This window comes from Thermobia domestica, chromosome 5 (genome assembly GCF_964235325.1).
Source record: "Thermobia domestica chromosome 5, izTheDome1.hap1.1, whole genome shotgun sequence".
Taxonomy (NCBI): Eukaryota; Metazoa; Arthropoda; class Insecta; order Zygentoma; family Lepismatidae; genus Thermobia; species Thermobia domestica.
Genome location: NC_137458.1, coordinates 82,241,207 through 82,313,295, shown reverse-complemented (window position 1 = coordinate 82,313,295; position 72,089 = coordinate 82,241,207). Strand labels below are relative to the sequence as shown.

The window sequence follows — 72,089 nt, the reverse complement described above, 5'->3', positions numbered from 1 at the left end:
AATTTTTGGGAGGGGTACGTTGGCCCACCCCTTTAATTTTGGAAATTGCCCAATTTAAACATTTGGTATTATACTATAGGATCCTAATATAGTTCACTATAAATTTGGGTGGTTCACCTTGTTCCCTTTTAGGAGTACAAAATTGCCAAATTTTAGTACAACCACGTGTTTGGTTTTTGGCCCAATTTATCCCCCTTTGATGAGGTTCTATTGCCTTATATGGTTATATGGTCACGTATAGGTGTCCATTCCCTTTCGTAAGATATGAGTATATTGATGCACTCATGAACATTTTTGGGAAGGGTACCTTGGTCCACCCCTTAAATTGTAGAAATTGCCAAATTTAAACATTTGGTATCATAGTATTGGACCCTAATATATCATTATAAATTTGGGTGGACCATCTCGTTCCCTTTTAAGGGTACAAAATTGCCAAAATATAAACTTAAGCAATACGTTGTACTACGTGTTTGGTTTGTTGGTCCATTTTATCCTTTTTGATGAGATCCTATTACCTTATATGATTTCAGGGATCTATTTTCTATCATAAGACCCGGGTATATTGTTGCAACCTTCTTAAAATTTGGCAAGGGGTACACCCCTTCAATTTTAAAATTGTTCAATTTAAGCATAGTACAGGACCTCAATATGTTTTGATGGTCCTATTACCAAATTTTTAGTACAACCACGTGTTCGGTTATTGACTCAATTTTTTTCCTATTTGATAAGGTTATTAGGTATGGACGGGTATCCCCTTTCAATTTGGTAGGACCCTTCGAGTGTAGTACGGTCACGTGATCGATGATTTTTTTTGATGCGCGACGAGGTCCCTGGTCAATGTTGTCTAGGATTTTTTAGGTGGAAACTTTAAACGGAAAGATTCATGACATTTAACTTTTTTTCAACTTTCAAACTAAAAAAAGCAAAACAAAAATTGAAACGAAAATCTTGAAACTTTAAAAATTTAAAAAAAAAAATTGAAACGAAAAATTTTGAAATATTTTCAAACAAAAAATTTTCAAACAAAAAAATTTCAAACTAAAAATTTTCAAACAAAAATTTTGAAACGAAAAAAATTTTCAAAGTAAATAATTTTGAAAACAAAAAAGTTTGAAGCAAAATTTTTTAAAACGAAAAAAATTCAAACTAAAAATTTGAAACAAAAATTTTGAAACAAAAAAAAATCAAACAAAATTTTTTAAACAAAAATTTCAAAACAAATTTCAAACGAAGAATTTTCAATTAGAATTTAAATCAAACATTGATCAGCTTTCACGGTTAACCGTTAAACTTTATCCGGGTTTAACTATTCGATTAACAAATAAACAGTTTTCAACTATTCGATTAACAAATAAACGGTTTTCAACTATTCGATAAACAGATGAACGGATTTTCTGTTTCTCTCCAACATTTACAAGTGAGTGCAAGAATTTACAAACTGCAACAAAAAATTTTGTACTCGCTTTAAATAGGCATCATTTTTGAAACAAGGTGTTAGTGTTCATCATGGATACACAGTGGAAACATCCATTTACCTGTATTCTCGCAGGACCTAGTGAGTGTGGAAAAACGTATTTTGTGAAGCGATTACTGTCACATCACTCAACCATGATCAATGCAAAATTTCGTAAGATATACTTTTATTATGCACAATGGCAAGACGTGTATGCAACAATGCCGGTTCCAGTAGACTTTCACGAAGGACTTCCACGAATGAAAGATTTTCAGCCTCAAGATGGACCACATTTGATTATTATTGATGACCATATGCGAGAAGTGAATAGTGATATGTTGATATGTTCACGAAAGAATCGCATCATCGAAATATTAGTGTGATTTTTATAACACAAAATGTATTTCATCGAAGTAAAGCAAAGAGAAATATGAGTTTAAATTGTTCGTATTTGGTGTTGTTTAAAAATCCACGTGACAAGTCACCAATCAAGCATATGAGTTATCAAATCATGCCTGAGTATCCACTGTTTCTATAAGAAACCTATGCAGAAGCAACAAGATGTCCACATGGCTATTTACTGATGGATCTTAAACAAGATACACTCGATGAAATGCGATTTCGTACAAATATTTTCCCCGACGATTTGCATCCTTATGTTTACGTACCAACAAAACATGTTTAAATTATTGTGCTTGTGAAAAGAATGACTTAGTCTGTCACGAGTCTCCTACAGTGAAACACGCTGATCTGCTACGTGCTCTGCACAAAGCTAAACCAAGGTTGCGTAAAGCTATTATTGCCAATGCAGACGCTTCATTAATTCATAGTATTTGTGAATGTAGTTATAATGTTTTAAAAGTCAATGTGCCACAGACAAGTGCGCAGAAGTCAAGATTAAAGCGTTACACGAACACGCTCCGCTATCTCGTAGACAATACAAAATCATTGGATAAAAAGAAGAAACATTTAGCCGTACAACAAGGAGGATTCTTACCTGCATTACTTGCACCTATTGTAGGAAGTGAGTTATCCAGTATTTTGTTTAAACAATAAACATCATGGAACATAGCAAGAAGATGATTTTAATGCCACCAGAAATGCTTCAACGAATGCATGCATCATCATCCCGTGTGAGTGATAATCGATAATCTAATCTCGATCGTGAAATGCAATCTATATTGAATACATCGTATCCAAGTGATGAAGAAAAATGGAATCAGTACAATAGAATATTACAGAAATATCTTTGTGTGATACGTAAACGAGACGAACCAATACCACTTACAATTACATCAATGAAACCTGATGGTGACGTCCCGAATGTTGACGATAGCACGAAACAAGAAATTTTAGCCGCAATACCACAAATGTATCGTAAGAAAGCCGAACTACTATTACGTCGTTTAAAACAAGATGACGCAATTACGTGGGATCATAAACGAACAGTGTACCTCAACGATAATAAACTACATGGATCCAATATTGTAGATTTAATGTGCGATGTGACTCGACCGAGAAAACATTCTAATCCTCAAGGCTGGGAGTTGTTTTGCAACTACCTTGCATCGTCAAACACACCTCAAGAATTGATTGGTAATCCACGAAGATTAAAATATATTGTCAAGCATAATAGTACAACAGCATCTGAAGGATCTGCACCACCAAAACCGGCACCTGAATTATTTTCTTCCGGAGAAGAAGAAGAAGAATATGATGATGATGATGATGTTTTAGAAGTCCGTCCAAAAAGAAAACGTATCATTCCACAATGGTCAACGTACAAACCATGAACAAAAAGTTGAAATCCATTTATTACAATCCAGCACACATTGCATCGTTTTCTACTGCAAAGAAATTATGGCAAGCCAAGGGAAAATCTATACCTTTCGCCAAAATAAAACTTTGGTGAAACAAACAACCTACCTACACTTTACATCGTCCTGTACGTCGTCGTTTCGGTAGTGATTTTTATCTTGTCAACAATATTGATGATCAATGGCAATGTGATTTAAATGATTTACAATCACTTCAAAACTATAATGACAATTACCGATATATTCTTACAGTGATTGATGTGTTTAGTCGGTACGGGTGGGCTGTACCACTAAAATCAAAAAGTGGCGATGATATAGTGAATGCATTTGAAATGATTTTCCAGGACAGGAAACCAATTGCGCTACGTAGTGATCAAGGAACTGAATTTACCAACAAGACAGCACAAAAGTTTCTCAGGAAACACAACGTGCAACATGTTACAACAAAGAATCCAAATATTAAAGCCAGCATCGCAGAAAGATTTAATCAGACATTCAAACATCGTATGTGAAAATACTTTACCAAATATCAAACATACAATTACATCAAAGTATTGCCTTTACTTGTAAAAGCATACAATGAAAGTCGGCATTCCAGTATTAAAATGGCACCTGCAAACGTTTCTCAGGACAATTTACTGGAAGTGTGGCATAACTTATACGACAAAAAGCTACAAGGTTCAAAACAAGGTACGGATTTATCTGTTGGTGATACTGTTCGTATTAGTAAAACAAAACGTATCTTTGACAAAGGTTACCGTGAGAACTGGACTTGGGAAATACTTAGAGTAAAAGCCACTGTACCAAGAAACCCACCAGTGTATCGACTAGAGGATTTAAATCATCAACTCATCGATGGTGTTTTTTACAGAGAAGAATTACAACCAGTACCGCTCCCTTCGACGTTCCTCATCGATACAATATTACGTACAAGAACAAAAGGTCACAGAAAGAAGTATCTTGTCTAGTGGAAAGGATATCCTTCCTCATTCAATTCGTGGATCCGTGCAACTTCATTGAAGAAGAAAAAGAAGGAGAATGGAACATGATCAAGATCTTTACGTTACAATTCCCAGCAATAGTTCCATGGATTATTTTCCAGAAAATACATTGACTTCATATATTACGAAATTACAACGACGTGTAGAGTTTCGCCAGAGATGGGATGTGGCAATTGTAGAGATTCATTATCCACATTCTTTGATGAACTTTAACAGTGAAAACAATAACATATATTACAAATCATTAAGAAGTAGTGATCAGGAACCTTGGAAGTTTGTATCGATCCCTGTACGCTATTATAACAATATACGCGATCTTATTCATGCAATTAATATACATCATAAAGAAACCAATTTATTTATATCGCGTGACGCAACTAATAATATATGCCTCATAAGAAATCCCAATAAGGAAATCATACTTCTGTACAAATCTCAGCAAGTGTTAGTTTAATGCTTGGATTTGAACTGAAAATTGATTTAAAAGATATGGAAAAGGGACAATATACACCGGATGTACGATTAGGCTTACCATCACAAATGTACGTCTATTGTGACATTATTGAATCTGTCATTGTCGGAGATACAATGGTACTCTTGCTACGAATTGTCAACATGGATCCTGTGCATCATACTTTTGGAAGTCATGCTGTACAAATCTTTAATCCTGCACATTATGTTCCGGTGGAAAAAATGAATTTTGAGCACATAGAAATCGATATAAGGGATAGCACAGGTCATCGTATGCCATTCATCTTTGGAACGATGTGTACAAAACTACATTTCCGTCGTCGTCGTCATGAATGATCCGTATTTGCAATACTACCAAAAACAAGCGCTGTCCGGTATCGACAACGTCTATGTGGGAAGTCCTATCAAGCAGGACATGGCATTGGAAGTTTCCTTGGTGGCTTATTTCGTTCAATGTTACCACTTGTGAAGCAAGGAGCTAAAACCGTGGGAAAAGAATTATTAAAATCAGGTGCCAATATGATTAATGATGTTATGATCTCGAATCAACCGCTGGAAGAATCAACGTATGCAAGAGGGAAAAACAAATTTACAAGAAAAAGCTAAAAATAAGTTGAAAACTATGCTTGAAAGTGGATATCATAAACGAAAATGGGATGACTGCTCTCAGTTTGAGGTTGACCTTCCAACGATCAACAACGCCATCAATCCTACGAAGAGACGTTAATTATCACATAAGAAGAAGAAGAGATCATTGGCATCGTCACCAGATATTATTGATTAATTCAACGATGGCTTTCTTACATCATCAATCCTGTGAATGTGTAGAAATTGAATTGGACATTTTTCAGCGTTACCCACAAAAACCAGTATTCTGGACAATCGTATTATTGGCTACAAACCAATTAGTTCAATAGCTGAAAATTCACCAATAGAATTTGTAGTGAGTGGTAGCAGTGATGAATATATTGATTTGTCACAAACCTTATTGTACATCCAAGCACAAATTGTGAAACCAGATGGTTCCTCTTTCACCGAAACGGATAAAGCAATTGCACCTGTCAATGATTTTCTAAATGCTATGTTTAGTGAAGTAAAAATCTATTTTAACAATAAACTGATTTCATTTCCGTCACATAGTCATCCATATCGTTCGTACCTGGAAAAACTGCTCAATTATAGTGATGGAGCTAAAAACACACATTTACAAACAGCAATGTGGTTTCAAGATATGGCTGGTCATATACACGCAACCACCAGTGAGAACAAATGATTTCAACAATGCTATGAACTGACAAAACAAAGTATGAAATTCGATATGATTGGACATCTTCATTGTGACATTTTTAATCAAGATAATTTTTTAATTCATGGAGTGGAATTACGTGTGAAACTTATTCCTGCAAAGCCAAACTTTTGTCTCATGGCCAGTGAAAGTGGTGTCAATGCAAAAATCAATATTCTAGATGCATCGTTGCAGGTGAAAAAATTCAACATTAGCCCTAGTGTCAAATTGGCACACAATAAAATTTTACAATCTACACCGGCAAAGTATCCTCTGACAAGGGTTCAAATGAAATCATTTACCATCCCGAAGGATATACAATCCAAAACTATTGATAACCTGTTTATAGGAACATTGCTAAAATCGTATTATTGTAAGATTTACATCGAATGAAGCATGCAGTGGAACTATTAACAGCAATCAAATTGAATTTCAACATCTAAACAATAATTTATTTATATTGGACGTGGATGGAAAAGCTGTACTTTCAAAACCATTGCAACCCAACTTTGAAGAAAATCTCTACATTTCATCGTACTACACATTGTTCTCAGGTTCTGGCATACATTTTTCCAAAACTGGAAATACAATTTCAAGAGCCGACTACAAGAATGGATATACACTGTTTGTATTTGACCTAACTCCCGATTCTTCCGCTGGAGATTGTCACTATTAGAATACCTATGCCTTATGACAGGTAATGGACCCCTATACATGACCATATAACTATATAAGGTAATAGGACCTCATCCAAGGAGATAAATTAGGTTGAAAACCAAACACGTGGTACAACGTATTGCTTACGTTTATATTTTTGGCAATTTTGTACCCCTAAAAGGGAATGAGGTGGACCATCCAAATTTATCATAATACATATTAGGGTCTTATACTATAACACCCGATTTTTAAATTTGTCAATTTCCAAAATTTAGGGGGTGGGCCAAGGTACCCCTCTCAAATTTTTCAAGGGGTGCATTAATATACCCATGTCTTATGAAAGGTAATGGACCCCTGAATACGTGCATATTACCATATAGGGTAATAATACCTCATCAAAAGAGATAAATTAGGTCCAAAACCCCCAAAATTTGAATTTTTGGCAATTTTTTATCCATGAAAGGGAACGACATAGACCCCCAATACTGATAGAGGTACATACTACGGTCCTAGGCTACCATACCAAATTTTTAGATTTGGCAATTTCCAAAATTAAAGGGGTGGTGGTCCTATGTACCCCTGCCAAAATTTAGGGGTTGGGCCATGGTACCCCTGCCAAAATTTAGAGGGGGTGGCCCTAGGTACCCCTAGGTCATTGACCCCGGGCCAAGGTCATTGGCCTTTGACCTATGACGTCACAAAGGTCGGGGTCAAAGTCCAAAACGCGGTCAGGTGAAGCAATTACTACTCCTGTCACCCCTTATAATTGTAAATAGTTCTTTTTTTTTGAGTTCTAATTCCAAGCACTATGAATACTGAGAGTTTCATTCGATTCATCCCAGTTCTTGTAGGCTAGCCATAAGACCCAAGCTATATGATTTTATCGAGGGATAATGTCCCCTCCACTTCCTCCAAGTAAACGAAGAAAAATATTTTAAAATTATTTTCGTTCTCAGCACATTAAGAAGATTAAATTTTGTAAGCTTTAACTTATTCGTACAATGCTTGCGTAGTATGCCCCCTGTCACCCCCTATAAAATATTTTTTTTTAATTCAAGGTCCAAGAACCAAGAACCAAGGATCCTTCGAGTTTCATTCCAATCGTCCAAGATTTTATAGGCTAACCCTAAAACCCAACCTATAGGATTTTATCGAGAGATATGCTCCCTCCACTCCCGCCATATAAACCAAGAAAATTAATTTTAAAATTATTTTCATTTTCAAGACATTAAGCAGCTTAAATTGTCAAGTTTTATCTCATGCGGACAATTTTTATGGAGTATGTATCCTTGTTCATGGGCACCGGAAGGGGAGGGCAGGGTGGGGCTCGGGCAGCGCTCTGGCTCATGAAAATGTATATGTAATATAGTAAACCACGTATATTAAATACCAGAAATACCAGACTTAATATAGCAATCATGGAAATAGAGCCCCCTCTTGAAAATTTTCTTTGGACCTCCTGCCCCTGTCACACCTCATATATGTATTTTTTCTTCTTTTAAATTAGTTGAAGGTCAAAGAACTATTGAGTCTTAAAGTTTCGCTCTAATTGCCTTGATCCTTCTAGGCTTGCCCTAAGATCCAACATATAAGATCTGATCGGAGAATAGGCCCCCCTCCGCTGCCGCCAAATAGAGGAAGAATGTTTGAAGTTTATATTCTTTCTCAAAATGTAAAGGAGATTAAATTTCGCAACTTTTATCTCATTCGGATAATTTAAGGGTGTACTCCTCTCGCCTTTTATGTGCGTAAATAGACTTTTTCCTGTTCTTAATTGTAGGCCAAACAGTTATATATTCTCCAAGTTCCGTTCTAATCGTCTCAGTCCTAGCCTAGGCCCAAGAGCCAAATATTAACTCAAGAGTAATTACAAGAAACACATTAGTAAATTTTAAATAGGGATGGAAAGAAAAATATATACTTATCTATTGATATTCCACCACTCTTCCGTAGAGTTAAGTAAGATCTTCATTTAACACTATTAAAATACACTTTAAACTAGAACCTACAACACGAAACAAAGCATGTATATTTGTTGCAGACACGGCAAGCAAACAGGCCCCAGCATTGCGGTATAGGGAATTTCCCGAGACGTGGTCATCTGTACTCAACGTAAAGATGCCAACCCACATTGGAAGTTTCTCCTCAATGTTGTATTTTGACGTTTCCGTTTGTTTTTTCTTTATTTCTTCTATTTTTGTCCATAAGTTTTTTTCTTTTTTTTGAAAGGGATATGTAGTAACTCTGAGAATTAAAATGGGTCAGCAGGAGTTGAGTCTGGGCTATCGATTAATGCAAACGCATAAACCAAACAAGTTAAAAGGCTTTTGACATAAGAAAATAAATTAGAAAATTTCCCCAAAAAATGTTTTAAAAAATGATTACCTACACATTTCTAATTGATTCAGATACTTCCCCAAACTTGGGAGCAAATGCTGCAAGTTGAAAACACTCATTGAGGAAAGAGATATGTAACCTCTTTCATCTCCACCTCACCGCTTTGTGTGCTTTTTTTGAAGGGTGTGAAGTTGAATATATCTTGTTGGTAATGAAACCTTTCACACTCTACAGGCATTGTTCAGACCAGGACCCAAGAATCATAGTAAATCATTACATGGGATATCTTGGAAACTACTTCGTATAAGCTACAGATGTCTCCACCATCGTCAAAAAATGTAATGGCAAACACGTGCATATAAGTCTTACTTCTCTAAAAGCATTATTTCTGGTCGTAGACTTGGTCCCAGAGAAGTCGGTTTGACAGCATGTGGCTGAAAATTATGCGTTACGTGTATATATATATATATATATATATATATATATATATATATATATATATATATATATATATGTGTGTGTGTGTGTGTGTGTGTGTGTGTGTGTGTGTGTAGGTGTGTAGAAAATTTAGAAAGCAAATCATGAATTTCATGTCAGGAAAACAGGAAAGGGCGAAAGGTTTACAGTAATTCAATGCTAACTCTGGCGCAAAGGTTCCTTCTTCCATTACATATCATATTATTTTGTAGTGGGTAACATGAGGTCCGTCATGTTTTCCTGGAATCTCTCATTTCTTCCTACATTAAATTTTCATAATTCCAGCGTTCATTATTCATGCATCATAACACTAAAGTATATAACCTTGGAAAGTAAAACTAGAAAATTCGTTCAATTAGATTTAAATATAAAGTACATTTTGCATAATGCATTTCATGACATCATAATGCAATTCATATTAATTGAAATTTTGTAGTGCTTTCTTCTTGTCATTTTATAAGTATTTGCTTACAGAAAATATAAGAAAATTAATACAATGACGTTGTAATTATGAACATAATGAATTATGTTTAGTATAAATGAAATTACTTCCAATATTACGATAAATGACTTTGTTATTACCTGCAGAAATACTAGATTGTATCCTGAATACTATATGAAAATTACAGCTTATAGCTTATAGTAGATTGATGCATATGTCCATTATAGCACTGAGGTTATATAAGACATGTGCCTACAACTTAACATGTGATCTGTACGAGATAGTGGCAACATGAATACAGCCTGGCTCACCTACACCGAAGGCACGCAGGCTTAGTGTATAATCGCATTGCTGTTTTACGTAAATTCAATAGAACAATCGAATCATTGTGTTTTAAAAATAATAAATATGAAAACAAAAATAAACCTGTAAAAATTAAAAATAAACGTTTTGTATTTGTAAATATGTTTGAAAGATATTTTAAATGGAAACAATCTTATTTTCTTTTAAACGAAGATGATTATTTAGTTTAATTCCAAATAATCATAATAAAAATATTTTAATTACAGTAATTATTTTGTTTTTCCATAATATGAAAAAAAAAACAACTTATAAAAATTAATTCCACTTTTATTACAAAAATTTATGCAACAAACCTCTAAAACCTTTTGGTAAATACCTCTTGAGAGCTCAATAAATGACAATCCCTTATCATATATGTGCATAAGTAGTTCTATTATTTTATTAGCACTAAGCTTACAATAGGAATACACAGAAAAATAGTGCATATACTAATTAAAAATACATAGAAAGGCACCCAAAATCGTATGTACTGCATGCATATTACCGTATGTATTTACATGTATATCTATAGTGTGTTTCTAAAGTCCATTTGCAACAGATTGGATGTGAATCTATTCGAAAACAAGACAAGTTAGAATAAACCTTTTTTGTGTTAATTTAGTTTTCTAAGTCCAACGTACAGAGTGCTAAATGATTAGATAGAAGAATATTGTAGGTATATATTGGCCAAATTAATAACCAAAGATCAGAAATGGAATGTTTTCTCATAAAAGTTCTAACCTTTTCTCTAAAATATTTCACGATTCAAAATCTTAAAATATCAGAGCTACAGAGTTAGCATACATAATTGCAGATTCTCAGACATCCAGATAGAAAACATAACTACAGTTTTTGCTTTATGAAACAAAGTGCACTCAAGTAAAAAAAAAAATCTGAGGTATCCTCGATATTTCGAAAACAAAAAATGGCATAAGATTTTCGGCTTGTTTTGTGTGATTTCATATTTGCAGGAGGTCTCTTATTATTACTAAATTCAGAGCTTTTTTATTTCGAAACTATTTCAGAAAGCATATACCACTTAACATAAAGTACTGCAATAATTTGCATAGTGTAACAAGTCCAAGTGCATAGTGCAATGTTTTGTATATATTTTGGAATGTCACAGTGTCAAGCTTTCATCAAATATATTATGTTATTTTTATGTATAATATTTCAATGTCTGGATTGACTTATACGTTTACGTTGTAACCACTTATTATGTTTGTAGAATAAAATATATGTGTTATTACAATAAATGAATGTACGTGGTAATCAATTTAATCAAACCAGTTATACTATGAAACTGACTAAACTAATGTAGAATTTGATCACCTTTTTCCTTCCCAATAAATATGTTGCGAAGTGGATTGGTATTATAGAAATCGTGAATTGAAACTAATAGAATATTCCACATCTGCGTGTGGTATGTCACTCAGTTCTATGGGAGATGATACTGTAGGAAATGGCTCCGGAATCGTGTTTTCTCAAAACAGACAACAGATGTTCAATTATGCTCATGTCCGAGTAACGAGCTTACTTGGATAAGTGTTCAACCTCACCCCAATGTACTTGAAACCACGCTTCAACATTCCCAGCAGTGTGCATTAGTGCATTGTTATTCCTAAATATGGTACAAATGCATATACCTCGCCAAACTAACGACACAATCACTTCAAATGACGCGATATGAAAGCGTCTGCACAAAACCCGCGGAAATACGGTACACTTTGGCCCCCAGTGTCACAGAGCAACCACTATGTTTCACTGTTTGGCGGTGACACACCAGATCATATGCTAGTTTGTACATCCATCAGACATATACACAACCTCTTGTTTAAATCAAGGAGAACGATGACTCATTCAACAGTATCACATGCTTCTAGTCATCAGCGGTCTTCATGCATGTACGTAGCACCATTAGCTTACTACTACTTGTCTCTTATCAAGATTGTGCCTGAATAATCAAGACCGAATGTCCATGTTACAAAAGTTGTGTGATGTTTTCGTCACGTCAAATCTGTGTATAACTGTTGTGAGTGACAATCCGCTTTGTAAATGATTCTTCCATATTGTTTGTTTTCCAGCCACTCTCCCTCGAAGTAAACATGATCTTATTAAGCCATCTCTTTCGACACTGTTATTCACAAGAGACCGAACACACTTTTCACTTTCACCACGCTCGAAGCCACATAATCAAGAGCTAAAGATTTGCGTCATTGGGATATCGTAGAATTTATCAAACTTAGTACTATCACAATCCGCTTGCTATAGTGCATGCCACTGTTCTTTGCTATTCACATAATAGGAATTTATCTTAGCACATTATCGTCAACAGTCTGACCCTGCAAATCGCCATCTGACCGTTTGTAACGCATAACTTACATGTTTTTAACTTGGAGTGTTCCAATGAAATTTATAAGTATATCAATGTTCGCTTCAATTGTAGGCATATATTCATATTTTCTACTATTTTATGCTAAGCGGAATTTCAGTTGCAATGCCTCAGACTGATAGTAGAAAAATACTTAAATTTATATTTTGTAATTACAACTACAATTTCTAATCAAAATTCGGAGCGTTATAATTTTGATCATTTGTTTACAGGACAATTGCTCGGTGCAGTTATAGTAAAGCAAACTAATCCATTTAGAATACTTTTCCTTCGTTCACGTGTATTTGTTAACAGTGAAGTGATGCCTGATGTTGTAAAGAAATGACAAGCTTCCCTCAATTCTAACGAGATATTAGCTTAGTTATAATAATATGAATATTGGTTAAAATTATAGAGCTAAAATTACATCATTGCAAACAGAGAATCGGATAGAAGTGGACCACACATAGTAAGAATGATAGCACGCGTAGTGCATATTACCTTCATAATTGTTTATAACAATTATATTGTTTTACTAATTTCACTATTGAATATTAACTCAGTTATAAATTACGATCAAAAATGTATATTACTGAAAAATGGTTTAGTGTATAGCAAAAACTAAACTTAAAATTGCATTCTTCTTACAGCTGAGTTGGCAGCTGTAAGAATTTATGCGTGCCTTATTGGCACTACCGAAAACTGCATTTCTAAGATGTGTGTAGGAGAGAAGTAACGATATAATTTAATATTAAGGCGTGATAATTTCAATTTATGGTTTTAAAAGTACCTTATTTTTGGTGTAAAGTAATTTACATCCAAAGAGAAAGTATGATTGCTAATGGTACGGTTTACAAGAAAATTAAATAATAAAATGTTTGCTGTATTTGACATGAAATAAAAACTTGGTGTTAATATCAAAAAGAACAATCATTTTAAATCATTGCTAAATTTTCAAAATTTTAGAATTTTCCGAAATATGTTTTTTGTTCCATATTCGTTTACATCGTGCGACTAGGAAAGAGCCTGGTTCTTTTTTTATTAGAATTGACAGCAGTAAATAAATATCGACTACAATAGTGTAATTATGAAAGATGTACTTTACTTTGTTAATGGTAACTATTTTTGTTTTCTTAAGCATAAGGAGGACTGATTAATTTAGTAGAGAAATTAGTTTAAATTAGAGAGAGGTTGTTAATATTAATTTGGGCATGTTAATGAGGTAATGACAGAATAATAAGGTAACGAGGAATGAGGTAATTACGCGTATCGCTTTTATTTCGTAAATTTAAGACAATAGAGAAAATAAAGAATTTTAAGACGTAATGTTACTGAAAGTCACGCATTCTGAAGCGTATTATAGCTTTTATATTTACTGCATGGTGTTAGTTATATGCGCCATTACACAATTATGTAGTTTTATTTTAAACGTTGATATACTATATTTTCTATAAAATAAACAAATCATACTACATAACTGAGAAAGCTATTTACACATAATTTCGTGACAATTGTTAAGTAATATTCATTGCTGTACCTAAAGTGCAACTCAACTTTTAGGACAAGAAAATATGGATACAGCAAATAATACTCTGAGCCTACAAAGGTATATAATCTATAAGAACTAACATTAGATAATGTTACACACTTCCATTTTAATCATATTAAATTAATAACTATTTATAAAATGTAAATATTTTAATTAACATTAACAGGAACAAATATTTTTTTGACCAAACAAAGTGATAGTATAAAACTAAGATATTTCGTAATATTTAACGAATAATATATTTGTGATTTCAGAATAACTAGCGGCATCCAAGTTCTAGTCGTATATATTACAAGTACAATGTAAAATTCAGAAATAAAATTTTTTATCTAGTATATATCACTGTGTTAGTGATAAAAATATTCATAGTAATTCTATAGGAATGAATTCATATAGATAGAAAATTGTATTTATTGTTTGCGTAAATTAGGAATTCCGAGTAAGAAAAATAATATGTAAATTTTAACAGTAGAACAAAAACGAAAAATATTGTAAAGAAAAAAAACAATTTAAATAATAAGTTTGCGTGTGTGTGATTTGAAATAGCAACATAAAATGTAATTGTAATACATTTAATAAATAAATCTTGACTAACATTACATAAACTATGTGGAATTCAATACCCATGACAGTAAGAATTTATAAACATAAATTGAATATTGGTTTCAATGCTAAGAAGTACACTATTTCAATAACACTTATGAAACTTGCTCCAACAAAAAGACCATAGATTTCTCCGATCGATACTGAAAAAGAAAAAAATAATTATTAAATTATCTTTGTTTTAATTAAGGTTTACATAAGGAGCCGAATTTTAAAAATAGTTTCCCCTGTTCCTCAGAGATTCCATTCTATTGCTATATGAAGGAATTCTTTATATTACAATTTTATGCTTGAACAAATTGAATGTTTGACAAATTAATAAAATATTGATTAAATTTCTTCTCTCAATAAAAGTGCAGAACTTTTCAAATAGAGATATATGTCTGAGAATTAACATTAACCAATATTATGCATACATTATCAAAAGTATGAAATTTAATTCTTTAAGTCTTCAAGTAGCTAATGAGCCAAAAATTATTATATGACAAAGTAAAACTTTATTATATTTTCCTAAATGTTAACGTTTTTATAAAGTAATATAATGAAAAATACAGAGGTGGACTCCGATCTTATAAACTACTTTTATAAACAAATAACATCATCTAATAGCAAAGGAATAACATTGCCAGTCATGCAGCCATGTAGACACACTATGCTTTACTTTATTCATAATAGGCGGGATGAACATTCGTGATTATGAATTGCATCAAAAATTAGGACTACTAAAGTTACATAAGCATATTTTCTGAATCAAAATGGAGTTGGAATGAAATAATCAAGATCTACAGGGAACGTGGTTTAACTGTGTCACAGAGTAACATACGGCGATTATTAAAAGGGACAAAAAAGGGAAGCAGTACAACAATATAGCCTAGAGAAAAAGCTCCCCAATCCTGCTAGCGGAACTATACTATCTCTACTACAAGATAGAAAGTGCAAACTTCTAACGCACAAAACGCCAAGTAAGCTGACTGTCATGTTACAATGGGAACTACTTGATACAACGTGTCAACAGAAGATACCAGATTTCTAAATATTGGGAGAATAACTTCGTGATGTTAACGTGTAGCAAGGATATTTACTGTCCATGTAGGGAAGAAGAAAAAGAAGTATTAAGGCAAAATATCCAGCTGTAATAAAATTTGCGTGCTTTTTCCTATAACAAGTATTTTAGGAATGATCCAAATCGATTGCGATGTTGTTCAAAAACTAGATGTTGGGTCAGGAGCCACAAAATATTTTACGGCCTCTAAATCGAGTTTCTGTATAATTTACGGAATATGCACATCATACTGATTTAAGTGGTAGTCTTATTTTGGATACACTATATGCAGGTCTCCAGATATAAGACATAGAAGAAAACGTTTGGTTGAAGGAAATATATTGGATTTTTTGGATCATGGGCCACAAATTTTTTGAATGGACACTAAATCGAGATTTCACAATTTTTTTGCGGAATAAGCACACCATACTGAGTTAAGTGGTAGTTTCACTTTGGCTACAGTATGTGTAGTTATCGAGATATAAGACGTACAAGAAAAGTTGTAATTGATTGAAAACATTGGATTTTTTGAATTAAGAGCTCATGAAAATGTTGCATGCCCTAAATCGAGTTTTCGTATTGTTGCAGAATAAGCACATGATACTAAGTTAAGTGGTAGTAATGGTTTGGATACATTATATGTAGTTCTTCAGATATAAGAAATAAAATAAAACGTTTGATTTAATGAAATATGTTGGATTTTTTGGATCAGACACCACAAAAAATTTGATTTGACTCTAAATCGAAATTTCATATTTTTTTGCGGAATATGCTCATCATACTGAATCAAGTGGTAGTTTTGGTTTGCCTACAGTATATGTAGTTCTCCAGATCTAACGGCTACAAGAATATTTATAATAGAGTGAAAAATAATTGCATTTTCTAGCCCAGGGCTCGCAAAATTTTCGAACAGTCCCTAAATAGAGATTTCATATTCTTTTACGGAATAAGCAGATCATACTGAGTTAAGTTGTAGTTTTGATTTGGCTGCACTATATGTAGTTCTCGAGATATAAGGAGTACAATAAAGTGTTTGATTGAATAAAAAATATTGGATTTTTTGGATCAGGAGCCATAAAATTTTTGAATGGACCCGAAATCGAGATTTCGTATTTTTTGTGGAATAGGAACATCAAACTGAGTTAAGTGTTAGTTTTGGTTTGGCTGCACTATATGTAGTTCCCCAGATATAAGGCGTACAAAAAATATTTGATTGAATAAAATATATTAGGTTTTTCGGATCAGGGGCCACTAAGATTTTGAATGGATCCTAACTCAAGATTTCATATTTTTTACGGAATAAGCACACTATGCTGTGTGAAGTGGTATTTTTGCTTTGGCTACAGTATATGTAGTTATTGAGATATTAGGCGCACAAGAAGATTTGTAATTGAATGAAAATCATTGGATTTTTTGGATCATGGTCAAAATAATTTTGGGTGTTCCCTAAATAGAGATTTCGTATTTTTTCGGAATAAGCACATCATACTGAGTTAAGCAGTAGTTTTGATTTGGCTGCACTATATGTAGTTCTCTAGATACAAGGTGTACTAGAAAATATTTCATTGAATGAAGTATATTGGACTTTTTGAGGAGAACCTCAAAAATTTTCAATAGGCCCTTAATAAAGATTCCATATTTTCGCGGAATGAGTAAATCATACTCAGTTAAATGGTACGTTTGGTTTGGCTACAGTATATGTAGTTCTTCAGATAGAAGGCCTAAAAAAATTATAATTAAATAAGAAACATTGGATTTCTTGGAGCAGGGGATACAAAAATTTTGAATGGCCCCTAATTAGAGAGTTCATATATTTTACGGAATAAGCGCATCATACTGTGTTGAGTGGTAGTTTTCGTTTGGCTGCACTATATGTAGCTCTCGAGATATAAGGCGTACAATAAAATATTTGATTGAATGAAATATATTGGATTTTTTGAATTAGGGACCACAAAAATTTTGAATAGACCCTTAACCGAGATCTCATGTTGTTTGCGAAATAGAGACATCGTACTTTGTTAAGTGGTGGTTGCGCTTTCCCTCCATTATATGTAGTTATTGAGATATAAGGCGTACAAGAACATTTGTAAATGAATTTAAAACATTGGATTTTTTGGATCAGGGTCCACAAGAATTTTGGATGGCCCCTAAAGCAAGATATTGTATTTTTTGGGGTAGTTTTGGTTTGGATACACTATATGTAGTTCTCCAGATAGAAGACGTACAAGAAAAGGTTTGGCTCAATGAAATATATTGGATTTTTTAGAACAAGTGTCATAAGGATATAAGGCGTATAAGATTTGTAATTGAATTTAAAACATAGAATTTTTTTGGATCAGGAGCCAAAAAAATTTGAATGGTCCATAAATCGAGATTTCATATTTTTTATGGAATAAGCACGTCATACTGGGTTAAATCGTAGGTTTGGTTTGGCTACAGTATATGTAGTCCTCGAGATGTAAGGCTTACAAAAAATATATAATTAAATAAGAAACATTGGATTTTTTGGATCACGACCCACAAAAATTTTGAATGGCCCCACAATCGAGATTTCGTACGTTTTCGGTATAAGGGCATCATACTGAGCTAAGTGGTAGTTTTCATTTGGCTGCTCTCTATGTAGTTCTCGAGATATAAGGCTTACAATAAAATGTCTGATTGAATAAAAAATATTGGATTTTTTGGATCAGGAGCCACTAAATTTTTGAATGGAACCTAAATCGAGATTTCATGTTTTTTATGGAATAAGCACGTCATACTGTGTTGAGTAGTACTTTTGGTTTGGTTGCACTATATGTGGTTCCCCAGGTATGTGGCGTACAAGAAAACTTTTGGATCAATGAAATATATTGGATTTTTTGGATCAGGTGCCACAAGGATATAAGGCGTACAAGAAGATTTGTAATTGAATTTAAAACATATGATCTTTTTGGATCATTGGCCACAAAAACATTGGATGGACCCTAAACCAAGATATTTTATTTTTGATGTAGTTTTGGTTTGGATACACTATATGCAGTTCTCCAGATATAAGACGTACAAGAAAACTTTTGGTTCAATGAAATATATATGGGATTTTTGGATCAGGGGCCATAAACATTTTGAATGATTCTTAAATCGAGATTTCATATTTTCTGCAATAAGCAGGTTATACTGAGTTAAATGGTAGGTTTCGTTTGGCTACAGCATATTTAGTTCTCTAGATATAAGGCCTACAAGAAAATATATAATTAAATAAGAAACATTGGATTTTTTGGATCAGGGCTAAAAAAAATGAATGACCCCAAAATCGAGATTTAGTATTTTTTCCGGATAAGGACTCAGTAAAGTGGTACTTTAGGTTTGCTACAGTAAATGCAGTTGTTCAGATATAAGGCCTAAAAGAAAAAATTCTTCCTGAAATATATTGGATCTTTTGATCTAAAAAATAAGTAATTGGGTCAATGCGCGATGGTTAAATTTTGAAATACGAAATCATTGTAATGTAGCAATAAAATATTACAACATAAATCTGAATATAAATGAAATGAGTGCATTTGAAATTTCAATCCAAGTAAATAAACGTGAATTAAGTTCCAAAAGTCACACACACACACACACACACACACACATATATATATATATATATATATATATATATATATATATATATATATATATATATATACATAAACAGATAGATAGATAGATAGCGAGATAGATAGATAGATAGATAGATAGATAGATAGATAGATAGATAGATAGATAGATAGATAGATAGATAGATAGATAGATAGATAGATAGATAGATAGATGGATGGATGGATAAATGGTTAGATAGGTAGGTACGTAGGTAAATAGGTAGAGAGATAGATATACATTAAAATCAAGTTCAACCATATCCCTGTATGTGATTATTTAAAAGGTAACATTTTGTGTTGATATTAAAGAATACTTATACTAAAACCTGAAACATAACAAGGATGGAGTTTACACCTTTAACAAGTCACTCACTATAGTTATTTATTTGTCAAATGAACGTTTTTAAAATTGTTTCTGAATGGAAAGAAAATCATATAATAAACGGAGAAATTCAATAGGTTGAAATTTGGTGTATGAACAAATCTACCTCAGCTTCCTGGCTATTTTCTCCTTTCTAAAAATCACCTCTTAATTTTGTGCTTTTGTGGTAAACTATGTTCTTTCCCAAACCTAAATTCTGTCATTTCATTTTCTTTGGATTACTAATGCATTGGCTTCTACCTTACAGTTTACTAAATATGTTGATATTAATTTTACATCGTCCGGACAATTAAAACGTGAAAAAGTTGAAATACGGCAACACCTTCCAACAGCACAAAGTGAAGCATTTTCAAATTCAAATATGGTTCCACTCGAACGATACAGCAATTAGAATTGAACTAATTATTGTTTTGAACTTACAAAATAGTAAGATACCTAGACGGAACTTCAAACATTTCTTAATAATTTTCGAGCAAGATGATTTGACCACCTTGACATGGTTTTTCCAGGAATTAAATGAATAATTTTAGAGCAGCTATTGCCTAAGTAAAATGTAAATTGTTCTTATAATGCATCATACTCCAAGCAAAATAATTTACGTCTTTGGACCGTGAATAATGACATTGTTTGTGTAAGTGATTGCTTTTAATATATTTTATACGTATGTATATGTAATATGAAGTTACGTTATTAGCAAACATAAGTAATAACATCATATCACAAATGAATGCGAAAGGATTTTGTTATTCATATTTTAATTTTTACTATACAATTGAGAAATTAATAAAGTATACATTACATGTAATATCCAAAGTTCCACGTACAACTTTCAATTTTCGACGTAGCTTTGAAAGTTTCAAAGATATTGTCATACGATAATATTCTCCAACATTAACAGAGCCAATACTGCAAATAAAAATATTATTTAGACTTATTTTCAAAATAAAATTTCAACATTAAGATAGCAACATTCAGTTACAGTCGTATTATTACAGTTGCTAAGTTTCGACAGATATTTAATTTGGGGATAAATATTCTATGATTTTACCTCGTCTCTAAGAAATTTCGTTTGCTGCCACGTAAGCTTGTAAAATGTTATGGTTTTTACATTAAATCTAGAGCAGTTTGTACAAAGTAATTACAGTAAAAAGACACACTCGACACATTCGCCTATATCAGTCCTGTTTCACAAGATTACACCAGCGCAAGCATTAACACAACTGGAATCGAGATAATTGCATGATAGATTCGTAGAAAAATTATCTCACACATTAGGAGGCAAAATCATGTCAAGTATCATTTTACTGGTCAAAACCTCAAATTCAAATTAAAGAGGAATCAAATTCCTAAAAGAAACTGTTAAGGAAAAATTTCTGAACAATGTGCTAAGTCTGTAGATTTTGATGGAATATGCTATTCCATGTAAAAGAATAATATCCAATATTTTAGGACAAAGGGAAGGAATTACGTATTTAGATGTTGGGTAAGAATATCTATTAGATATGAAAAGAATAAGAGGCAAGTTGTTCCTTTGCATTGTGGACAATAAGTACACTTGCTGCTTTATATTTAGAGAAGAAATGGTATGAACAAAATGAGCAAACCTAGTCGTATTATTAATCGATTTTTTAACAATAATTTGTGCGGAGAAATAAGGTACGCCAATATTCTGGTTATGCAGTTTGTTTACTATCTCTTTAGGTATGAAACTAATATACAGTAGGATAGAGCGCACAGCTATAATGGAATAAAGATTATCATCTTCCCTTGTCTAGAACTAAACCTACTACCAGTCCCACTTAGGTTGCGAAGTCTTCATAGTCGAACCATTAGTGGAAGAAACTCTTCGCATTGGAATGTTATCATATGTACAGCATATATATATATATATATATATATATATATATATATATATATATATATATATATATATATATATATATATATATATAAAATTATTAAACTAAGTAAGACTACAAGGTAACGCTGTTTACTACTACATTGCCCATTAATTTCATGCAAAATGTATTAATTCATTCTCAGGCGTCTGACAATAATGCCACTTTATTCACCCCAAGAGAGCTTTTATCCCAAAAGTTTTTCTTCCAATAATAATGAAATCTTTAAGTTTTACGTCCGTTGATTAAGCTGGTTAGACGAAAAGACACGGTGATGATGAGAAATGAATGAAATGGTGGAATGAAGAAAGTAGGAGGAAACAGGATTACCCCGAGTAAACCTAAGCACACGGTGTTTTTCCACCACAAAGTTCACTTGGCGTGAGCTGAGATCTAACTAGGAACCCCATGCACCATAGGTGAACGCTCTATCACTGAGCCTCCGCGGCGCCTCCTAAAATAAATAGTGGCAAATTCACCCTAATCCTTCAACATTTTGTAAACGTGCTTACATTTAAAAAATGGTTATTCTTATGTAAGTGATCGGACACTAAAAATGCAAATTTGAATGTAAGTTCACTAATGCAATTATCCTATATTGTTGGAATTTACACAAACACACACTAATTTTCTATAATATTGCAAGGATATTACTCAGTATTATAGTATTGGATAAATCATTTCTTGCCTTACGTCTAGGGAAAAAGTGCTAAATGGAAATATAACCTAAAAGATTTTGGTTAGGAAATGACGGCAACAAAAAGCACTCTAATACGCGATCAATATTGCAAAGAGATATCGATTTATTTGTAATTGAAAATATATCCGTATAGACACTAATTGGTTCCGTTGATTCAGATGCGCCAAGTTTGGCTAGGTGTCTGAGTTAACCGGGGAAACTCGCACCATCTTTATAACGCGATAACTCGCACCGGTCTTTTAGACCGATTCCAGTAAAAAATATTGTAACACGTAAAAATGCTTATTTTTTCTTAAAAGAGTACACATAAGATTTGTTTTTGATTAAAGATGTTGACATAGAAGTATTTAATACTTTTTTTCTTGCGGAGAATACTCATGAGAGTTAAATTGTAATCTATCAGAATCGCTTCAGTGAGAGATATGGAAGTGTACCAGTTGTTAGTTGTTATATTACGTCTACTATTAGAAATGACTGGATCTGTCTTTCAACTATACTCTTGGCGTTGTTATCAACTTGAAATTGCCCATTTGCCTGCTTACCACGGTACAATTCCATGTTGTATGAGTAAAATGCACGGGACTCTGCTGACACTAACAACTTCAAGCCATATTTGGTCGGCTTGTTTGGAATATATTTTCTAACCTTGTATTTCCCACTAAAGGCTTCCAAAAATTCGTCAATATCAGACATTTGCTTGGTGGGTGGTTTACTTAGCAACTTTCTGCAAATCCGTCCAATAACTTTTTGATGGCCGATAGGTTGCCCAAACTTTTCCTTTCTTCATGGTTTGTGACATTGTCAAAGTATAATGCTCCCAACAAACTCAAGCCTCATGGGCATAGTTTCAACTTGTCCAATCACTAGCCGATAGGTCTCGCAGATTGGTACGGTTACATTTCAAAAGGACAGCGAATTATAGGAGAATAATGGCAAATCTAGATTAGCTCTCTAAAAAATTGTTTTCTATGAACATTAATCCAAATATTGGTGTAGTGTTCTATCTTTGCAAGAACATAATCTGAAAAAAATATACCAGAATTCATATGGAGTTCCAACATTTCGAGCTTGATGAATGGGTCTCCGTAAACTTGTTCAAATGTTTTACACAAGCAGGAAAAGACTGTACAATGTTGTGACGTTAGAAATCGCACTAGGTCGAAACGACCGAAAACAAACAATACAGCTCTCTACTTGTCGTAGAGGCAGTGAACAATGTTTACTTCATAATGGAATGGCAGGGGAGGGTATAAAGAACACTCACTGCTGGCCATGAACCTCTGCCCCGTTTCCGATTAGCGGTACGAATTTAAACACACCTTCGGTGTTTTTCTCGCTATGCGTGTCCTCGTGGTTTAAGCAGTACATAATCGATACAAGAAAACTGAAAATAAGTCGAGGGCACCCCTCGTACCTGATTACGCAACATCCCACATAAAACCATTAACCTGTAGTCCTAGGTGCCCACAAACTCTTACACCATATAAGAATTCATATTATTATTATTATTATTATTATTATTATTATTATTATTATTATTATTATTATTATTATTATTATTAGCGTTTGATTAAAAATATGTTAATATTTTTGAGATGAAAACGATAAGATGAAAACGAAACCGCCTTTCTACTATTTCATGTTCTTATGATGGGAAATTAATGATCTGAAATTAGGATATTCACAAAACTAATAACTCAAAAACACATTATTCTGAAATCTGAATCCCCAAAGATTACTACTTGAAGAAGACTCAGGAAGTAGAATATAATGTAATATCCATTCACATTTCTCAATCCAAAGTTACTTCTTCTGTCTCAAAGCAAAGTTCAGTGGTACTAGAAGCAAGATTAATACAATTTAAAATAGAACCCAGCAATACAGATTACCTCATTCGGCAAAGGCGATTTCTTCCTTTCAATCTAAAGTTTCATAAACCTCTCAGCAACATTTGACTTCATCCTTGTATTAAAATACTAATGTGACATAATTAATATGTTACATAACTAATGTAACATAACTAACGTAACATGTATTAATAACTAGATCATGATAATAAAAGCTTAAAGCTTCACTTCCTGAATCGATACCTTATCCTCAAATAACAAAATCTGGTTATAAAAGAAAATTATCACCAGTTTATCTTCTGCTAACTTCTTTGATTATGTTGTACAATTTCGAGCAAAGAAGATATTGACGTATTTTATTAAGCATACAATAGTAACTGTCATATCAATTTCATAAAATTAGAGTGAGCACTAGTATTGAAAATTACGTACGGAACATTGCCATGCCTATACTAATCACCGAAACTCGAATCAGCGTGGTAATTATAAGTGTTAATATTCTGAAGAGTATTTCAGTGATAATTTTGAGAGGAATAAAGCACGTATCAGTATTATAATCGTTTGTAATATCAAATACTTCTCTTGATTTTAAAGGTTCGAATTTACAATTCTTGGTGTTAAGTGGCCATTTTATTGAAGTCAAAATAAAGGAATATATCGTACTTGTTACTTCTAGCTAACATTCAAACTTATGTATACTTATGCAGTACTACGTATTCTTTTCAAAAGCATAAAGGATTACTACATAAATTCAGCTGTTAGCATTTAATTTCAAAATTTATCTTATGAATGCCTGTCTTTGCACAAATTACCCTAATACCGTAAATAACATTTACACTAAATATAAAGTTAACTTATGATTGAGTAAATATTCCGATGAAACACCCATTTTGCGTCTCAACTAAATACGCTTGTTAAAGAAACGGTTAACGACGAAATGTCATACTCCCCCTTCATCAACTAAAAAAAATACTCATTTCTGTACTAGTGCGAATGGTTGGAATTAAAATTTTCTGTAGCTGGCAAGACTGCTCTCAGACACACACAAACTATCTTAAAATAATCTTTAGTATCCCTCTAATATATCCTACAATTATTGTGACGATATCTAATAAAGTAAACATGTCAAAAAATATATCATTATACCTAAGAAAAATCACAGTTATCTTTACAACTAGAGAACAAGGTCTACTATACTCCACAACTGTACTTCCCCTAATTACCCTATTGAAACTTTCTATAGTGCGCTGTGTAGAGCAAAGACGAGACTTTCAGATGCTGGTACGTTTCTGCTGGTACGTCAACAAGAGGAAAATAATAGAGACAAAACTTATAAACAAAGTCTAAAATTAAAACTTTCTTCAGCTTGCAACATCTTATATTAAACATTGGTACACCGCTAATGTATGCGACAAATATCACGGAAATATTTAAGGAATAAAGCTTCTAATTACCAAAAAAAATATTACGGTAAACAGAAAAGCAGTGAAAAGCTAGAAAAATCAAGGATTAGAACTTAAATACGAACTTTTCGTGAGCCCCTAATTACCCCATTGTAACGATTTGTGCCCGTTTTTGTTCAGTAAAGACAAATGTTCGACTGGCGTAAGTTGATAAAAATTAACAAAAATTTCGATTTGTTTGCACAAATTTAGGAAAATTGTATTTCCCTAATTGGCAACACTGAGAGCAGGCCAGTCCAATTAGCGTCAACAATTAGGTATGCAGCCGAGGTATCTGTCTGGCAAGTATTAAGAAGGTCTCTCCACATGGAAGGAAGCTGCAGGGAAAAATAGAAAAAGGAAACTGGAAATTTAAAAATTCTCGAATTTTTGACTGCGGTGAAATTTGAGAAGGAAATTCGACACCCAGAACAAAATGAAATTATGATAAAGTACCAATCATATTTGGAAACAATAATATCCCGATATCTTATTTAGTGTCCACATAAGAGCGGATAAAAAAGTTACACCCCCGTGTGCCACTTTGGCCACCTGGGTCCGAAAGGGTTACGAGTGTACATTTGATTATATAATTTTCGAATACTAACCCGTGCTGTTGTAGTAGTTATAGTATCGACTAGTACTAATATCGTTGTTGAAAACAATAACTTCATAAGGAAAATTTTCTCTCCTTTTCGCATCTTAGTTCCAACATTGTTGGTGAGAAATGCAGGGTGTTTCAAAATGAACATCGGTGTTTTAAGTCTTCGTAGTACTTATTACATTTTAGGTACAACTATAAACAATGTATCAATTAAAAGAGCAAATCAAACAGTCTTTGCTACAAGTGTTCGATGTCAGATTCATTCATCACACGGCACACATCTAGTCGATAGGCGAGAAAGGCCCATAATCATTCCGCCATATGGCACAAAACACATTCAATTTAGGGGAGTTCACTTCAACTGTACGATTACGTGAGGATTTGCTGACCACCAGATGCAACATTATGAGTGTTCACATTAGCTCTTAGGTGAAATGTCGATTTATCACTGAACATGACACGATCCAGAAAGTCTTCATTGTTATGCAGCAATATTTCATTTGCGAAATTGGCACGCAAACTGTAGTCTATAGGATTTAGACTTGTAGCAACTGCAAACGATAAGGACGTAGTTGCAAGCGTCTCTTTAATATTCTTCACACAGACAGTTGCACTTAACTACAGATTGAGTTCTTGTTAAAACATAAAAAACTTTCTGCTCTCTAGTCTCCATTATTGCTTCTTGCTCTTTCTAACAGCAGACAGAAGAAACAATGCATGTCCATGCGTGCGTACAAAACTGTTTAAGTTGCTCTTTCATTTGATATAATATTTATAATTGTAAGTTAATTGTAATAGAAACTACAAAGTTTCAAATTCCTAATATTAAGTTTGAAACACCCTGCATTACTTCAAATTGTGTCACCCTATACTCATGCCTTGTATATAGATATAATAAAGACCAGCCCTATTCAATTTGTCGCCTCGTGCAATGGTATAATTTTCCGCCTCTCCCATTCTCCAGAAACAACAAATCTTAAAAATCATGATTTAAGTATGCTACTCCAGCATGAACAACGAAGAGGAGGGTAAGTGCAGTTGCACTCAGAAAGCCTTAAATACTTACTAAAAACACAATTTCGTTGTGTCAGTTTTTTCTTTAAATATTAAATTGTTATGTTAGTGAAAGATAAAGCAAACAACCGCACAGGAAAGATGGTAATCTTTTTTACAGAATTCAATATCGAGCTCAATCTCAATGTATCAGTTTACAATTCCAGTGCAACTAAACTTAGCTCTTTTATCTTTACTTCTTGATTTTTCTTCTACATCTGTTAACATTTTTTAAAGAAAAAACTTGTTTCTATCTTCAATGATAAGGAACTTGTTTGTGACAAAAAACATGACTAGTTGTCATATCAAAACTGTGATAACTGACTAAATGGAACAGATATTCGCTACTATTCGAGAATTAAATTCTTGCATTTGACAACAATCAAGCAATTTGGGTTCGAATTTATTTGACCATTTTGTTTAGCAATGTCCATATGACTTTATACTAATGCGACCTAAACATAATTTATGAAAATAGTATTCAAATAGAAAGTTACCTTAGCAAATGTAACTACCATCATCATGAAGTCTGTTTCCAACAAGAAACGTTTAATTTAAATAATATACTTTTGACAGATTTTGCCGCGCACTTCAAACTTTCCGCTCTATGGAAACGCACGTGTTGCACTTTGCACATACGGTAGAGCCGATTCTGCATATCATATATATCTAATAGACAAATTATTTATATATGATATTTAGAAAAATACTAGTAAGCAAATTAATATTACTTTTTATCTTTAGACAAATTATTTGAATTTTATACTACTCGTGTCATTATTTTCGTACTTATTAAAGGCCTGCTTTCGAGAGTAACAAAATTTCATTTCTACTTTTATTTCTTAGTTGATATTGATGAAAAGTGCTGTAACCCGAATTGCTAGTAGGTATGCTATTCATATAAATTGTGAAATATTTGTAGCGTATCAGTATTTAGCGTTTAATTTATGTTGCATTTTACGGTGATTACAAGTATAAAAACATGTCATACTTAAATAGACGTAAGATGCATTTAAAATGACTATTTAAAAAACGAAATTTAGAAAAAGCGAGAGGCAATGTTTTTTCTTAAAAAACGTACATTTCTGAAAAATACGAACGTTTATTTCTATTTACAACACTAGTTTCACAGAAAACATTTTTTCTAACATGACAAGAAATCGCTGCCGTGTGTTACGTCAGGGATATATTCAAATTAATTTCCAAAGAACATTGTAAATAGAACAACATTACAAGAATGTTTCAAATAGAGTGCGGTACTAAGAAACATACTACTTCTTCAGTGCATTTTCCGACAATTCAATTTGATATATTCGATTGATGCAAACAATCTAATACACAACAAACCCCATGAAGAATTTCACCCACGATATGAGTGTTTTGTTCTGCGTAGTCCAAGGTGTTCTTTCACGGTGTAAGTGTAGTTTCCCCTATTACGCTTGGTAGTAAGTCATAGAAGTAAATCTGAACATGAAATATAATTATAGAATATAATTAATGATCAAAAACTGTCATTTGTAAAACAAGTTGTCCTCAATATTATGTGATTAATACTACATAATGAACTTAGGGCCTTTAAAATTAATATCTCTCTTTATATTAGTAACAACCTTTATGAAGAGTTTTGCTGACACGCTTTACATGATAGACAGACACTAGACAGTCATTTGTATAGAAAAATGTAATAATCTTCTTCGTTTAATTTATAATCTTATTGTTTAAGGCTGGAAATATGATGCGTGACTGTATTAGCGCAGGATCGAAACGTATTACCACAAGTACTTATATCTTATTCACTGACATGTATGTATAAGTGTTCAACACAACTTACCCTGTTCCCCTAACAAGGGTTAAACTGTTCTCTACACAGTTTCTGTAACAGTTACACTTGAGTCCTCCAGTCATTTCTGCATTTTTTCTGACGATTTTCAACTTCTCTGTAAACAAAAAATACAAAATAGTGCAATATTGCAACATTATTCCTGAACAGATATTTATCAACACAATGGAAAATCCTGTTATTAGAAACCATTTAACGCTTTTTGGAGAAACTTCAGATAACTTTTGTTTGCAATGATCAGGCAGTGCTTCCAGCAACAAGCTTTCGGTGTCGGTGGAGAGTTAGATCAAACTCCGAATTACGTGAGGAGAAGTAGGACTTCAGTGTGCATTGAATTAAGAAGATAATGATATCATAAAATATTAAACTTCTATAATTATCAAAGGTAACAAATTGTTCACGCTCCGTTATGTGGTGCGAGCTTAATAAAATTCGAAAATGGGTTGGGTTTTCCGCCAGGTTAATTCTACAAAAACATGACGTACAACAAAACTCAAGCCAAACTTTGTCCGCAAAGAGTGGCAGTGGTTTGAAGAAAACCCAGAGCGACAAGTCACACTGGGAATTAAACCTAATTATCATTCAGAAGTGCGTGCTACTGCAGTATAGTTGATTAAGATGAACCTCGGACAATCTTTGCTGGCAATCACAGTCCACCAGATGTAAGATGATACGAATATACAGGATTATGTTGAAGGGTGAAACCACTGACAAAGGACCTCGACAGTTTAGCACGGTCCCAAATGTATTCACGGATAGGCAATATGGACTATTGATAACCAGAAAATGTAATATTATAGAAAGTTATTATTCACCTTATTTAAAACCACTGGACAAATTAATATCTGACGGACCGTAAAACAAGCGTCAATGTATCTGCCTAACGTCAACGCAGAACGTCAATGTATCTGCCTAACCGTGAAACATGGCGCAGGGGATTTAAAGATGTACTTTGGAATATCCTGGATTGCAGTTAATTATATTCTGACATTTACAGGTCGTGTTATTTGTCCACTGTTCAAACATTAGTGTCAGGTAATAACGCCATATTCCAGGGACATAGTGTGCCCATTTACGTATCTAGAAATATAGCACCTCACTTGAGAGGCATTTTGGAATCCCCAATCAGGCGCACATTTTCAGCTACACCACCACCGAAGGAACTTGAAGTTTGTACTCTATTGAGTCCTACATTACACTCCGAATGGTGTATTATTATATTTATATTATTCACAATACTGTGGCTGTATTTTACTTTCCATCAGAGTTGTTCTTAAGTTGGAACTTTGTTCAACGAAATATTATTTTTATATTATAACTAAATATCATTAGACATTTTGCCGTGGTTTTCATTAAAATGATAAGTATGCATACACATTTATTACAAAATATAGTTAGTGTAACATATTATACTATGTGTTATTAGAGGAAGTGGATTTTTGGACTCAGGCAAAGTTTTGTCTTCATGCTCAAACCTTTTCTAAGCATTTATTTTAAAATTTTGTATTCAAATATTATATTTTTCAGATAAGGCTTAAAAATCAACAGCACTATATGAGCTAAAATTGCTTAATATATTGTATACTGTATCATGATGTATACATTATTATTACCCAAAAGAATGACTGTTACTTCCAGCCTCCCTTTTACTATTAGTTAATGTATTTTATCATTCTCACAAAATATAGAATACATAATTTGCTATATCAAACATTGTTATCACTTAAATTATTTTAGTATTGTAAGTAATTAGCGGAACACTGGTAACAACAGTTGCACACAAAACGAGAATGATATTATATATTTCGCACGAGTATTGAGATGTTTCTCTTGTAGAATAAAACAATAAAATGAAAAACTATATGTAAAATCTGTTTTATTAGTGGTTCCTGTGAAAAATTAAATATGATGGGCAATAATGAGGAAGTGTTTAATCTTCAATAATTTATGGAAAACAAACCTTGCGCTACATTATATATAGATCTTTGAAAAATTATACCTTCTATACCTAGGTATTTGGTCTAGGAATTAAATCGTGCGGGTGGACAAGAGATGGCGCAACGAACGGAACGTCCCACAGTTCCGTGTATCCACACATGTGTTGCAAACCCCTGTCATCGCGTATCGTTCGTAGTATAGGGCAGTGGATTAAAGCGTCAACAACACCAGTTTGTAGTTAAGTGAACATGGCGCAATTTGTGCCTGATAAAGTGTTTTTGCGGGGTGTCCTGCTGCATTACTTTAACATGCAGAAAAGTGCGACTGAAAGTCATCGTATTTTGGTGGAAGTGTATGGTGACCATGCTCTAGCTGAGCGAACGTGTCAGAAGTGGTTTGCACGGTTTAGAAGTGGTGATGTCGGCTTGGCAGACCAAGAGCGAGCTGGACAGCCAAAAAAATTTCAAGACGAAGAATTGACAGCATTGCTCGAGCAGGATTCGTGTCAAACGCAGGAATAACTTGCAGCAGCATTAGACGTTGATCAGACAACAGTCTCCAAACGCTTGAAAGCCATGGGAATGATTCAAAAGATGTCACATTGGGTTCCACATGAATTGAAAGACAGAGACGTTGAAAGACGAAAAACCATTTGCGAATTGCTGCTTCAACGACAGAGCAGAAAGGGGTTTCTGCATCGAATTATTACGGGTGATGAGAAGTGGATCCATTACGAGAACCCTAAACGAAAAAAGGCCTGGGTGAAACCAGGTGAACCAGGTCCATCACAACCAAAACGAGATATTCACTGTGCAAAGGTTATGCTGTGCATATGGTGGGATATGAAAGGTGTGGTGTACTATGAGCTGCTGCAACCGGGTGAAACTATGAATGGAGAACGTTATCGACGACAATTAATGCGTTTGAAGCAAGCTCTGGTCAGAACACGACCAGAATGGGAGAACAGACATGATAAACTTATTGTTCAACATGATAACGCTCGCCCACATGTCGCAAAACCGGTCAAAACCTATTTAGAAAATGTCGGATGGGAAGTTTTACCCCACCCGCCGTATTCACCAGACGTTGCTCCTTCGGACTACTACTTGTTCGATTGCATGAACAACGATTTGATTGGACAGCGGTTTACTTCTTCAGAAGATATCGAAACATGGGTCTCTGACTGGATCGCTTCCAAGGATGAGGACTTCTTTCGCCACGGAATCCGTACATTGCCTGACAGATGGGCGAAAGTGGTAGCTAGCGATGGACAATATTTTTCTTAAGGTATTTATGTATTTTGTGTTTGTACTACAGCTTCAATTTGTGCGTACCAACCGCACGAATTAATTCCTAGACCAAATATATTAATACGTTTCTGAACTACCTGCGAGTCGACATATTAAATTTATAAGGTTATAACAATTGAAATCGTACATGATCGAAAACGATCAATTCTGAGGGGAATGATATGTACCTTGCACTTACTGACCATTGATAAGAGTTGGATTATAAGGTATCTCATCGGTTAGTTGTCACAAAAAATACCGTCTTACTAAATTGATTTAAATTATGTTTTACGTTCATTCTTTGTAGCGTAAGGTAGGGGAATATTTTTACTGAAATAGAATAGTCAAGTGACAGAAAGAGCTAACAGAATGTATAGTTAGATCTTGAATGGTTTAACATCGAAATGATGGGCACATATTTTAGATATGATTATACAGAACTTATATGTAGAAATTAGGTTATCTTCTTAATTTATAAGCAATGGAACCGTGTAAGTTACATTCATGATAAACAGTAAAGTTCGTACTTTCAAGTCATTTGCACTACCAGTGACAAACACTGAAACACAGATAATTGTATACGTGAATTGTCAAATCGAGGTTCATGTTATTCTGGTTCATGGTATACGTACTCGGCCGTATCTTCCAAAATTACATATTCTACCTTATTTCGTAATGTCTACAGAAATGTATACTGACTTTAACACTATGATTTAGGAGCAAACGTAGAACATTTACAACCATTTTTTATAAATCATATCAAAATAGAGTCACAACAGTATTGCAAAATTCTAGACAAGAATATATTTCAATATTGTGTGAAATTGACTGTACTAGTAGAATTCTAATTCTCCAACGAAATAAATGTTTCAAAGGAAAAGAAAATATAAGCCATGTTATAATAGTACTCTTTACACTAGACTGTTCACCTTTTTTGTGTTTAAAATATCATTCTATATTCTTCATCTGCTAAGCCTCATGTTGTATTTTGTAAAATTAATATCAAATAAACTTTGAATTCTTAAAATGTGTGATGTAAAATTATTAGTAAAGAGTGCGGCCAACAAAGCGTTAGCGTGGAGCCCCAATTTTGCCTACTCATGAATTTGCCTGAACTTGAGCGCACGCGATGTGTAGAACACGCCTGTAAAGGTATCAGTTTGGTCAGACGCACTGTTTCTGCGATATCACGTTCCAAATGTTGGGATACAATAAGAGGCTCCAGTATCGAGGCACAGCTGCGAGGATCGCTTCATGTTTGCTGCTTATAGTTGCTGCAAAAGAAAACGATTACACTGCAAGCGTTTTCACTCTTTTGTATTATTGCGTTCATTTGAGAACTATTCCGGTCGATTGTAATGGATGCAAAATGCGAAAACGGAAGGATTCTCGTAAGTTTTTTCAGCATCACTATTTAGGAAACAATTCAGTACCTGAATGAAACGCGAGCTCGTGTAAACATACGGCAAAATCTACTTTATCCAATTGCTGAGATTCTAGAAAAAAACAAAGTATATGAGCCTTGCTACAAACACCTGAAAGGAATGGTGGAGAAAGGCACTGATACAGTTTTGGAAGAAAATCCACATGCTTCATTCTTCCATCGTTATAAAACTTCACACCATTAGTGTGTTTTCGGCTGCCTGAAACCAGAATCACTCCCTTCTATCACGGGCAAATTGCGACACATGTTGATGGTGGATTATATGAAGGGTGTGAGGCAAAATAATGGTTGCCCACAATTTTACTATTTTAAGAAATTAGAGGTTTTCTGCTGCATAATTCATTTTCAAAGTCAGAAAGCTGATTTTTTATATAAGACTATACACGCAGGATTAAACGGACAAGATTAAACAAAGCAGCCTGCGTGGCTCTATATCTGTTGCTGCATAATTCAGCAATTGAAAATTCGTTGCTTACCTTGTTGTTGAATCACACCCTTCATATGTTATATTCGATGTTTAACAGCAGAATGTGTGCGACACATGTTGGCCTGCAGAATTAATGCCCACTTGAGAAACAAATTAAGGACCCAGTAAGCACTGCGGAAGAATTGACGGAATTGACCCAGTTTCTGCATCAATGTTATCAACAATTGAATTCAGGTGTTTGCTTCTCGCTGCTTGATAAGGAGGCACCAGATGGTAACTCGACTTCGGATGATACGTACGGCAAATGGGTCGACTATGATAAGGGTAAGTTTCGGAAGATTTCCTCATTTTCACCCAATTGTAAGCCTGTCCATGTCGCTGTGTTCCTTATCAGATTTCGGAACTACTTGTCGTAACATCAGATCAGTTCTTTGTTCGGCATACCGAAACCACTGTTATGTTACGGGAGGCGATTATGTTACGGGAGCTTGAAAGGATTTGCTTCTTATACTAGTTCCAAAACTTTTGAATCGGTATAGTAGAAAAACTATGACCAGTCACAATACTCTACTTGGAAAGGCGTTGTACAAAATGGGTGAGGACGCTGTGACAAGAAATTATTTTGCATTTATCTAACTCTGACACACAATGACTCGCACCATGACCCGCCGTCAATTACCTTGAATCCTAAGTAAGCACATTGTATTGATGAATGTTTTTTTTTATGTTTTACTTTTTCAAGTGGTATATCCGAAATGGAAAGAATCCCGTACACCTATTAATTTCCCCCACCAGAGTGAAATAAACTTCCAAAATAACAAACTGAAGTTCCTCGCAAGCTATTCTTAATGTTCAATTCCATAACTCTATGAAGCATCCATTATTAAGGCGAGTTCCACGAAAATGTGTATAGCACATTTTCTAATTGTGTGAGATTTGAGTCCGGAAAATGAAACAAATTACCTTAACAGCCAGCAAATGCAAAGAAAAAACATTTTAGGTATATCAAATTATTCAGCTTGAAAAAGACAATAAGCGATATGATGAAACAATTATATGTGAATTTCGCCAATTTCATTTTAAGTTGTCAGTAGTGTAAACGTTCGATAATACATGGGATTTACTGAGTGTAAATCCTACACTAAGATGTTTCAAACCTCGTATAGTGGGCGTGTTGAACAGGACGTTAAAAATGAATTAGGAAATCAACCAAATCATAAATAAACTGATCTTAATTCAAAGAAGTGATAAGTAAAGCACGACCAGGTAAAAACAAAATTTATATTTTAGGTTTACAGATGATCTGAAATAAGTAGTTAATTAAAAATCATTTAACTTAATTTTCTTTTCCGTAGATACTTTAGTTGAAAATTTGTAATATACGACCTTTCTACTGACAATAGAATCTCTAACAGAAAATTGTCAAAATAATCTTGATGCGGATTTAGGATTTAAATTTCTTGGCTCTCGGCATTTTATGTCATTTAGTCCGTCACGTTTGAGGGATAATGTTTCTCGGCGAGCACACTATCCGGGAAAAGAAAAAAGAAAGGATTGGAGAAGGAAGGAAGCGGCCTGGTGCCTACAAGTTTGGTACCACCCCGGCATTTGCCTGGTGTGAATGAGGAAAACCACACTCATTCAGGGTGGCTGGCCTGAAAAAACGCTAAACACTTTTTCGACCGAGTGCCCTCACTGGGAATCGAAATTCAAATTAATGAAGACAAAAGCAAACATAACTTTATACATTACCATTTTATTTATTGAAATACTGAAATCACTAATAATAATGATAAGACATACTAGAGACGTTGTTTATTACTGGAGCGAGCGATCCTCCCTCTCATTTGTTTCAAATCGAAACTGAAGAAGTAACTCTATACTCCTCAACAAAACACCCAAAATGTTTTAGTTTGTTTTATTGTACACTCAGCAAAATATGTTATACATTTCGGGTATAACACTCCTCTGTATAACTCGCACATTGGAACTGAACGAAATTGAACTGACAAGGAGTGTACTTGGGCTCGAACGGGTTAATACGCACAAAAATCATAGTAGGTGTAATGTTAGCATCCCGAAAACAAAAAGTGATCTCCGTTTTTCTGAACGATGGTGAAAACGTCCGCAAGAGCAGGGCAAAGTGCATCATGTGCAATATTTACAGGGCGTTAGCTCTCATAGGTCGGGCTTGATCAAACTTTGTTATTGTGCCCTGCTTGATTGTCTTTAACTGTAGTGTACGATTTTTTTAAACGTAGCCGTTTCCTTGCTACATATTGTAACACGAATTTAATATTGCTTTTTGTCTTCAGTTTCGGGTATCGTTGCAGGAGTTTTTATATCAGATGAATCCGCGCCCATGGTAATCCTCAAATATGTTCTCTAGTGTGATACCAGTAAACTGTGTGATCACATTGTCGACATTACAACTTTTCGGCGACGGTTCGTCTTCACTTTAGCTGCTTTATTGTACCTTGCAGGACTTAGAGTGTCACTGAGCTCCCTCGTGGCTAAGCGGTTAACGTACGCGCCTTTGGCGTGGGAGACCCGGGTTCGATTCCCGGCGGGAGCTCATGTGGTTCGGATTCCACGTTAATCAGTAGGTCCACGTCTCATATAGCCTCGCTGCTGAAAGGGACGCTAAACTAAAATCAACAACAGTTAGAGTGTCACTATGTGTTTTCACTTTTTCCTCTTCATTCTCTACAGAATCTGGACTACTGCGTTCTAATGTTCGGAAACTTTCGGTTTCTAACTGATTTCCATATTTTTGCATAATTAATACTTGTAGAAAACATGCACATGTCTCATTTTCCAGATCAATTCCTTCGTAATGCCGTACGTTGCATCACACTTTCATTCCAATCAATCGCACTAAATTCATTGGAACGATCACAATTCTCCGCGCCATTTGACGTGTCACTACACATTCAATCTTTCCTCATGCGAATAACTAGCGTTTGCAGCATTACTGTAGAAGCAGTGTAGGGTTGGACATTGGGTGGGCTATCTCTGTCCCTGTCTAGCGCCATCTATTGGTACAAATTTGCACCATCTTCCAGACAAACTTATATCGCCTATCACTTTAGTAGTACTAACACTATTCATGCTATTAATTCTATGCGTATTTTTTCGGTCGAGTTCATTTACTTTCACTGACTGTCAAATACGCACAAATATGAAAGCAGTGTAATGTTAGCACCCCTGAAGCAAACAGTAATGTCTGTTTTTCTGCAATCTGGTGTAAACGTTCGCAGGAGCATACCATGCTGACAGGGTGTCTATAAATTCTGACCCCAGGACCTTTTTGCGGAAACGTTTGAGCGGATGGAAACATCGGCGCATACAATAGTACTGGCCTGACCTGAGGAAACGTTGGAATTTGACCCCGAATTTATGACGTCATAGGTCAATGACCTTGGCCCGGAGTCAATGACCTAAGTGTACCTTGGACCGCCCCCTCTAAATTTTGGCAGGGGTACCTAGGACTACCCCCCTTAAATTTTGGAAATTGCAATTTTTTTAAAGCCTAGGACCATAGTATGTACCTCTATCAGTATTGGGGGTCTATGTCGTTCCCTTTCATGGGTACAAATTGCCAAAAATTCAAATTTCGGAAGTTTTTGACCTAATTTATCGCCTTTGATGAGGTGTTATTATCCTATATGGTTATATGGACGTATACAGGGGTCCATTACCTTTTACAACACATGGGTATATTAATGCACCCCTTGAAAATTTTGGGAGGGGTACCTTGGCAAACCCCTTAAATTCTGGAAATTGCAAAATTTAAACATTTGGTATAATAGTATAGAACCCTAACATGTATTATGATAAATTTGGGTGATCCACCTCGTCCCCTTTTAGGGGTACAAAATTGATAAAAAAAAAGTAAGCAATACGCTGTACCACGTGTTTGGTATTTTGGCCCAATTTATTCTCTTGGATGAGGTTCTATTACCTTATATGGTTATATGGTTATGTATAAGGGTCTATTCCCTATCATAAGACATAGGTACATTTGTGCATCCCTTTTAAAAATTTGGGAGGGTACCTTGGCCCACCCATTTAATTTTGAAAATTGCCCATTTAATATATTTGGTATTATACTATAGGACCCTACTATAGATCACTATAAATTTGGGTGGTCCACCCTGTTTCATTTTAGGGATACAAATTGCCAAATTTTAGTACAACCACGTGTTATGTTCTTGGCACAATTTATTCCCTTGGATGAGGTCCTATTACCTTATATGGTTATATGATCATATATAGGTGTCCATTCTCTATCATAAAACATAGCTACATTGATGCACTCCTTTAAATTTTTGGGAGAGGTACCATGGCCAGTCTTTTAAATTTTGGAGATTTTCCAGTTTAAGCATTCGGTATTATAGTAAAGGACCTCAACATGTATCGTAATAAATTCGGGTGGTCCACCTTGTTCCCTTTCATGGGTAAACATTGCCAAAATATAAACATAAGCAATATGTTTTACTGTGTGTTTGGTTTTTAGCCCAATTTCTCCCCTTTGATGAGGTTCTATTACCTTATATGGTCATTATATGGGTTCATTTTCTATCATAAGACATGGTTACATTGATGCACCCTTTATAAAACATTTGGGAGGGGTATCTTGGCTCATCCACTCGGTTTTACAAATTGTTTAATATAAGCGTTTTGTATCATAGTACAGGACTTCAATATGTATCACTATAAATTTGGATGGTCCAACTCTTTCCCTTTCATGGGTGAAGTACTACCGAAAATCAAATTTCTGAGGTTATTGACCCCGTTTGATAAGAATTTAACACGTTATATGGGTATGTACAGAGGTTTATTGCCTTCATATGTTTATGTTCCCTATTATTAAATTTGGGAATTATCAAATAACAAAATTCGGTAAACGTTTTCTAGGACCCATTGTAGATGTTAGTGTTCCTCTTATGGGCAAATATTCAAAATTTAAAGGTTATTGTCCGGCTTTATTATTGAATAAGTACAGGATTTATTACTTTTTCATAAGACACGGGTATATTTTTGTAGCAACCTTAATTTTGGGAGGTGTAAATTTCTTTTTGTCGTTTCAATAATTGACAATTGTTCTTAAAATTGGATAGTATCGAAATTTTTGTTCCAAAATTGTTGTTTGAAACGTTGGTTTGATTTTTTTTCGTTTGAAAGTTTTAGTTTGGAAATTTTTGTTTGAAATTTTTGTTTCAACATTTTTGTTTGAAATTTTGTTGTTTAAAATTTCTTTTTTGTTTCAAAGTTTGGTTTGTTCAAAGTTTAGTTTCAAAATTTCAAACAAAAATTTTGAAAAAAAAATTTTAAAAAATGCAAACTATAATTTCGAAACAAAAATTTTCAAACAAAAAGTATCAAACGAAGAAATGTCATACCAAAATTTCAAACAAAAAAATTTCAAAACAAAAATTTGAAAACGTTTTAAATGTTAAACAAAACAAAACTGAATGCAGCAAAGATTTGAAAATCATCAACCAATCAGATTGCGCGAAAGATAGTGATCAGCCAATCAGATTGCACGAAAGATAGTGATTAACCAATCACATTGCATCAACAATTACTTTGCCAGCGTCAGATTGCATCACCTTGTGACTAAATTTCAGTGTTGTAGCATGTATTCCCTTAAGACTATGAGTCATAAGATTCAATAAGGTTAGCTATCAGATTTCTAAAGCTCAAGGCCAAATCCATCACCACAAATGATCTTAGACTATGAGCTGTGACTAAAGTTCAAATTATTGATTCAAATTTCGAGCCTTATGTTAAAGTTCTGTTTATTACAATTCCCAAATTTAAAGAATATTTCTCTCGATATACCTAAGTTTTATAATTAATCATATCATTACATGTTCAATAAGGGCAATAATGTCCATCAATTGTTTACCTGAGTAGAACCAACTGTTTTTTGTAAGTGTGTACTCAAACTTAAGAAGTACCACAACAAAGGAAATGAATCCCTGTACACTACCTCATCAAGGTCAATTAAGTGGTACATCGTATTGCTTACGTTTATATTTGGTCCATTGGCTGGAATAATCAAAACCAATGACGCAATTTCATTTGACAATTTTCAAATTATCCCACGAAATTTCAATGTACCAATGTCCTGGACTCCTAATCCCATCACAGGTCAAAACTGATTACGTGATCATACTCATATTTGACAATGATTTACCTAATGAATGAGATACTATCCAATTTTAAGAGGAACACTAACATCTACAATGGGTACTAGAAAAAGTTTACCGAATTTTGTTATTTGATAATTCCCAAATTTAAAAGGGAACATAAGTATATGAAGGTAATAAACCTCTGCACATACCCAAATAACGTGTTAAATCCTTACCAAACGGGGTCAATAACCCCCGAAATTTGATTTTTGGTAGTTCTTTACCCATAAAAGGGAACGAGGTGGACCATCCAAATTTATAGTGATACGTATTGAAATCCTATATTATGATACCAAATGCTTATACTAAACAATTTCTAAAACCGAGTGGATGAGCCAAGATACCACTCCCAAATTTTTAAAGGGTGCATCAATGTACCCATGTCTTATGATAAGAAATGAACCCATATACATGACCATATAACCATATAAGGTAATAGAACCTCATCAAAGGGGAGAAATTGGGCCAAAAACCAAACACACGGTACAACATATTGCTTATGTTTATATTTTGGAAATTTTTTACCCATGAAAGGAAACAAGGTGGAACACCCAAATTTATCATGGTACATATTCAGGTATTTTACTATAATACCAAATGCTTACACTGGAAAATTTCCAAAATTTAAAAGATTGGCCGTGGTACATCTTCCAAAAATTTAAAGGGGTGCATCAATGTAGCTATGTTTTATGATAGAGAATGGACACCTATATATGATCATATAACCATATAAGTTAATAGAACCTCATCCAAGGGAATAAATTGGGCATAAAACCTAACACGTGGTTGTACTAAAATTTGGCAATTTTGTACCCCTAAAATGGAACAAGGTGGACCACCCAAATTTATAGTGATCTATATTAGGGACCTATACTATAATACCAAATATATCAAATGGGCAATTTCTAAAATTAAAGGGATGGGCCCAGGTACCCATACCAAAAAATTTAAAGGGATGCACAAATGTACCTATGTCTTAAAATAGGAAATGGACCAATATACATAACCATATAATCATATAAGGTAATAGGACCTCATCCAAGGTGATAAAATGAGAAAAAATACCAAACACGTGGTTATAGTAAAATTTGGTAATTTTGTGCCCCTAAAAGGGAACTAGGTGAACCACCCAAATTTATAGTAATATATATTAGGATCCTATACTATTATACCAAATGTTTAAATTGCGCAATTTCTAAAATTTAAGATGTGGGCCAAGGTACCCCTCCCAAATTTTTAAAAGGGATTCACAAATGTACCTATGTCTTATGATAGGCAATAGAACCCTATACATAACCATATAACCGTATAAGGTAATACGGCCTCATCCAAGAGAATAAATTTGACCAAAAGACCAAACACGTGGTACAACGTATTGCTTACGTTTATATTTTCTCAATTTTGTACCCCTGAAAGAGGACGAGGTGGATCACCCAAATTTATCATAATACATGTTAGGGTTCTATACTATTATACCAAATATTTAAATTGGGCAATTTCCAAAATTTGAGGGGTGGGCCAAGGTACCCCTCCCAAAATTTTCAATGGGTGCATTAATATGCACATGTCTTGGACCCCAGTATACGCCCCAGGTAATGGATCCCAGTATAAGCCCATATAACCATATAGGATAATAACACCTTATCAAAGCCGATAAATTAGGTCAAAAACTTCCGAAATTTGAATTTTTGGCAATTTGTACCCATGAAAGGGAACGACATGGACCCCCAATACTGATAGAGGTACATATTATGGCCCTGGGCTAACATACCAAATTTTTAGATTTGGCAATTTCCAAAATTTAAGGGGGGTGGTCCTAGGTACCCCTACCAAAATTTAGGAGTGTACCAAGGTACCCCTGCCAGAATTTAGAGGGGGTGGTCCTAGGTACCCCTAACAAAATTAAGGGAGTGGGCCAAGGTACCCCTGCCAAAATTTACAGGAGGTGGTCCTAGGTACCCCTAGGTCATTGTCCCCCGGCCAAGGTCATTGACTTTTGACCTATGACGTCATAAATTCGGGGTCAAAGTCTAAAGTTTCCTCAGGTTAGGCCAATACTACTCATACATATCCCATTATTTTTTTCGAGGAAAACATGTTGAATGAAAACGTATTGCCTCAGGGCAACCCGTAGTGTCTCAGGCAGGGTCCATTCTACAATTTTCAAATGGTAAGGTCGGTGAGGTATTGCTTTAAAGGTATTGCGTAAAGAAGCAATCTGCAGCATGTTCCAAGTCTGTATGCGCACATTAGCATTTGAAAATTTTGGTTGGGTACTGTCTCGGACCCTTCTGGTTACTCTGGGACACAATATTTTCTTAGAAAATCTGCCTCTAAAAACAATGGGATACGTGTTCGCTTATTTTTCCATCCACCCAACCCGTTTCTGCAGAAAATGGCTCGGGGGTCAGACAGTATATACGCCCTGTAATTAGACACGTGCTCTACTTTGCCCTGCTCTTCCGGACGTTTACAGCATCTTGCAAAAAAACGGGCATCACTGTTTCCTTCGGGGTGCTAACATTACACATGGTTTACAGTTTGTGCGTATTCACCCGTTCGAGCCCAAGTACTTTCCTTGTGAGTAGAAATTCTCAGAAAAAATAGACCATATTTGAAACGATTGTACTGTGAAAGTAATCATAGAAATTTTATTTAAATATTCGCAGAGTAGAAATAATTTAAGTGAGTCCTAATATTTGGTAGAATTCAGCTGCGAGGATTACGTACAAACCTCAATATGCACATATATCATACTGCGATAGAACCAATAATATATAAGAAAGCTACCATCGAGAATGAATGGATACTCTCTCTGCATTTTACTCTCTCCGTCTCGATTAATTTTCAATAGAAGTAGAGGTAGTGATGATGAAGGCTGAAGAAGACTACTCCATATTTAATAAAGATCTAATTAATTGCAAAAAATACTTTTCATGACACTTTTAATTGGGGAAGACTACTACATACAGTGTTAGAAGTCTAAATACGCCGCTCACTCTTGACACGTTTTAATCGTAAGTACTGTGTAACACGGAATATTAACAAAATATACATAATATTTATCAAAAATCGTTGAATTTTATAAAACTCAACATGTTACTTTTTACAAATCGAATGAGGAGGTAGTTATCACTTTTTTTATTATTTACTGATTTCAGTTCTGTACAGAGTGAGAGATTGGTTAATCTTAAGTAATGAACGATATATTACACAGAAATCAAACAGATATACTAAAACTAATCATGAAATAATTGTTATTAAATTCGGGGAAATGTAGTCCATCTCACGCGAAGGGATTGAATTCTATGATTACTCCTCTTTCTTGACTGACTTTATTCACAAGGGTTATAAATTGAGAAAAGGAGTTTACAGTACTCGTATATGCAACTTATAGTACAATAACTGAATGAATATTTAAAAAGGTAGGATGATTTTGGTTAGTGAAAAACAGATTCACTACATTATTCATTATTAATATTAACTACCTGCAGAGTGGATGATTTTGAAGTATGGAAGAAAATGTAACACATATTGGGCCAAAATCAAACTATTTGTCGAAATTCATCGTGGAAATTTTTTTTTGAAATTACAAGTAATTTCACACTTCTATTCTTTGTAGACTCCAACTCCATTTTGGATGATATTCACAATGCTATGAAGAAAATATGAAGTTTTGTTATAATCATAATTTTTACGTAATTTATATAAGATATTTGCCTTGCATATAAAGTACTTGTAAATTTTATATGAAATGAATTGTAGCTGTTATATTCTCCTTATATTTAATGGATTTGAATGTAAACAATACGGTTACTTCTGCAAGTTAAGAAAAGCTTCATACTAAATTTAATCACAATTATGACAGTTATCGTATAACAGGCAAAAAAAGCGACGGCCAGACACATAAATGTCAAATGAGTTGAACAATACAAGCTTTACTAACTCTTGTCATAATTAATAGAGCTTCCACAGGAGTATTCCAATTACGCAAGATAATTACATACAAGCGCAGTCGCTAGTAAGCACACACTTTAATGCACATACATAATTTAATCAAAATCAAACGAATGTATGATAAGCTTAATGGGACAGACCAATAAGAGACAGACGCACAAATGCCAATCCAGAACAATTATAGACGATTTGCTAACGCTACCATTAATGATAATATTCGCGCGAAGGTATTGAACATTAATTATTGCAGGAAAGTTTATACACTTAAACTTACTAGTAATTATGTTAAACTGGGAGGGAATTAAATATTCTTATAGAAATTTTCTATTTATTCTGTTGAGTAAACGGAATAGTTTAATTGGCATGTACGTCCTGGCTAATTTTTTTCAAAAATATCCTACTCCTCCTTAATGATACCCATGTTTTAGTTTGCAATTCACTATTAGCAGTACTCGAAATTTAGTAAATAAATAAATAACACTTCTTGCTTTAAAATCTACGGGCGAAATTGACACTCTTCGGTATTTTAATCTTCAAATTGCTTAATTAATAAGTAACAAACCTGAGTTGTTCTTTAAACACTCTGTTCCACGTTGGTCACAAAGACGCTGCTTATCTGAAATATGAATACAAAATTATTACATATATAGAGGCAATCAAAACATATTCAATTTTTTCGTTCAAAGCTTTGTACATTCATATATTTCTTTATTGACAAAAAATGTTTGTGAACTTAACACTGTCTTCTGGTATCAGCATCCATTTTCTTTTCATGATTACTTAGCATTACAATAAACTAAAAGACGTAGATATATATTAATCGTAATAAAAAGTCTGAACATTTTTATTAACTTCTTATATTTAACTAGTAAAGACTCTTATTTCCATTATTCATATATTTAAATATGTTCTTTGTATTTTTATTCTCCTTTATTTTTATTGAAGAACTACATTGAAGCATGTTTCATTCCTTTTTGTCTGTGTGGAACTGAAGCGGATTGTAAGTTGAAGTTGTCATACCAGCATCCCCAGAAGGGTAATAAAATTTTCACTTCCATTGCTACAATTTATCGTAGCAGAAAGGCACATAAATTATAAAACAAACAAAATACAAATTTTAAAATTATTCCCATATATATATATATATATATATATATATATATATATATATATATATATATATATATATATATATATATATATATATATATATATCGTATATCATATTACAATAATTCTTAGCCCTGTAAGCTTCCATAATTGTTCGAACTCAAAAACCAAAATGGGTGTTTATAAATGAAGACTACAAGGAAAAGGAGGTAAATCATTTTTTTATAACTTTACGTAATTGCACGGTTTTCTACTGACTTACCTGTTCTTCCCTCGGGGACGAAATTTTTAGCATTACATTTTTTTTATTGAATAACCTTCTTACTCTTGAATTTCCATGCGAACTACACCTTTCAGGCTACATAATATAGCTGTTAATTCAGTTCCGACCATTTAATTGCTAACCTCCTTTTCCCCTTTGGTCTTTAAATTATGTTATAGTACAAAGAAAAGTGTTGAACTTTCTGTAATTTGCACCATGAAAGTAATGAAGCAAAATAGGAAGAAATATAGCAAAAGTGAGTCTAAGATTCTAAGTTATGCCAATATTTATAAAACAAAACATTGGCGGCACGTCAAAATATATTTAAAATGAATGGAAATATAACGAATTGTTGAAGAAACAATTAACGTAAACATGGGAGAAAAGATAAATAATTTCAAATGTATAGCACTTCGAGTTGCTCAACCATCCATAATCTACTGAATATAAAATAAGAAAGAGTTTCATTCTGGGATCGACTGAATGACACGAATGGAAGGTCAAATCAGAATAAGAGAACCCATAATTCTTTGAAATTCTTCGAATCAAAAATTAGAGGTCGGGCGAATTGGTTTCATGACATTAACACACTTGCTTTCCATTCTACCTACTCTTCTGGCATTCGTCAAGGGTCTTATTGTTTCCTCAAACTTCGGTTAAAATATCAAATTTCTTGGCTGCATTTTATTTCAGCATTCGCCATCTGCGCGATTCATTCATTCGCGCGCCAGCATTCGCGATATTCATCTGCAAACCTTGGAACGACATAATTGCTATTTGTGAAAATTGTGGGCAAAAAATCTTGAAGTACACTAGAAGAAATATAATATCATAAAGAGTAAGTAATATTACGACTTGTAAATATGAATAACAAATATATTTCATGCGTCAAGATGTTTCGAATCGCTTCACATTTTAATCCTCAATTACTCCTGCCACATGATCTCATAAGATATACTAATTTGAAATGACAATACAACTCCAAAATTTCAAACTCACTTTATAAATAATTGTTAACTTGTATGCTTAATTCAGACTTAATTAGTTGTATAGACTAACTTGATTTAATGCCAATTATGCTATGTGATAAAGTTCGAAATAAAAATTAGAATCCTAAGTTTGGTCCAAAATTGGAAATAAACTTAAATCGTGTTTATATTTTAATTATCTGAGGTACATATATTTCAATATTACAAATCTTATGGAATCACCTTTATTGTTTCCTACAATTATGTTTGTGCAGTTGCACAGTTCCATGCTTTTCTCTATTACACATTGCCACATACATGCTGTGTAGCTATAGTACTTAAAAGTCCACAGTCCGTCATTCTCCTCCGGAAATCTGCAGCCCCTTGACTCTGTGTCAATTTCACGAACATCATCTTCAGATATTTCTTCTGTAAAAATGCCCTCCACAATGAGATGTCCAGGTGGAAAAATAATAGGTACTCCAGTAGTATGAGCCGCTGCTGTTGGTATTTCATATACTCCATGACAATATACCTGTTAAATGAAATTAAATGAAATCTTTAAGTTTTATGTTCTAAGCTTATGATGGATAGGCAAAAGGAGATGGTGATGATGATAAATGAACGAAGTGGTGGAATGAACAAAGTGGGAGGAAACGGGAAAACCCGAAAGAACCCATGCACACGGTGTTTGTCTACCACAGAATTTACTTGGTGCGTATTGGGATTGAACCAATGACCCCATGGGTCAGAGGTGAACGCTCTAAAATGAACCAGTTAAAGGAAAGGTTTAAATTATTACTTACTCTGGGTATTATTACGTGGCATATGTTGAAATAAGTAAGCGAACACGAGTGTACTGTAGAAAGTTACGTAGCAAATAAATCATATATCGTCACTTTAAAATGTCTGCAGTAATTGCATTCCAGTTAGTTCTCTGTTTTGTGTTACAATCTATGTATAATAAGATAAGAATTCAGCACATTATATATTTGTACCATAATTGTAGCATGAACTATTAAGAATTTTTTGTACCATAAATAGCCTTAGAAAATTCTTATGGCATCACCTAAGTTTCCCATTCCTATGGAAAAACTTTGGGGTTCCTTCCACCACGATTTTAGAGGACTCAATTACTAACGATAGTTTAGCTCAAACTCGATTATACGCTCCAAGTTTCGCTGCACCGTGATCTCATTTCATTTGACATCAAACCTTTAATATAAGATTACATATAATCTTCGCTAGAAACTCACTATTATTTAGCTGTTTATTATAGAGCTGTATATTATTCAGATACATTACAAATCAACATCATCGTTGTCTGTTGGTTGTTGAGAAGTGTCGGCATTCGAAGAAGTAAACGTGCAGAGGAAGTATTCAAGAACGACCTATTAGCATGTATTAAACTGGAGAACTAAATTGTGCGTCCGTATCTTCGTGACAATTTTGCCTAACGGGTACTCTAAATATCAAGCCATTGAAAATAAAATACACTTTGTGACAATTATTTGATTAACTGTAATTCCCGTTATGTACGAATCTACATTAAAGTGTTTTTCTGTTGTCATATACATTATAAGAAACTTCTTTCACAAACGAATCCTAACCTTACATACACACATTATTACACCATTTGGAAGAATTCTGTCATTCTAATTTAATGTTATTGAAATTTACAAATATTGAATTTGTTACATAAGAATATCCAACATCACATTAATCATAAAAATAAGTAAACACTCTCTGATTAAACTTCGAATTTGATTACTTGATTGAAACAGAGTACATATTAATTTATGAAAGTTTCAACTATATGAAATTAAAGCTGATTAAATTCGAAAATTACAATTAATTAATTATTAATTAATAATAATTTTAATAATTACAGAGACTACAATTGAAGGATTCAAAAGTATATAAATATATTTACCTGTGTTCCGCTTTCCGGTAATAATGTAACAATCTCAATTGTGGCACTGTTATCATCATGCAATACAAATAATTCCTCTCCTGGTTCTCTGTAATATTTAGAAATTCATTTCAAATAACGTGTAGTTTTTTATTATTTGGATATATTTATGTATACAATAAGTAACTTAACATATGTGATCGTCAAATATGGCGAAAAGGAACATCTATGTCAACTTTTCCATCAAAAAGTGTCATAGAGAAAAATATAGTGTAACAATCATATTTGATGATGTACTTCTAGATGCAATTCTGGTCGGTAACTACTACTTAGTATAACGTTGTAATCAATCTTCAATCCCTATGTAAGAAATAATTTGTTTTGGAATGTAATTTCTCGCAAGAAAAACCGCAAGTACTAGAGATGTACAATTTATTGTTATGAGTAAGTGCTAAACATTTAGCTTTAATAAGAAAAAGATTAGTATATTAAAATGAGTTGATTGAGTTATTTAATGGGTTACGGAAAAATGTAAGATACAATAAAATAAAATTTCAAACTACAATCAGAAAGTTGGAAACGAAGTATATTACAATGAAATATGACTAGAAAGAGTTCAATAATATAATACAGTCTATAAGTATTACATAAATTTATAACGTAAGAAGTGGCAATGAAACTAGGAATAAATGTAAACAATAACACATTGGAAGAAATCACCTTATTTTTTGTGCAGTAGCCGGAAAAGAGGAAAACGGTAATATGTAAGCTGTAATTATCTTAAAAAGTATTACACTAACGTTTAGGAATTCATATATAAAATTTATATAGAGTTTCACCAAATCTTATTTTGTGGATGAATTTAGATACGATTTATTGATCGGCATACTTCAAGCAAGGACCAATATTTATAATATATAATATATTATTGTTACAAGTGAAAGAAACTATTACGTTAGTCTCTAAAACTACACCACCTCAACCGATCTAGGTTAAACTTTAATCAAATATAGTAAATAAGAGGAAAATGGTAACAGGAAATAAACGAAACCAGTAGCCATCGGCATAGATACTACAATAAATTAAGACATTGTATATATGATAACAAAAGGAACGGTTTACGCTTACTGTACCACGTTTGGAAACATGTTAGTTATTCCTGCTATACTAATTTGACAATGACGAAACAAATGCAACTATTTTAAAACATAACCTTTATAACGGCATGAGTAAAAATACTACAATTTGGGATTTAAACTTGCTTTCCTAGATATTATTGATAACAGTTTCTTTATAAGACGTGGGGAACAAACATGTTCACTTTTTAGTGTAACAGATGTTATTAGGAAAAATAATGGGAAACCAAGTTAAAACATTCTGCACGTTACCTTTTAGTGTAACTGGGATATTATTAGGACATATAATGGAAAACTAACAAAGTGAAAACATTGACAGGACAGTACATTTATAAATATAGTTCACGGAGATAAATACAAATGTTCTCTCATATGTAGACACATGTGTTTAATCATTTAAACACTTCAATATTTTTACAATACAAACTTGTATTAAAATTGATATTTTCCAGTAACTCTGTAACATACTTCGAAAGGAAATATAATATGAAAAAGTACAATCAAATAAATAAAAGGAACCGGGCAAAGATGTTTCACAATTAGCGCTGAGTTTGAATTACGTACGCTCTATTCTGACAAATTTCCTAAAATATATATATTGACCTTTTGGAGTTGAAACTTGAGAATATATTTATTATTTGAAAATAACATTATGAAACTATTTATCCCTCTTTTCGTTTAATATGATTCTTCCATTTTCCCCATTGCCAATATTCCCTCGCCATTCATCTCCTGTGGTTTGTAGACGAAAACTTCTAACACGCTATACTAGAATCCCCTTATAAAAATAATTTAACACCCTTCAAAGAGTTCTGCAGAGATCAAACAAAGTAATGACAATATCTGGTAATGATAAGTCCAGGTTATACGGTGGCTGCATTAAAATCTACTAGCCAAGTTCTCTATATTTCTGAATGGCCATTATATAACTACGCTATCTGCCTTATCAGTGTTGTATACGACATCCTTTCTCTTGACCTGTTCCTCCCATTTCGTTTGACTTGCTAGGTAAAATCACGCAAAATTTCATAGTACAGGACCGAGATCATCCTTCTGCTGGCATCAGCTCGTGAATCATGAAGTCCATTGAATCCCAGAAATCCCACCAAAATACACAATAACCGTACTGAATGTCAGCGTGGATTTTCCACTGTTTATGAAGCCTCCTTTTCCTTCGACCAAGACATTGTTTGCATTTTGCTTTAAAAGAGTTACGTACTTTTCGTCAGTCTTAACACTAGAAGTGCTAAGCAGTCATTTTAACTGCTTAGTTAAAATGTTCTTGCGATAATGTTCGGTTTGCTTGAAATAGGATGTTCTTCTTTCTTGACTTTTAATATTTTAATAAGGCTTTCAAGTTTAATTAATTTGCAATTTTGTTATTTTATGTTTGACGCTAGTGTCAGTTATACCTAGAAGTATCAAGCAATCATTTTGACTGTTTCCAATATTAGCACGGTTTGAAGGTTGTTTCATATCAATTATGACTCTTATTTGGCACTATTTTATAGGCCTATTATATGGCACTATTTTATAGGCCAATCACTGCTGCTAATATTTACAATGAATAGTATTCCGTACTCAGTAGTGCAAATAGTCTCATCTACTTCTGTAACACATAAAAATAAAAAACGTATATAGGTCATATGTGTTTTTTTCTTTGAGGAACTGGTAGTGTTGCATTGAGTTATAATGAAACCAAAATACATTCTTATACTCTTGCAATATTTTTCTGATGATTTGTCTGAACGAGAAGAAGATAACGAATCCTTCAAAGAAAATTAGGAACCTGATGTAAACATTATAGTGTCAGAGTAGGAAATTTCGTAGTTCCAGCAAAGCGAAGGTGAAGAAGACGTAAGTGTGGAAAATCCATATATCGAGTTGGATGTGTTTGTAGCCTAAGGGACTACGTGGACAGAGTTAAAACAGAACAGAGTGACTTAGGTAGTGCATCCAAGCAGAACGTTATTTGAGACGTACCGGTAAAAACAACATACACCAAGCGCAATGTTGTTGAAGATAAATATATTAGTGCTTTTCGTGTCATACTTGATGAACGTACTTCGAAATATACAAAAAATGTACAATTTCCGAAGCTCAGAGGCAAATGAAAACGTCTATTTAGCAAGTAACTGTTTCTGAACTTCAAGCCTTCTTAGGTTTTCTTATTTACTGTGGGGCCACTGATACTTCTTAAATGCGCAGCAAGGAGCTATTGAGTAAGTGTCATTCTACAGAAAACAACATCTAGAAAAGGATTTTACAAAATCAAATGATATTTACGAGTTGATGAGACGTCAACGAGGTTAACACGACATGAAAGTGATTAACTTGCTTTGACCTCAGATATATATATGGAGCCCACTTATTGAAAAATCCAATGCCAATGAAAATGGTTCAGCAGTTGAGCAATTATACCGCACGAACGTAAGATGTGAATTTATTCAATATATGCCCAATATGAAAAAAATGAAATAAAGTTCTGGCTGTTCCCTTATGTAAAATTGAAATACGTACTCAACGAATTTCCCTATTTAGATGAAGACTTAGAGCGTTAAGTGTGAATGCAGTTAGGTGAGCATGTTCTACAAACTTTGGTTGATAATTTTAAGAACAAAGGCCTAAATATCACTTGTGATATTTTTTTCACTACAAAAAATCTAGCACAAACCCTGATTGTCAATGGTATGAGTTTAGTTGATACTACCAAGCTGAATAGGAAGGAGGTTCCCAAGAAGTGTCTCAACCAGAAAGAAACGGAGTTATATCATACTCATATATATCGTGATATGTCTGGAAACACCTTGACTGTATAGAAATGCAAACGACATAAGGGTGTATGCTTAAATCCATGTCTATAGCAAATACCCCAAAAAGGAAGTCTGAAACAGATATATTTTATAACAACACCAAATATTGAGTATATGTTGTTGACCAAATGTTAAATAAACATATTGTCAGATGTTCTTGCAGAAGATGGCCAATGTGCGTCTTCTACAATGTATATTGTCAATGGAGAAATAAACATAACGTTCACATTATATCAAATAAAAAAATAATAAATAGATAATTGCATATTTATAAGAAAAAAATCCTAAAAAAAAAACAGAAACACTCATTTCGGCTGCTTGGTACTAGTTGGCAGATAGAGTCACCGGTACTTCTAGTGTTAATCTACCGCTTGAGATATGGTACAATTTCTTTACGTTTCAATAAAGATCCTCATATAAAAAATCTTTGAAGGAAATGTTTATGAATCCCATAACGTGGCACCAAAATGTAGAGCTAGTTTCTGTGGCCACCGTTCTCCAAAAGATTTAACAGTTTGATTATGGATTTCAAGATCATAGGTTACATAATGAGTGGCTACATAGGGGTTATCTTAGGCTTTTCGGAGAATATTTCCCGTTTCCTCTGATTGGCCCGTCCAATTTGAAGAGCTTCTTCGACATCAGAATTTCCGGAACGCAAGGGATTTAAATATGTTTTGGCTGTTACTTTTGACCAAAAAAAAATATTGATAAAAAATCAACAACATAGACTTTACCCGGGCTTGTCAAATACTTATCAAAATAAAATTGTGAAATTTAACGTTTTTCTACGGAACGGTCTCTCATCTTCATTTTTCAATATCTCACGTTTGGTTATAAAAATTCCCGCAACTATTTGTACAACTGTTATCTTCCACTATGAAGTGTCAAATGGTATTAGGACTGACCCGTTGTGATTTATATGCCATGGTATTTCGAACACCGTTGCCAATGCGAAAATAAAATAATTGTTACTAAAGAAAAATACTAAACTAATAACTTCTTATTATGTATGTTTTTCCAAGTGTATCAGAACCGTAGACATATCATATAAATTTCTGAACCAACATGATGTTGAAAATATATTCACCAACTAATTTATACCTTACTATTTATATTTTCAACTATTTACTAGATAGAGGGTCATAAAATCCATTAAAATCGTAGTATTTTGACTTTCACCCATTAGAAACATAGTGCACTTTCAGTACACGAGTAAATGTTCAATTTAGCACAATTGAAGGGTTTCTGATTTAAATAAAGCAATATATTTAAAAAGCTGTAAAGTATCTTCCTCGAAGTAGGAAAATAAGGAGATAAGGCCAAATAAGTCACCTGACTCAAAGTACACAAGAAAATTGAAAATGCTCTTAAATGTAGTGGATGATATAAAAGTAAAGGAAGAAATACAGAAATTCAAAAGTTTTTTCCAAAGGGGAAAATTAAATGGCATGGCCAAAATTATGCCACTAAACTCCAAACCTATGAAGTACTTCCTGAGTACATAGAAACTTGAAATTTGCCAAAAAGAATCTAAAGTTTGTGATACAAGTATAGGAAAAAAATCTGAAACTAAGAAATTCAGCTAGAAGGGAAAAGGAATTCGCTCGACATAAAAAATAGCACCACTGGTCACAAAACCTGTAGGATACTTCCTGTACAAAGAGAAACTTGAATTTTGACGTTAATGTATGGATTTGTTTTACAAATAACTGGAGAAAAGCAGAATCTGGAATTTCCCAGTGTGTGTGCAGTTTAGGATTTATGCTCTACATAGACGTTGTGTGAGCTCTTCAAAGTAGAGTTTACTGTCTCTTAATTTACATATAATAAGTATATGCGTACCTTAGTGCACTCCTCTTAAGCCTTTTGATAAGAGAGAACCATGATACTTTAAGGTTACCTTCTTTGTCTTGGTGTTAGTTCATGTAATTTATATCTTAAATAACATTGACGGTTTAGTTAAAATCATCATCTCAAAATAATTTAGCCAAAATTTTTCACTGAGTGCATGGAGGGAATTACTTCACAGTTAATCGTCAAACCTTATCCGGTTTTCAACTATTCGATTAACAAATAAACGGTTTGTAACTATTCGATTAACAAATAACCGGTATTTTAACTATTCGATTAAAAATAAAAGATTTTAACTATTCGATTAAATTTTGAGTCCTCACTAATTTCTAGTTCAAGTGTAAATTTCTCGAACTCAAAAGTGTAAAATCAAAAATATTGAAACTGAAAATTTTTCGAATTAAAAACATCGAACTAAACTTTCCGAACAAAGAAACTTGAAATAAAACCTTTCGAATTTGAAATTTCAAATCAAAGAAAAACTTGAAACTGAAATTTTCGAATTAAAAGTTTTCAAAACAAATTTTGTAAAACTAAAAATTTTCGAACAAAAAAGATGGAATAAAATTTTTCGATTTCAAAAATTTTTTCAAATGAAACAATTTCAGAGTGAAATTTTCGAACTAGAAATGTAAACTAAAATTTTCGAAACATAAAATCAAAATTTTCGTCATAAATAAAGAATGTAGCATTTGCATTTTTGTGAGCTCAGTCACCTTGCTAGTGTGCTTCCTGCACTGCAATAGTAATTTCTTGAAATCGTGTTTTCAATAGCAAGTGATGAAGCATGTAGAGATTCGCAGTTTGATTTCTTACCTCCGATACGATACCAGTGTTGTACCATTCTCGATAAATATAAGACTGACAAAATACATTTAGGATAGCTTTTTCACAACAGTACGTAAACTTCAGTCGTATTCATGCGTCATTCTATCCATGAAAGTACAGCTGATCCTGACACTTGCAGAAATTATCTTAAGCTTGCGAAAGGAAATCGTATTTGTTTTCATTAAACACTTTACGAAATCCAAGCATTCAACCTATCTTTAGTTTTACTTTGTCCCTATCACAGGAGAGAGAGAGAGAGAGAGCGAGAGAGAGAGAGAAAGAGAGAGATCGGTAGATGATTAATGTCAGCCTGAAACAATTTGCAGATTTAGCATTTTTGCTAACACGTTCGGTTCAATCAAGCGGGATGGATTTTAAGATTTCTTGAGCTCATCAGATGGGAATTGCTGTGGTAAGTAACCTTCACTTAAAATGTTCCGAGGTTTGATTCAAGGTCTTTAAAATATGCATTTATGTTTGTTCTGTGGTATTGATTCGAGTTTTCACGTAACGTATAACGTATAACCGTAAGATGATACGAAAAAAAGTCCGATTATGGCTGGCCAACTAGCTTATCACGTCGACGTTGATCTGAAACATATTAAAGGTTTCCGATCACACAAACGGACCGTAAGTTAGAGCTGCTAATGAGATAAAGCTTGATTAAACTTCATTTCAAGCAATATCAATGTCTTGATTTGACTATCTATTACGAAACGGTTCATCGTCCCAAAAACTTAGTCCCGAATATTTCTTTGAAGCAATTAAAATTTTAAAATCAGTAAACGTCTATGGTTATGAATTATGGAATGAGTTACGACCAAACAGATCATTGTCATTTTTTTAATTTTATGGAGGTTTTTCATCTGAAATGCTGAACTTTTAGGGTAGTTACCGTTACCCAAAATCGGCTAATCTCTACCTCTATCATCTAGTTCGACCTTGAAATCCATTCATTACTTTTACACTTTGAATTTTAAGATTATAAATATAGTCGAAAAAGTTCATTCGTTGTAAACTGTTTATTTCTAAGGTGTAATCTAATTAAGTGATCACTTTCAAACCTCTGCTTAATTTTTATCAAAAAGTTTGTATGAAAATTTCGAATGTCCGAATTTTTTTAAAACTTTCAGTTCGAAAATTTTGGTTTGAAATTTTAAGTTCAAAAATTTGATTTGAAAATTTCATTATAAAAATTTTTATTTGACAGTTTAAACTTTTAATTCAAAAATTTCATTTTGATCTTTTCGTTTGAAAAATCTTGATCTCATTTTTTTAGTTCGGAAATTTTAGTTTTGACATTCTAATTGTAAAATTTGGTTTCAACTCTTTTGGTTCGAAAATTTTGATTTGAGAATTTCAAGTTATAAATTTTTAGTTTGACTGGTTGAAACTTTTAATTCAAAAATTTCAATTTGAATTTTTCGTTTGTAAAATTTTCATTTCTTTTTTTTTCGATAATTTTAGTTTCAAGTTTCTAGTTCTATTTATTATTTCGAATATTTTGATTCATGTTTCGAAAATTTTAGTTTGCATTTCTAGTCAGAAAATTTCAGTCTGAAATTGCTTCATTTGAAAAAAAAAATGAAATCGAAAATGTTTATTTCATCTTTCTTGCTCGAAAATTTTGTTTTCCAAAACTTGTTTGAAAAACTTTTAATTTGAAAATTTCAGCTTGAATTTAATCTTTGATTTGAAATTTTAAATTCGAAAATTGTTATATCAATGGTTTTCTTTTTCGAAAAGTTTAGTTTGATGTTTTTAATTCGAAAAAAATCAGTTTTAATATTTTGGATTTTAAACTTTTGAGTTTGAGAAATTTTACTTTCAAATTTTCACTTGAACTTTTCAAATAACTAGAAATTAGTGAGGACTCAAAATTTAATCGAATATTTAAAAACCGTTTATTTGTTAACCGAGTAGTTGAAAGCCATTTATTTGTTAATCGAATAGAAAAACCGTTTATTTGTTAATCCAACAGTTAAAACCGTTTATTTCCTAATCGAATAGTTAATACCGGATAAGTTTTGACGGTTAACCGTGAAGTAATTCACTCAGTGAAAAATTTTGCCAAAAATATTTTCAAATGATGATTTTTACTAAACCGTCAATGTTATTTAAGGTATAAATTGAATGAACTAATACCAAGACCAAGAAGGTAATCTTAATGTATCGTGATTCTCTCTTATCAAAAAGCTTAATGGGAGTGTATTAAGGTACTAATGTCCTCATTGTATGTAAATAAAGAGACAGTAAACTCTACTTTGAAGAGCTCACACGACATCTATGTAGAGCTTAAATCCTAAACAGTACAAAACTTTGTGAATATCAATCATGTCAGCCATCCTCGAGAATCAAACTCATGACCTTCGGAGACTAAATCTTGGCAGCGAATGCCTATATCGTAATAAAGAGAATACATTAGGTTAGAAACCTTCCCAAATTAGATCTTTAGCAATTTTAGGTGATCAATTACTAAAATTAGTTCTGGAGAGCATGACTTTGGTCTGCCAAATTAACCAACCAATCACGAAATTTTAGTGTCCGTTCATGTACCCATACACTATAAAAGCCAATACTCATGACGTCGTTAATATTTATCCACGAACGGAAACAAAAGGTAGTAACTAGGTTCGGCTCATCACTTCCCCCTTTTACTTTCTCTAGGAATGAATGTATTATTTAAAAGTAAATCATTACACGTTCTTGTTTTATCATAAGAAATAACTCCTCAATGTTATCTCATTACCTAAGTATGATTAATCGTTATTACAATGAACCAATCAGATTTAAGCCAAAAGTAAATGTGACGTCACTTATTTTAATCCACAACCGAAAACGAAAGGTACTAATTAGGTCCAAAATAGCCTCATCTCGTAAGTTTTCCCCTTCTCGAAAAATGAATATATCTTTTCAAAGTAAACCATTACACACTATTTGAGAATTAAACACCGTACTTGTTCAAACAAACAATGCCAACTATACTGACAACGAATATGTAACACGATATAGATGACGTTTCCTTTCAAATATATGATCTTAAGTCAATACACAAAGAAGCTTTTAAATTTTTCCAATAGTTTTATTTAATGCACAAACGAATACGTTATAAATTATTATTCTTAACAAAGTCCGGGATCGCCCCTCCCCTTCTTTTATGCGTCTCAAATAAATATATACTTTTCTGGACACACTTTTTCACAATTGAATATCGTGGTTCGAATCCCATAAGTCCCGTGAATAAAAACTAAACCTTAACCAAAAGTTAAGTATTCCTCAGAAAGTCTTCGAGTTGAGTTGAATTGATGTTGAGTTTAACGTCCCGTTTAGCAGCAATAATTGAACCTACTGACTAACATGGAATCCGCACTAAATGAGCTCCCGCCGGAATCAAACCCTGGTCTACCACGCCAAAGGCGCAAGCACTAACCGGTGAGCCACGGAGGAACTCCAAAGGTTTCGATATTCATATTAATACTAATACTAATTCATACTATTACTGCGGATCTACTAATTCATAATGTAATAGATCATCAAGAAAGAGATCAAAACTTGTTTTAGTAATTTTGTACTTATAAAAGGAACGATACAAACCATCATAACTTCCAAGGTAAAAATCTCAGTTCAGTGACGTCATACGAACACATTAGTTCTGACCAAATACCTCTAATTCATTCGCTCCAGTAAAGGCGCGGAGGCTCAATAATAAAGCACTAACCTCTATTGCATGGGGTCCCTGGCTCGATCTCCTTCCAAGTTAGTTTGTGGTAAACAACATTATGTTCATGGGTGTTCTCGGGGTACTCCCACTTTCTTCATTCCACAATTTAAATCATCTCTCATCATCACAGTCTCCTTTAGCATAACGGCATAATCGTGGGACGTGAAACTAAAGATATTATTTCATTTTTTTTCATTCACACCAGGGTTAGTCCAAATATATAACGATATAGGATAATAAAATCTCATCACAGGGAATATAAATTTCAAATTTTATGCCATAAAAGGGAAGGAAAATGAAAAGCATAAACCCTTACTAATTCATAAAAAAACATCAAGAAAGAGATCAAGTCCATATTATTAATATTTTTATACCCATAAAAGAACCATCATAACCCCTGATCCAAAAATCCCAATTCAATGACGTCATACAAATGCCTTAGCCGGGTCAGGGTACCCCTGACTTATTCCCACCAAATTGCATAACCCCTGAGTAAACATAACCAAAATTTCAATCGGTACGCAATCCCGGGCCAAACTGCTTCTGACTCATTCGCATTAACGCTATGGTCCACGGGGCCCCTACATTGAATAATCAAAAGTTAGACTGGGTCAGGGCATTATTACTGAAAGTTTTTCCCCTGCCTTCATGGGAGCTGCAGGTTTTTGCCATAAACAGGAAATTTCCCTGCATAGATTTACACGAAATGTGAAACCCAACACAACATATTATCAGCAACAGGTTCTGGAGTGATTATACCCACAAAATATTCAATCGTTATATGGTGCTGAGTTGTCGAAAGTCTTCATTCTTCAAGACAAAGCAGCCAACTACACGGCTCGAACAACTGTGGTATGAATAGCCCGCAAAGCGCGTGAAACTGGAATCCATGTTATTCCATATTTAAACATCCGTGGCAAGTCTCCCTCACTCTGCACCAATGATTTTTGTGATTTCGGGTGTTTGAAGCGAGCGATTTCCTTACGTCGCCAACGCACATTGACTGGCTTCTGGAAAGTTTGCCAAGATAAGTGGTTCAAACTTGATCGGATTTCTCTGAGCAGAGGCCTACTCTAATGGAGACTCCAGTGTCGGGCTATAGTTTATTGTCAGGGACGTCATATCGAGCACAACCGCTGGTGGAAATACGGCTTTACGCCCTAGCGTAGGGGACACAAAATCGTTTCCGTAAATGTGAACCAAACTTCTGTACGAGAGTCTGAGAATTCAAAATATCGTCATCCTTTCTGGAGAAAATTTAGTGACAAAACAAACATTGAACTGTTATATCAGTTCCCAAAACTATTTAAAACCCATAATGTGTTCCCTGCGAACTTGCAAATTTAAAAGTTAGCAGAAATGATAGATATAGGCTTCACATTTTGTTAGCAAATAAACAAAACCTTAGAATTTCCGAGTAAGGTGAATATAATATATTTCAAAGAGAGAGAGATGGCGAAACTAGAAAACATTATTTTGAGGTATCGTAACCATAATTCACCTTTATTTGAACAGCTCTATCAACAGTAACAATTTCGTAACTGAATTCCTTAGATAAGGCGAACATAAACATTCTCCAAATGGTGAATTTTGAACTGAGTACTACGGAATAATGTTAAATATACTTTAAATTATTCTTTTGTAAAGTTATAAAAAATCATGATACGCCACATTGCCACTATGCTGACAATATTAACTTGTGAAGACGATTAGAAAGATAGGGTATCCTCTTAAACATTCATATCTGAGTTACTTAAAAATACTAATCCAAACACATATAATAGAATATTTCCTCTAACAAAGAATTTTAAATTTCACGTGAAAGAAGTATTTGGAATGAGTAAACTTTAAAAAAAATGTTAACTTTAGTAATTCAGGGAGAGGAATGACATTGGAGATATGTTAAAATTTTAGATCGGGTCCCTAACTTGCCTTCTATCAAAACCAATAAAACCTTCGAACGCACTTGTTATAAATGAGTATATATTGAACTTGACAGGGTACAATATCCCTTGTGATATTTATATATATTGTTTTAAAATGCTAATTTAACATCTATTAATGCTGTATCTTTTACTGTTCAACCACACATACAGTGCGTAAACGGATACATCAAGTTAAAGGGGAGCTACGACGTCATGTGTTAAGATAATTTTACACGACGTCTCACTTTCCTGAAACGTATGGATTATTTTGGAATACTTATCGTTTATTGGTAAATATTTTTCTTCTCCTCACTTTTTAAGATATCAGATGAATAGACAAACATAGAACGAAATGAATGACCTGGTTGAGCGAAATATAGGAAGGGACGATCGGAATAATAGCAATAATAATAAGAGAAAATAAATAAATAAATAAATAAATAAATAATGAACATCCACGTTAACGTAAAGCAAATAGTACTTTTTCAAAAGCAAAAACAATGATTGTGATTTTATCGATTTATATTTCCCAACTTCTTTGTCTTTTGACAAGAACAGTAACTTGTAGCGAAACCCGCCCTTGAGTCACTGGAAATGGTAGAAGATCGTCATGACCACTTTCATTACAAAATTAAAGGAATATAATCAACAGAAATAATTGAAATGTAAGAGAATTTTGAAAAGAATTATTGTAATATCTTATATGAATTAGATAAAAAAGAAAAGTAAATTATATTAAAATTTAAGTGTTAAAAGCTGGCAAGAAAGAATTGTATTCCTCATAATAGTATTTTCAACCGGCAACACTGGCTTCCCCCTTCCGGTATACAAATGCATTAACTGTAGGGTACTAAAACAAACAAAAGAAGTACTGTATTCTAAAAATAGTGTGGAATATGCTTATTTCGAATATAAAGTTCAATAATAATAACCAATTTTGCAATCTCTCCCAAAATATTTTGCAACCTCTTGCAATAAAATCTCCAAAATAAGTTACTTGTAATTTAGTGAGCATAAAAGGAAAACGAAAATGGTGAGGTGCTGAATGAATGATAGATAGTATTTGACTGTGATATTCACACGATTTGTTGCTTGAAGGAATATTTGTATACTTTTTTGTATTTGAATTTAGTAACGAACTGTTGTGACATGAGCTATATGTTATAGTTTTCTCTAGTTTTTCCGTTGTACGAAAGTGAGGGGAAATGCATAAAGTTAAATGAAGGTAATACAATTACTCTCCATTACAAATTTGTAGATAACGAACCGTCAATGAGTCTACGACTAAACCTGCATGAGTATAATTTGAGTTCCATTTGAGTTATGAAAAATAGGAAAATTGCATTATATTTCAAAATCGAACTTTAAATTATACGAGAAACCAGTTTCGGTGATTAAAAGTAGTATGTATATTTTTAATCTGAGTGAAACTAGTTACACCTTCAACTTATATGTGAAATAATTCATTGAAAAAAAATTGTTCAGCTGGTGCCTATGGAAGTATAATTTTGGTTAGAATAAATTTAACGGAAATCTTTTTTTTTTTTGTTTCCACATGGATTAAATATATTGATTAACAAAATGGGTTAAAACTACGTTGCGTGGTAGGTCTCTGACTCAGATAGACTATGGTTTCTATCCATTTAGCGGTGTGCCCTACATCAGAAAAGAACATAATAATAGAAGATGTTTTGTAGATGGAGAGGTGCTAGCTTTGTCCCAGATCTAACAGCCGAAACGGAAGCAAGGTAGTAACACTTCCACTAAATTAATGTGTAACAAATAAGTGAGAACATAAAAATATGTAAGAAATAATTTAATATAAATTTTCGGTGCGTGTTGAAAAAGTTATGCAACTGTGATACCAAAGCATGTAATTGTTGATATAAACAAGCAAACGCAGATATAAATCAAGTCTCAAAATAACCTTTTCAGTGCTTTGCTATATTTGCAAGAAAACAAAATTAGTTAACATTAATATGCATAGTATAATATAATAATCAACTGTATTGTTTCCAATTTGCCATCATTAAGAATTAAGAGTTAAGTGTTCATAAAAATAGCTGCATCGTAAACTTTATTATCGTAATTTATTAAACTTTAATATAATAGACATAGTCTTACATCAACTGAAAAGAGTTTGCGGAAACGCAGCTGTAATCACCCGCAGTTATGTTTCTTATGTGCTCGCAACAGGATACAGGAATGCCTTGCACTGAGCAGTTAATAAACATCTTCTCACATGGTCTGAAAATAAAATAATAGTAATTGAAAACATAAAAGATTGAATTCGTGATTTCTCAGATGCATTGTTAGCGTGGAATGACACGTTGTAATATATAAACATGAAGTGTAATGCAGGAGGAAATGTCCTATACACACACACACACACACACACATATATATATATATATATATATATATATATATATATATATATGAGAGATTTAAAAGGGTAACGTTTTAAAATATAGACGGAATGCCTCTCTTGACTCATTTTGAAACTGGAATTGTATTTGTTTCCTGCAAGTGTAAATTATGCAATAAAAATTCAATCTGGCAGACAAAGAAAACTTAAACCAGGAAACAAACAAAAATATCTTTGTTTTGGTATAAAATCTGGTTAATAAGTTGCTCTTCGTTAGGGAAACATTTTACTCTCAATTTCAGAGAGTTCAGTTTATAAAATCAGAGTCATAAGAGCAATTTTTGTTATAATCTTAGTTTAATACTATATTAGTTGTACAATTCTTTCTTTCTTTACCATTATATTGAGTCAAGGTTCCCAAATAAGAAACATATTCATGGGGTTTCAAATCTTTAGCATTCTATATAAATGTTATGTATGCTGTAAAAACATTTTTTTTTATTCATAAGTTTCAAACAATAAATTTTACCCATGAATTCTACCAGAATTTCAGAAAACATATTGCTCAGACTTCTAATAGCTAAAATACAAGAATTTCGAAAGTGTGGAAACACTCAAATAAAAGGAACGAGTTTAAAACAAGTTTAAGAGAATTATGTAAGTTGTAATGACTTACATGCTATTAAATAACAAAAAAAAGTTCTGTTACAATTAGTGGAAAACTAGTAGCGCCATTAGCGGCGTTATGATGAACTATCCTGTACAGGATTTGGTGTTTAACAGGCAAACGTCATAATGAAGCTATATTTCAAACTGGGAACATCAGACCTTGATAATAGATTACGTCGAATTACTGTACTACTTCATGGTTACCTTCTGGTCTACGTTTGTGAGATTGAATGGAAGTCAAATTTATAAAACACAATATAAGCATAAAAGTTAAGTGCATGGTTGTTATTTGTGTATTCAACTCATGTGTAATTCATCCTAGTTCCATATGGTATACGTTTCTTAAAAGCTATAGTTATGTGTGGAAAAATTAAAAGATGTGATATTTAAATTTAAAATTTTTGGTGTTGTTAAGTGTGAAGCAAGTAAGTTTGCACAGTGTTCATATATTACGTACTTATTTAATCAGCAGTATTGGTAAGTTGTAAAATTTACATATTATATCGCTATTGTTGAAAATATTTAATTTGTCAGATAATTGGGACCAATTTGTATATATATAGATATATATATATATATATATATATATATATATATATATATATATATATATATATATATATATACCGTTTTTTTAAGTGACATGTAGTAACCAGCCCTTCAGGCTTTTTGTAAGGTCCTATTTGAGCAAGATAACGTCAAAGTTATTGTTGGATCTACTCAATTTTGATATTAATCATATAAATTTGCTATTAAATTACATGGATATAGTTTTTCTTTTTCCTCAATTAGAATCCACTGTGCTTTTAGATTTATAGATATATTTATGTATACTAATCAATTCACTTTACAGTCTCTATAAGAGAACAGAATTTATCGTATTTGCGATAGTTTATGGGGTTAGTCAACCCAGTTAGAATGTATATAATCCTTTTGATAGACCCATACCTGCCTTTATTATTAATTATAAAATATGGAGGGAGTTTTAAACACTCCCTTTCCCAGGAACGATACCGAAGTCTGAACTTATATCGGGTAGTAGGTACGTTACAAAGTAAGGCTGTAGATGATACATGTAGAAAGAAATTTTTTTTGTGATGTTGATGGACACAGACCACTATAATAAGGGAATGAATAAGTAGAAAGTTGCAACCTGTAGGCTTTTCTTTGCTACAAGTGACAATCATTATTTCTATGATTCTTAAAACTAGTTTTAACAGAAAATTTTCTTTGATATCCGTCAATTCCTTGGAGTCACCAGAAATCAAAGATGGCGGACAAGATGGCCAACCAAATGGAAATTAAACTTAACATCCCGTAGCCTTTTCTTTGCTACAAGTGCCAGCCATTGTTTTTATGATTCTTAAAACTGGTTTTAACAGAAAATATCATTTGCTACAAGTCGATTCCTTGAAGTCACCAGAAATCAAAGATGAGGGACAAAATGGTCACCCAAATGGCATATGTAAGTTCAAATTCTCATATGGCATCAAACGTGGTGGCAATTGTATATGTATATTTACAGTTTTCCACAGAAGTTATTGAAGATTGATATCTTTCTGATTTCTGATTCAGAAATAAATATTTATTCACACCTTAACTGAATATTCTATCTTCTATTAGATTCGAAAGATAACCTGAAATGGGGATAACATCTACTAGAATGACTGTTTGTTTCTTCTTATTATTATTCTCATTGTTATTATTATTATTCAAATAATTCTTGTTTTCTTTTCTTCTCTTTTAGCATTGGCTGAAGAAGGAGGCACAAGTATTATTTTCATAAAGAGTGATCAGTAGGAAAGCGCTTCTCTGAAGCATGGGGCTCCTGTTTTGATTCCATTTCCCTTTGAGTAGACTTCGTGATGGATAAACACCATGTGTATGAACGTAGTTGAGTTTCTTCCTTTTCCTTAAACTTCAACCATTCCATTATTATCATCCATCACATGACTATCGTGCCTATTAGCTTCGGTGCATACCAGGATGTTAAAATTAAGAAAGTAATATTTTAGTTAGAAAAATAATATTCGGTAAGGATAAATACCACACTTAATGTGGTTTATCCTTTGAAAAGTATATAACATAAAATTTTCCTACCTATTTGGCATTTTTTAAAAATGTTGATTCGTTTTCTATCAGCGTCTCCTATTTTATCCATTATTCTATGAACTAAGAACTATGGATGAAACAGTTCAAATAAAAAGGGATTTAGAATGCGTACCATGAATAATTGCCTCCAAAGATTCGGTCTTTGAAGTTTGAAGCAGAGTTTAGGATATCTTTCTTTACCAAAAATATTTTGTATCCTTTCTACTAGTAAGATGAATATTAGCATTAAGCAACGTAGTATCTAATGCATGCATTAAATAGCAAATTCAAATGTTACGTTTCATATTTTATTACTTTTATACTTTTGGGATAAAGAGTTATAGAAATATTAGAAACCTAGAATGAATATGCAAATGAATTCACACTTACATATTTGTCCAGTTCACATGTTCGCGGTGACAAATGGAAAACGTTGCAGAAACACCTTTTCCTGAGCTCATCAAAGAGTCTACTTCGTAAGTGGTTGCGTTGTAGTAATATTTGGTCCAAAGCAAAATGGATACATATACGGACATGCAAAAGCCAAGTATCCATATAGATAACCAACATGCTCTGTAAATACAGATGAGTAAATTCATACATCAATCCTACTGACATATTGTATATGTTTATATTTGTCATTAATATTCTAGATTGAAGTGCTGAATATTACTTAGGTAGACAACATTCATATCATACATATGAATGAGTGCAAGAGCTAAGATCCCAGTGTTGTATTTTCGGGTACTGTCTTCCTATTTTTGAATAGAGAAAAATATAGAGCTATTTACAATAATGGTTTAACCAACTTTGTCGTTATTTTTGAGATTTTATACATTTTAAATATCAAAGTATATTTTGCGTAGAAAGGAAGTTATTGTTGAATGCTTTTAGGAGATAATTCAAGGGACTAGAAACCTCTTGAAAGTTTGAATACATTTTATCATTTGTGAAATAATGTTCCATCTGCAGGTAAGCGCTAAGGTCTATAGAAACAAGTAAAATATAATAATCTAATTATCAATATATCTTCTGGTTTGATTATGTGATTAAAACTGTAACCATATTTGTGCAGATTGTATCAAAAGTGCGTTTCATTCCCAACTGCATTATGAGTAAAGATATGAAAAACGAAAGGGAACAACATTGTTAAAAATTCATGGTTTTCAATCTACAATAAGAATTTTAATAACGATCCAAAAATGGATCCATGTATTGCGATCTTGGGGAAGAATTTTAAGAATGATAAAAAATGTATCAGAAGGTTGCGATCTTGAACAATAATTAGTTTTTTGATCAGAAAACACAAACATATTGGATGGCCCCTAAATAGTTTTCGTATTTGGTACGGAATAACTACATCACACTGAGTAAAGTGATAGTTTAGGTTTGGCTACCCAGTGTGTAGTTCTACAGGTATAAGGCGTACAAGAATTTTTTTGATTGACATATAGTGGAACTTTTGATTCAATAACAAAATTTTTCAAATCGCACTAGTGGTTTGGGTATCACATAGCAAGGTACCATACATTAATAGAAAAAGAAACTTTGTCAGTTCATTAGGCTGGGGATAAATCATAGTAGAGGCTAAATCATACCAGCAATATAACATTACTAGGGAACTGATTCGAGTTCGGTCAAATGGCAATTTTCGCTATCTGCGTGACATTTGTGCGTCCTCCTACCTTCTGTTCGAGTAGTCTGTTAAACTAAAATGTTTCTTTTCTTAACGTTGGGAGCCTTAGCAGCATGAACCCCTGGTATATTTTTTTTAAAATACAATGCTTTTCTATTGAAATCCACGTATTGCCAACAACCTTTTCATCTACATTTCTTTCGTTGTTTTACATTACATCTATAACATCGTTAACCTAGGCATAATATCCTATCATCATTGTTTTCCTTATAGTTCTATGAAAGATCACATGAGAGTTCAATTTTCGGTACGCCCAAGTAAGACATTTTAAGAGTATATTGAAAACACGAAAGAGAATATTAACTCTGCTGTTAAATAGTCTAGTCATAATACGTAGGCTGATAAATAAAGAGTGATCATCAGTTTTTATGTGGTGAATATACAGCAAGGCGCAGGAAATGAAACACCCTGTGAAGTGGGAGAGGTCAGGAATAGATGGAGCAAGTTTGAAGGACATGGTGTCAGGACTGTGACGCTGGTAGCCCTTCAAGCCCGCAGATTCGCATAAGGCAACATTGTAGTGACACACAAAGAATAGTGCAGTGCATTGAAATTGAGTTTTCACTTGTAGAAAACAGCAGCTGAAGCAAATACAATGTTACAGAATCGTGTGGGGAGTGTGTTCTTCCTATAGTACAGCGTGGCGACGGTTCAAAATGTATCAAGATGAAAGACAATTAACTTCAAGGAAGATGAACCCTGTGTTCAAATAACTGCTCTGGCGAAGTGTGAGAGAAGATCGTCGAACCACGGTAAGGGAACTAGTGCTAAGAATGATCACTTCATTTGGTTCCGCTCATAACATTATTCCAATTGGTTGGCCTAAAGAATCTTTAGATGAGCTAGCATCAGTAAACTTGCAAAAAAAACTCACTTGTATGACCGATCAAATAAGCCTAGCTTGTTTCAACTCTGATCGAAGACGAAAAGTAAGAACCTCGAACAATTAGATCTTGACAAGGAAATATTAAATAAGCATGAAGTAGGATTTAATAATAAGTTGCATCTAATAATCTATTAATAAGTAATAATAAACATCTAATGTACAAGTTCTCTCTAATAAATTTCACTCAGCAGCATGTGCTATACAAAATTTAGATATAAGTTTAGATGTGGTATGTATGGTAAAACACTGGCTTGATTATGACGGTATTAAACTTCACAATACTAAAGGCTAGAACATTGCAAACTATTACTGTAAACCCGCGTGATCACATGATGGCTGTTTACTTTACGTAAAAACGTTATAGACTATAAACGATTGGAAGGTGTTACGGGATTTAAAGGAACAGCTATGAGATGGAATTGTTGAGATGGAATTTGAAGTAACAGCTATATACCTTGTAAATTTAAAAATAATTATCGTTTCCTGTACAGACCCAATACAGAGAATAAGAATTTTGATTTATTTTTAGATAGGCTAAGCTGCATCTTACAAGTAGATCTCACCACTTCACCGTTGCGTTAGCAAAAGCAAACAACTACTGTCCTAATGTAGGGTTGAATATAACACACTGAAAAAAATTTTAGCTGCTAATGAGCACTAGAAACATGGGAAGACGAAATAGAAACATGAATGTGAGAAAGGCATGTATAACAGAATTTGATAGTTGCAAGACCGATTTTTTTCCGAAATAGATGGAACAACAACAGTTATGACTTCAACTATGTAAATCGAGTTAGGAGGGATGTTTTGATGACATTCCGGATCATGACCGCCATCTTGAAATCCGTCATATTGGATCAAAGTCAACTTTTATCAAATGGAAAGAGGGTCATGTGGGATATCAAACAACAATAATTTTTTCTACCCAATCTCATGCAATAATTATTTTGTATATATCTAGAACGGTTTACAACTTACAGTTCTTTGAATGTGGGAAGTTCGTTGTTTGTATCAGATAACAAATAACTACAGTGGCTCTGAACATAGCTCCAGAGACAGCATTCTAGCAGAACAAAATTACGGCAATGCAAGAAATGCAAGTCCTCAGCATTCATAAAGTCGTTTTGACCTCGCCACTTCGTATGTGCGTTTGTGCATTCAACTGAAACTATAAGCAGTTGGGGCAGCACGATGAAGAGAATAGAAATTCTGGCTGCCAATGGCATTCCTGGTCGTAGCAGCTACGGTAGAAGGGAGGAGCTTACGTGCATCACGTACCATTCTACAGCGTCAAAATTCTTTGTAAGGAGACAAGTGCAAGAAATATTTATTTTCACTGTCAGTTCTACTCGTGAATTCGGAATTGTTTGAGAAATAATTATTTCGTTTATTGTATTGTGTTTGTAATACTGTGGACTGCGTGTGCGTGCAGGCAACAAATATAGACTAAAAAACGACACACCATGACGTTAAATAAGGCAAACGTTGCCATGTACCTTTTGCAGCAGTTGCAGACGTTACGGTTCAAGCACAAAGCATCAAATATATCAGAAGAGGAAAGAGCAATCGCATATGACATAATTGGATTCCTAGCGGATGAAGAACTGGAATTTGAAATGGAATACACTCTGGATGTTCTAGAGGAGGAACATCATGATATAAACAATCAAGAAGCTAGTATGGAAGCGGAAGAAGGTAATAATTCAACAGATTCCGAAGATGCCGATAGAACACTAAGTGTCCAAGAAAGTACGTCAGACGCATCACTTCCATCAGCCGCTAAACGCAAGAAAGGCGCTTCACTCTCGGTTGAGAAGACGAAACAAATTATTAACTACATGAAACAACATCCAAACCACAGTAAAAAGAGAGTATGTAACCGATTTCGCATTAGCGAGTGAACCTACGATCGTGTTGTTAAGAAAAAAATAAAGGATTATCACGCGAAGACAAAAGTTCCCTTTTACGGGAAGCATTGTACATGCAGTTCATACACGCACGTGAAGTATTTGGTCTAGGAATTAATTCGTGCGGGTGGACAAGAGATGGCGCAACGAACGGAGCGTCCCACAGTTCCGTGTATCCACACATGTGTTGCAAACCCCTGTCCTCGCGTATCGTTCGTAGTATAGGGCAGTGGATTAAAGCGTCAACAACACCAGTTTGTAGTTAAGTAAACATGGCGCAATTTGTGCCTGATAAAGTGTTTTTGCGGGGTGTCCTGCTGCATTACTTTAACATGCAGAAAAGTGCGACTGAAAGTCATCGTATTTTGGTGGAAGTGTATGGTGACCATGCTCTAGCTGAGCGAACGTGTCAGAAGTGGTTTGCACGGTTTAGAAGTGGTGATTTCGGCTTGGCAGACCAAGAACAAGCTGGACAGCCAAAAAAATTTCAAGACGAAGAATTGACAGCATTGCTCGAGCAGGATTCGTGTCAAACGCAGGAACAACTTGCAGCAGCATTAGGCGTTGATCAAACAACAGTCTCCAAACGCTTGAAAGCCATGGGAATGATTCAAAAGATGTCACATTGGGTTCCACATGAATTGAAAGACAGAGACGTTGAAAGACGAAAAACCATTTGCGAATTGCTGCTTCAACGACAGAGCAGAAAGGGGTTTCTGCATCGAATTATTACGGGTGATGAGAAGTGGATCCATTACGAGAACCCTAAACGAAAAAAGGCCTGGGTGAAACCAGGTGAACCAGGTCCATCACAACCAAAACGAGATATTCACTGTGCAAAGGTTATGCTGTGCATATGGTGGGATATGAAAGGTGTGGTGTACTATGAGCTGCTGCAACCGGGTGAAACTATGAATGGAGAACGTTATCGACGACAATTAATGCGTTTGAAGCAAGCTCTGGCAAGAACACGACCAGAATGGGAGAACAGACATGATAAACTTATTGTTCAACATGATAACGCTCGCCCACATGTCGCAAAACCGGTCAAAACCTATTTAGAAAATGTCGGATGTTAAGTTTCACCCCACCCGCCGTATTCACCAGACGTTGCTCCTTCGGACTACTACTTGTTCGATTGCATGAACAACGATTTGATTGGACAGCGGTTTACTTCTTCAGAAGATATCGAAACATGGGTCTCTGACTGTATCGCTTCCAAGGATGAGGACTTCTTTCGCCATGGAATCCGTACATTGCCTGACAGATGGGCGAAAGTGGTGGCTAGCGATGGACAATATTTTTCTTAAGGTATTTATGTATTTTGTGTTTGTACTACAGCTTCAATGTGTGCGTACCAATCGCACGAATTAATTCCTAGACCAAATACTTTTGCAAACGGTATCAGACAGCGATCTTCAGCGAATGGCAGGCCACGTTGCGCGTGATATTGGG

At 33.6% G+C, this 72,089-nt stretch overlaps 1 protein-coding gene across 1 annotated transcript; it reads right to left on the bottom strand.

The window, feature by feature from the left end:
- Nucleotides 1-14,841: 14,841 nt before the first annotated feature.
- Nucleotides 14,842-55,418, bottom strand: LOC145685153 (uncharacterized). Its single transcript, XM_081757505.1, has 7 exons — nucleotides 55,360-55,418; nucleotides 48,762-48,849; nucleotides 47,147-47,363; nucleotides 45,051-45,104; nucleotides 29,225-29,330; nucleotides 20,649-20,755; nucleotides 14,842-14,948 (listed from the first exon to the last, which is right to left on the bottom strand). Exons 1-7 carry the CDS (start codon nucleotides 55,416-55,418, stop codon nucleotides 14,842-14,844), a joined length of 738 nt encoding a protein of 245 aa, XP_081613631.1.
- Nucleotides 55,419-72,089: the final 16,671 nt, after the last annotated feature.

Coding starts and splice junctions, on each gene's coding strand:
- LOC145685153 (XM_081757505.1), bottom strand. CDS start 55,418: ATGTATTTTGTCAGTCTTATATTTATCGAGAATGGTACAACACTGGTA. Junction 47,364..48,761: donor TACCGGAAAGCGGAACACAG/GTAAATATATTT, acceptor TTCATTTAACAG/GTATATTGTCATGGAGTATA. Junction 29,331..45,050: donor GTGTTTAAAGAACAACTCAG/GTTTGTTACTTA, acceptor TTTTGTTTACAG/AGAAGTTGAAAATCGTCAGA.